This window comes from Rhipicephalus sanguineus, chromosome 10 (assembly GCF_013339695.2).
Source record: "Rhipicephalus sanguineus isolate Rsan-2018 chromosome 10, BIME_Rsan_1.4, whole genome shotgun sequence".
In the NCBI taxonomy this organism is placed as follows: Eukaryota; Metazoa; Arthropoda; class Arachnida; order Ixodida; family Ixodidae; genus Rhipicephalus; species Rhipicephalus sanguineus.
In genome coordinates, this window is record NC_051185.1 from 110,456,208 (window position 1) to 110,528,296 (window position 72,089).

The 72,089-nt window shown below is 46.0% G+C and overlaps 1 long non-coding RNA gene across 1 annotated transcript; it reads left to right on the forward strand.

Annotated features, from left to right (window-relative positions):
- The first annotated feature begins 27,879 nt into the window (after positions 1-27,879).
- Positions 27,880-47,793, forward strand: LOC119372252 (uncharacterized). Its single transcript, XR_005179490.2, has 3 exons — positions 27,880-28,293; positions 30,555-30,865; positions 47,546-47,793. It is a non-coding gene; the product is annotated as an uncharacterized LOC119372252 (long non-coding RNA).
- The last annotated feature ends 24,296 nt before the right edge of the window (positions 47,794-72,089 follow it).

Genomic DNA, 72,089 nt, shown 5'->3' on the forward strand with positions numbered 1-72,089 from the left:
CTGGAGAAGGATTTCACCTGCTACGTAAAGAATGTTCAGGAGGCCTCAATCGCATCAGGAAAGGGTGAATTGACAAATGAAACGTACCACGCCTTGCTCTTCACCACGAAGGCAACAGTGGAGACTACAAAGTTCCTCTTAAGGCAGGGTATCAGGTATGTTCTGACGAGGAACTTCAACAGCGACCCAGTTGAAGCTCTCTTCGGACGGCTCAGGTCCATGTGTGGGGTAATGATGTGCTTGATGCAAGGGCTGTCACAATTGCCCTTGATAACATCGTCAAAGAAAAGGCCATCCACCCGAGGCAGGTCCGGCTGATGTCAGAGACTGAAGCTGAAGAGCTCGCTGCAGCCGTACCACAGGAAGTGACTGAACAGCTGGAGAACCTGAAAGGACACCTTTTAGATCCATCCCCTTCAGTGACATACTCCGGTCTGGTGTATGTGGGGGGGTACCTGGTGAAACTCATTAGCGAGTTAGGCTGTGATGCATGCTTGATGATGGTGACGACGACTAACGAAGAAGACCCTCTGTTCACTTTGTTGCATGAACAGGACAAAAGTAGACTTCATCACCCAAATCGTGTGTTCTTGGCACTTTTGGACAACATTGTGATTTTCTTTGAAACGGCTGCGAAGCACCTACCACGGACAAAAGTGCACGAAGTGCTGCAACTTCTTGTTACACCGTACCTCGAACAATCGCCCATTTTGAACTGCCCAGAGGATGTTGGCAACGGTCACAGAAGCCGCACAGCTAGTGTGATTGCTGACAGGTTTCTCAGGCTGCTTCTAGTTAATCACACCAAAATGGTAACAGAAAAAAAACGAGAAACCAGTTGCTTACGTGCATAAGCCATCGAGAAAGCATTTTAGGCTTTAATGTGCAAGAGTGCTTTATATTGATGAGAAAATAAAGTTTGAATCTGTGAATACCTCAAATTTGTTGTAGCCTCACAGCATTCTTCTAATGTCGGACATCGCAGAGCTGCGTCCCAGCGCTCTTCAGTGTTTTCCTTGTCGCTGCGTAACGCGGAGCAACGCTAGAGCATATGAGTGAGATCTATTGTTTCGGGCCCGCGAAGCGGCCGAAAGGCTAGGTCTTTCGGTCCCAACGTGGGAGCGGCCCGCTTCGGGCTAGGAAACTAGCACGACCTATTGGACTTCAATAAAGTTCTTTCATCCATCCATCCATCACAGCATTCTTACCTCATATCTTCACGTGCGCATTAAATAACCATATAGCCTAAGTAACGACGTGTGCTGGATAATTGTGAGTGTTGGGTTGATCATCCCTGTTATTTTTCCAGCGTCGTCTGCTGCTAGCTTACGTCTTCCAGGAGAGGCTCTAAGCCGTTCCGTCCGCATTATATGATACTACGATGTTGACCACCAGCGCTCAAAATGAATATCAAGCTTAAAATAACAGATAAATTGGGTCCGCCAGCTGAGGTTACACAGATATTGCTGGCATGCAGCCTGCCGGCGCGCATCCGTCAATGCGTTTTGCGGAGGCGAAACGGTGAGCTGACAGCGCCACCACAGAGCTGCGGCGGCAGGCTGCAACATCCATCATTGCAAAGGCCGTAAGGGGGGAGAGGAGGAGAGAGTCGAGTCCGGCCGTGCCCGCACTTATCTACAAGAAGAACCAGGTGCTTTGCGTTCGAAGCGCAAATGTTTTCTCCTTGTTAAAGTTACTCTTTTGTCAGTTATGAATAAAATATTACTTCTGGCTTAGGACTGATCTCAGGATGTCGAAAAAATTGTTGGCACGCTCGAGTTTTGTATCTAACACCAGCGACACAAACATGGATCTTTGTAGCAACATTCTTAAATATTAAAACTCACAGAAGCCTTTACGCCACGAAAATTAGTGAACGTAATTGGAAAGAGTACCAATCAAATTCTTTTTAGGGGCGGAGCTCCTTATAGCGAGACCTGGTCGGTTGTCTATCGTCGATCCATGCGGCGTACCCCGTAGTGTTTCCTCATAGTACAATAGAGGGCGCTGTCCTATAGAGATGCATGCAAACTGCAGTTGGGTGACGATATACTACATGGCGCTGTAGGCATTCTGTGTCATCTCCATTTCTCGTCTCGTTTATGAGAGGGCGCTGTCCCATAGGCATGCGTACAATATGGCGGTTGGGTGAAGGTACGCTAGATGGCGTTGGCGGTGCAGCTGCTCTCGTCGCCGTACGAGTGCGCTTGCCGGATCGTGCTGCTTGGCGGACCATGGACGACGAGGAGCGCCGGGTGCGGAAGGCCGCTGCGGCTCGTGCTCGTCGGCAGGATCCCCAGGTGCGAGCTCGAGAGGCCGCCGCGAAGCGCGCGCGGCGTCAGGCGGATCCCGGGACGGTGCGCGCCAAGGAGGCCACTGCGAAACGTGCGCAGCGAGAAGCGGACCCGGGACTGCGAGAGTAGGAAGCGGCTGCGAAACGTGCGCAGCGAGATTACTGCTGGTCGAAACCACTGAAGATTTCACGGTGTAACCATGATTGCTTCAGGAGCTTCGGCACAAACTCTTCATCATTCACCCCGTGGATATGCTGTGATTTTTTTCCTTTACGGCGATGGCTCTCTGCGGAGCGTATATCTATTCGTGAATTGTAACCAAGCATAGATGAATGTAGTTCCACTCTCCCACCTAGCAGACTACACAGTACACTAAAAAGAAAGTAATTGTACTGTCTTTTGTGAGTCCTCACTTTTCGCGTAGATGATTATCGTTAAAGAGACACGTGAACTCTCTTTGTAGAACATTGTACTCTCGCCGGAGAGCCGTGGGACCCAAAGCAAAGTTAGCCGACCTCTTCAATGAGAGTCATATACGTGTCATGTGCAGACTCAGAGAAAACGTAACACATACCAGAGTGTTGCCCAAATCGTCCCCGTTTTATTAACCCTTCATATCCCAGCGTCCATATGATAGGACAGACACATTAGCACAATGTGATTAAGCCAGAGAACGCATTGCTTTAAGAATCGATTTGAGTTCTTGGCATTACTTCAAAGTTTCATGAACACATCTTCATGTGACAGCTGTTTTGAACAAATTGCTCGCAGCACAATGACGTTTTCCTCATGTTGCCCGTCGAGGTGAAAACCTACATGTTTACAACGAAGATGCCAAGCGCTACGATGGAGGAGTACATGTAGGCAAGATTTACGGCTGCAACAACTCCAACAGAACAGCGATGTTGTCTCGGAGCAGGCAGACGCACTATAGGAGACGGCTTGGATATAATGTCTCAGTTCCTTTTATTTCTTCAGTTTCACGCGCAAGTCTATCGTCATGCTTGCACGTCACCGTAGCGAGAGACTGCGTCAGCGTTAACGACTTCTGCTCGACGTGACAAAGGGTGTCACCACTGCTCCCGGGGGAGGCCGCGATGACTTCGGGGCACCGCCATTTAGACAGACACGTCACGCCATCTTGTGGAGTAGTAAAAAACGCCGGATAGGTAGCATTTTCAAACTTACGATTATAAGAAGTGTGCACTACACCACACTTTCCGCAGGACCTTAGGTTTCGCTTTTCGGGGCGAACCACCTCTAGGATATCGGCGTGTCAGCGTGCATCGTCGTCTGCTTCATTTGCTTGAGCACAATATTAATGAGAACTAACAGACAGCAATGCCAAGGAAAGTATAGGGGGTGTTATTTGTAGTAATTAGAATATAAATGTGAAGAAAGTAAAGTGGACGAAAAGATAACTCGCCGCCGGCAGGTACCGAACCTGCGACCTTCGAATAACGCGTCCGATGCTCTACCACTGAGCTACGGCGGCGGTCATCTTCCCGTCCACTTTATAGGGTATATATGTGGATTGAAACTTAGGAGTGTCAGTCAGCGCCAGTCGCAGCCATGGCGGCGAGTGTGGAACACTTTTTTTCGGCCTTTTTGGCGTCACGTAGCACGTGATCTATTTACGAGCAGGCAGCTGACCAATAATCCCTCGCATACTACCTGAAGGCATCATGTCTGCCAGAACGAGACCCTCGCTATGAATGAAGGAAAGAAGATTACTTTTAAGGGCTCGTTCTTTTTCTTAGACACAATATTAATGAGAACTAACAGACAGCAATGCCAAGGAAAGTATAGGGGGTGTTATATGTAGTAATTAGAATATAAATGTGAAGAAAGTACAGTGGACGAAAAGATAACTTGCTGCCGGCAGGGACCGAACCTGGAACCTTCGAATAACGCGTCCAATGCTCTACCACTGAGCTACGGCGGCGGTCATCTCCCCGTCCACTTTATAGGGTATATATGTGGATTGAAACTTAGGAGTGTCAGTCAGCGCCAGTGGCAGCCATGGCGGCGAGTGAGGTTAGGAGGCCACAGGAGGCTTATACAGTGGTTATGAACGGACACGTCCTATGCTATCGTGGCTTAGCTGACAGAAGAGAAGTAGGGGTGGGGTTTCTTATTTATAAATATATAGCTGGCAATATAGAGGAATACTATAGCATTAATGAGAGGGCAGTGGCGTACCAACTCGATCGCGAGTGGGGGGGGGGGGGGGCTGGTGTCGCTTACTCTGTCCGCCGCAGTGGCGTAGCCGAGGGGGGGGGCACACACACACACACACACACACACACACACACACACACACACACACACACACACACACACACACACATATATATATATATATATATATATATATATATATATATACATTATTATTATTTGAGTGGATTTTTTACATTCATAGAGCTAATCAGAGGACTTGCCTTCAAAACTGCTTGTTTCAAATCAAGGAAGAATCTTCTGTACAAACAGATTTGCACGCTGGGCCGCCCTATACCGCAACAACACAGCAGTGTTTATTAACGTTTTGGAAATATTGACGTGAAATTTAAAAAGTACACCCAAACTTGAACATTGCAAATCTGAACATTACAACGCCAAACTAAGACTGGGGGTTTGCTGATGCAGATACGATGAGTATGAAGAACCTGCTATGACTCTAGTACCTTAAATTCTCACTTATTAAACTGTAGCGGCCGGGAATGTCGGCTGCCGGAGGCAGCGAGAAAGGAGACGTGAAGCTGGTTTGGAGTTGCAGGGCAAGACCGTTTATTTCCACTCCGTGCGAGTGACGAGAGCTCCCCTCGACGAGGGAGAGAAGGAGGCACCCCCGCGTTCTTCTACAAGAAAGAGGAAAAGGGGGCCCCCGAGCGAGCAGACGCAGCATGCCGCCGGTGCTAATTCCCGGAGCCGGCCCCGACAACACGTTGTTCCCCGAACACGGAGGAGGAGGCGCTGGCGCCGCGCGTAGGCGAGCTGTCGACGGCCGGCTGCAGACGGGATAGAAAAGAATGCGGTGGTGCTGAGCAGCTTCCGCTACAAAGGCTCCCCCCCTAGATTGCGGAGCTTTTAAAGAAGGACAGCAGTTACGGGCTGAATAGTGAAAGGTCACAGTCCAATGGTTAGCACTGAAATCGTACGTGAGAGGCTGCTTGAATGGAAACCTCAATATGAGCAGGCTTGACGCGGTCAACGGCGACGACTTCTCGTTTCCCCCGCACGTCGATTGCGATGGTTTTGTTAGTACGTCCCAAAACTTTGAATGGGCCATCGTACGGCGGAGTAAGGGGCGGCTTCGTTGCGTCGTGTCGCACGAACACATGGGTAGCAGAGTCCATGTCAGGAAAAGTGAAAACTTTCCTGTTGCGGGCGATGCGAGGTGCTGTTGGCCTGAGTTGCGCGAGCCATGAGCGCAGCTTCTCGATGTGATCGGAGGCTGTTGGGGCGGAAGGTGTCTGGTCGGAGAAGAATTCTCCCGGGAGGCGCACTGTTGAGCCGTAGACCATTTCCGCTGCGCTGAAGCCGAGGTCTTCCTTCACCGTTGAGCGTAGGCCAAGAAGAACGAGCGGGAGCTTCTCCACCCAGTGCTGGCGGTCGAGTTTCGCTGCCAGTGCGGCTTTGAGTTGCCGGTGGAAGCGCTCAACCATTCCGTTGCTGGCGGGGTGGTAGGCGGTTGTATGCTGCAGCTTCGTGCCGAGGAGCGTTGAAAGTGCGGAAAAGAGGTTGCTCTGGAATTGCCGTCCCCGGTCAGTTGTTATGCGGGCGGGGCAGCCAAAGCGGGACACCCATGTTTGAATGAAGGCCTGCGCGACGGTCTCAGCTGATATGTTCGCAATTGGTATAGCTTCGGGCCACCGGCTGTACCTGTCGATGCATGTGAGCAGGTACATAAATCCTTGGCAGGGCGGTAGTGGTCCCACGAGGTCGAGGTGAACGTGGTCAAACCGCGACTCAGGAGTGCGAAATTCCTGTAGTGCAGCCCGATTGTGGCGAGTCACTTTCACTTGCTGACACGTTTCACATGTCCGAGCCCATCGTCGCACGTCCGTGTTGACTCCGGGCCAAACGAAGCGTTGCGTTATCAGCCGCTGGGTGGCGCGGACACCTGGGTGGCTGATGGAGTGGAAAGTGTTGAATACCACTCGGCGAAAGTTCAGTGGGACGAAAGGTCGTGGTGCTGCCTGGGAGGTATCGCAGGTTATCGTGCTCTGCACGTAGGGAAGTGCAACCTCCGAGAGCACGAGTGAAGATCCCCCTTCCTTCAGTCTTGTCAACTCGGGGTCGTCCCGCTGAGCTGCGGCCATAGCTTCGAAGTCCAGGACTTCTGTGCCGGAAGCGTTGACGCGCGACAAGGCGTCAGCTGCTTCGTTTTCGACCCCGGGAACGTGGCGGATGTCTGTAGAAAACTCGGAGATGAATGAGAGCTGACGGATCTCTCGTTCTGAGTAGGCGGAACTTGTTTTTGAATACGTAGGTGAGGGGCTTGTGGTCTGTCAAGATGTAGAACTCACGGCCTTCGAGGAAGTAGCGGAAATGCTTAATGGAACAAGAGATTGCGAGCATCTCCCTTCCAAAAGTGCTGTACCGTGCTTCTGCAGGCTTCAGACGTTTCGAAAAGAAGCCCAGTGGCTTCCACTGGGCGCCCTCCTGTTGCTGCAGCACTGCTCCGACCGATGTGGAGGAAGCGTCCACCATGAGGCGTGTAGGAGCTTCAGGCCGTGGATGAATGAGGAGGGTAGCCGCGGCTAGCTCGTCCTTAGCTTTCTGGAAAGCGTTCTGGTGTTCGTCAGACCAACAAAATTCTGGTGCCTTTTGGTCGTCTCGGCGCAGCAGGTCGGTCAATGGCTGGAGCACTCGAGCACAAGACGGAATGAAGCGCCGGTGGAAGTTTAAGAGCCCGAGGAACTCCCTCAGCTTGCGAAAAGATGTTGGAGCTGGAAACTTCTTGACGGATTCCACCCTCGATTCCAATGGCATAATGCCCTCAGCAGTGATGTGGTGGCCGAGGAAGTTGAGCGCCTCTACTCCAAACACGCACTTTTGAGGTTTCAACACCAGACCGTGCTCATCCAAACGCTGAAAGAGCTGGCGGAGGTGCTCTTCGTGCTCCGCAGGCGTTCTGCTGGCCACCAAAATGTCATCCAGGTAGACAAAGATGAAAGGAAGACCCCGGGTGACTTCATCCATGAACCTTTGAAAGGTCTGTGCGGCATTTTTCAAGCCGTAGGGCATGCGGACAAACTCAAACAGGCCGAACGGAGTTGTTATGGCTGTTTTTGGTATGTCCTGCGGTACGACGGGGATTTGGTGGTATGCCGCTACAAGGTCGATCTTGCTCTATATTTTCGTACCTGCCAGCCGCGCGCTGAAATCGTGAATGTGTGGCAGAGGATACTGGTCCGGCGTTGTCGATGCGTTCAAGGCTCTGTAATCACCACACGGGCGCCAATCGTCGTCCTTAGGCACCATGTGTAGCGGCGATGAATGGTTGCTAGACGAAGGGCGAACAATTCCCAGCTGCAGCATGTGCTCGAACTCCCTGCGTGCAGCTTGAAGCCTTTTGCTGGACAGCCGTCGTGGCCGGGCGGTGACTGGCGGCCCGGTGGTGACGATGTGGTGAGTCACGTTATGTTTCACCGGCTGTTCCGTGTTGCGGGGCTTGGTGAGCGAGGGGAATTCGGCCAGGACGTGGTGGTAGGCTGATACTGGCTGGAAGGCGCAGATGCCAGATGAGCAGATGTTTGACTCCAAACCACGTACTTTGAGGGATGTGTTGTTATCCTTGAGGCAACGGTCACGTACGCTCACATCCAGGTTGAAGTGGCTGAGAAAATCTGCTCCGAGTATGGCGAAATTAACATCCGCCACCACGAAGACCCAGCGAAACAGGCGCCTCAGTCCGACGTCTATTGTCAGCGAGCGGAAGCCGTACGTAGCGATGGCAGTGTTGTTCACTGCCTGCAGCGACGATGTCATCTTGCTACGTCGGCGATCCTCGGGGGTTGCCGGGACAATAGAGATTTCGGCTCCCGTGTCGACTAGCAGGCGGGAGTTGCTTACGCGGTCGACTACGAAAAACAGGCGGCTGGGTGGAGGGCCGATGTCGTAAGCCGCCGTTAACGACTGGCCGGAGCGTTTCCCGGAAACGAGCAAGGTTGAGTGCAGCGGCTAGCACCCGTGCCGAAACGACGGTGGTACCAGCAAACTCCGTCCTGTGTATCTCGTGCATGGCTTCTCTGGGAAGAGCTTGGGTGTCTTGAAGGGGATCGGTTGGGTCGTTGCTCGTCCTGTTGGGGAGCACCAGATAGCACAAGTTTCTGCATGGTCTCGGTAAGGTGTTGCAGTTTCTCCTCAAGGCGCGACAGTCGATCTGGTTGCTCATGTGTTCTTGCAGCAGCTATGGGCGCAAAGGTTGGAGTTGAGTATTCCGTGATGCGATCGGCAAGTTGCGCTAGTTGATCAAGGGACGTCTCATTTGAACCCGCGAGAACCACGCGCACCGACTGGGGGAGCCGTTGCAGGAAAAGTTCACGAAGAAGTGGGAGCTGGCCGTCCTGACGCGCGCGCACACCGAGTAGTTGCCGCATACGGTGCAGCAGTTGGGAAGGTCGTTGGTCGCCCAGCTCTTCGCGACACAAGAGCTGCTGCAGTCTGCTTTCTTCAGGCGCCTCGAGGAGGTCCAGCACCGTCTTTTTGAGGGTGTCATATTCTTCTTGCGCGGGGGGTGAAACCAAAATGTCGTCGATAGCGTCGGCGATTTCGGGGGCAGGGCTGCGACGACGTGAAGATATTTTGTCGACTGCGAGGTGATATGCCAGAGCTGAAAACGGGCCTCCACTTGGCTGAACCAAACTCTTGGATTTTTCGGCCAAAAGTTTGGTAGCTTCAGTTCTGTGGCGATGACCGCAGGCGTGGAGGCAGCAGCGTTGTCGTCGGAGCTCATCGCGACGTGTTCGTTGAAGCGTTCGGGTCACCAATTTTTGTAGCGGCCGGGAATGTCGGCTGCCGGAGGCAGCGAGAAAGGAGACGTGAAGCTGGTTTGGAGTTGCAGGGCAAGACCGTTTATTTCCACTCCGTGCGAGTGACGAGAGCTCCCCTCGACGAGGGAGAGAAGGAGGCACCCCCGCGTTCTTCTACAAGAAAGAGGAAAAGGGGGCCCCCGAGCGAGCAGACGCAGCATGCCGCCGGTGCTAATTCCCGGAGCCGGCCCCGACAACACGTTGTTCCCCGAACACGGAGGAGGAGGCGCTGGCGCCGCGCGTAGGCGAGCTGTCGACGGCCGGCTGCAGACGGGATAGAAAAGAATGCGGTGGTGCTGAGCAGCTTCCGCTACAAAACAAAACATGGGGCTGACAAAGCAAGGTACTTCGCAGAAGTCTGCAGGATAAGCCAAGTGCCAATTTCCTTACTGTTAGAGCCCTCTAATATGAAGTCTTTCTTAAGAAGAAGACAGAGTTTATTCGATTAATACTTAAGCAAACCACATTGAGCTGTCTGTCTATAGTTATAAGATTATAAGTGATTACGAATTGATATAATAGGTGTCGTTTCTTGCCCTCCTACTTTTCCCAGCTTGGGTGGTGGGTGAACGAAAAAGCGGGGAAGTGGCCCTTTACTCCTCCCTCCGGTTCCTCCAAGTAAATAGCCTACGTAAACTGTGTAAGCTCAAATTTTCCTTGAAAAAAATGTGGGCGATTATAACGTTAAACTACCCCGCATTGTTTCCTTCCGTATAGATCGTTAGCTGTTAATGATTGATCGAAGTTTTCTGGGTCATGCTCACAGCACCAGCTCGTAAAACGACGCAACAAATGTGGGGTGAGTGATCCACCGCGTAATTACCACGTACGCATGAATGCGTAAAATAATAACAATAATGAGCTATTTTCAATATGGCGTTTTATTTTCTATTGATTCTTCGCTATTCGTCAAAAATTTTCAGTGTGCCATAAAACCGCCACCAATTGTTACGCGACGTCACAAGTATGCGAAAACTCGCGGCGTTAAAATGAAGTTGAACAATAAGCAGCACATTACTGTGCTGAACAATAACTCTTTTTTTTTTTCAGAATAGCCAGACAGTGTCTCTTTCTGAACTTAATTTAAGAAGGCTGCCCGCCAATTACATTGGGAGCGGCTGCTTATAGCAGCGTGTGAGATGGATTCATATGCTTATAATAGGTACTTTAAGTTGTGTTATAATGATGTTGAGCTCTTTTTGCGCGTGTGCAGCTCTCTCTGAACTCATCGTTGCTGACAAAGAGGTAGAGAGAGAAATAAACATTATTAGGAACAGACACAATCCTTTGCAGGTAGGCAGCCTTCTTAGTCCAGAAAACCGTGGACGCTGATCATCTCCCTGGTGAGGTGGATCAAGTAACGGGGCAAACTTGAAAGCTGGGCTTCTCAATGTACTTGAGTCAAGTCTACTGCCTTGTTACAAGCCGCCACGATCGCTGCAGGCTAGCATATGATAAGCCAAGTGAAGCAGGATAATCGGATACTAAAGTGGGAACCTAATTTAGCTGTCCTGGCTAGGCACAACTGAAATACTGGACACTTCTGCACACGCATCAACTGACAGCAACTTGAATATGGAGCAGTGGTGCTGCTATTAGTTTTCAAAGAAACTGAATTTCCTGAAAAATGAGAGCGTTTGATCGGGCTATGAAACGTTGATTGGTTCCCGCCCATATTTGCGTCGCGGATTATTTAAATTTCATGCCAGGCAAAACAAAATAAAATCATGACAGATTGCTGTAATGTTATAGAGCGCCTGCTGAGCGATAGCCTCCTCTGCAGTGCTCGAGCGCAAGACGCACAAGCGTGGAACAGATAGTGCGTGGTCATGACACACGAAGGGAGTCGTCACAGCAGAATCGTAGGACAAATTTTATTATAAAATTACGTTATTGCTGCGTTCAAGTAAAACTTTGCATGACTTGTTAGTTTCCCAGTCTGCAGCTGAGAATAACCACTGTCGAAAGTGGGGGGCTCCGCCCCTCCAACATTTCTCAGTGGGGGGGCTAGCGCCCCCCTTGCCCCCTCGGTAGATACGCCTATGTGAGAGTGTGATATGTATAGTAATTAAGTTTAATAAGAGGTACAAGATGAAGGTGGTACAGGCCTACGCGCCTACATCCAGCCATGATGATCAACTGGTTGAACGCTTCTACGAAGACGTAGAATCAGCAATGAGTAAGGAAAAGACACAGTATACTGTACTGATGGGCGACTTTAATGCAAAGGTAGGCAAGAAGCAGGCTGGAGGTCATGCAGTTGGGGAATATAGCATCGGCTCTAGAAACGCCAGAGGGGAGTTACTAGTAGAGTTCGCAGAACGCAACAATTTACGGATCCTGAATACCTTCTACAGAAAACGAGCTACTCGTAAGTCGACGTGGAGGAGTCCTAATGGCCAAAATAAAAATGAAATAGACATCATAATGTGTGTCCACCCGGGCATTGTACAGGATGTGGAAGTATTTAACAAGATCCGATGCAGTGACCATCTAGAATTCAACTAGACTTGAGGAAAGAACGGCAGAAACTGATACGCAAGAAGCCGATTAATGAACTAGCTCTGAGAGGGAAAGTACAGGAATTCAGAGTTTCACTTCAGAATAGGTACGCGGCTTTAACTGAGGAAACCGACCTTAGCGTTGACGCAATGAATGATAATCTGACTAGTATAATTAAGGAATGTGCAGTGGAAGTCGGGGGTACAGTCGTTAGACAGGACACTGGTAAGCTATCCCAAGAGACGAAAAACCTCATTAAGAAACGTCAAGCCATGAAAGCCTCAAAGGCAACAGACAAAAAATTACACCATCTCCCGCTAAAGGGGACCATGAGGCGATGCGAAGCCGGAGCACTTGCACGATCGTGTTCCGTTGGCGTTCGTTGGGCATGCTACCGACCTCGCGTCGTGGAACGCGAAGAGGGACGCTACGCGCGTCGTACCTTCCATCTAGCCTGGCCGTTAATTCTCACGGGGCGAGCGGGGAACGCGGTCGACAGGCGGGCGAGAGGGGGGCAGCGTGGGAGAGGAGAGAGAAGCGGAGGGGACGTGCATGCGCTCGAGCTCATCGCGGCGTTGCGCAGGAGAGAATTTCGGCATGTCTAGCCCGCGTTTCAGAGGAAGAGTGGAGAGGGGTAGGGGAGAGGGACAGTGGAGAGGGGAGGGGAGATGGTGAGTGGAGAGGAGGTGTGTGGAGAGGTTATGCGCATGCGCAGTAAGGGTGGTCACGCCGCACACCACCACCACCGGATTGAGCTCCGCCTTAAGATACTTCGCATCTAATAGAGCTGGCGGAGCTTTCGAAGTTAATCAATAGGCCTAAAGTAGCCGACATAAGAATGTATATTATGGAGAGAATTCGGCATGCTCTAAAGAACGGAAGAAGCCTCAAAGCTATAGATGTCAGACTCTGCCCAGGCGGCGCTGCGAAAAACACCGCCACCAGCGCCCTCATCGTAGCCCTGGCACTAACTGGGTAGTGCAAAGGGAGCCGCCCGCAAGCGAATGTGCATAGGCCGCAATATAACCATCCTCTTTCCTTGGTGTCGAGGCGCGGTTTCCTGAAAATCAAGGACCTGGAAAGCTTCTTCCGCCAATCCACGCTTCAGAAACAAAGGAAGCTGATCAAAGCGAACTGCGAGTACAATGCAAAATAAGTTTTAGTTATTCCCGCGCGCTGCAACTCGCAAGTACAGGCGAGCATCACACGACACCGAGTTCGAGGCAAGCCCTCCGACATCCGTTCTCTAGAGCCTAAATGCGCTAAAATCGGGTATATACGTATGCCACAGCGATAAAGTACCTACATACACGATCAATTTACTTAGCTATGCGTCTTACGATCAGTGGTAGAAAACTCGTTTCATCAGGGGCGAATGGCTCCGGCGATTTTCGCCTTTTCAGTTGTATTCTCCCTTAATTCATCTCTCGCTTCCTGTGCATTGGAGTGTTTTATTACGCATCCTCAAATGGTCTCTTGATGGTCGTCTTCCGTTTGTATGTACTGCAAATGGGGATACGTGCGTGTCCACTTTCGCGGGGTACAACCAAAGGCAAAACCGTGGCCTCCGAGATAGCTACGGCAACCGCGGAGGACACGGGCGAAACAAACCTGAAGGGGGTCACGACCAACATTCTGCGTTTTACTTGTATGACGCACGTGGTGTTAGCTAGTTAGAACCAGAACTCTGAGCCTTCAAAACGTACATACGTGCGCGATGCTGTGTTGTGACGACCAACTCGTCGCGGTGTGCGTATCACGCGTCTCCAGTCTGCCTCTAGCTGCTCACTTCGTGTTACACGACAAGCACCGCTGTCAGAGCCTCTGCTGAGCTTCATAGTCAAGGTTACCACGGTTTTGCATCAGGGCTACGCAAAACAACAGCAGAGCCACACATTCATGCCACCGGCTGTGGAGAACGCGGGTACTTCGCTTACCCAACACGCTCGCAACGGCCCGTGTCCAGCGTTCTCGCCTTTCTTCTTCGTACAACTATGGAAATCGGTAAAACTGAACGTTGTTATTCAGTCTTTTACGTCCGTGGCAATTCACAACGCAACAGTGCGTCTTTTGCGGAGTTTCTTCGTAGCGTGCGGAGGGCTCTCGTCTGCTGCTGTTTTCGCCGTCGTTCAGGCGAGTGATCCAGCAAGCACTTCACGACGGTTCGGTGGCGCGTCCGACTAGCGGAGAGCAATTCACAGATCTCGTTCTGAGTGCTAAATGCGCAAACACACGCGATATTAAGCTCAATCGTTGTTTCGCACTCGCTAGCTGCAACTGGTCCCATAGCAAACTGTGCGAGAGAGTCGGTCTATGCACTACTCAATACTTCTCCGACAGATGGCGCCACACATCTTGGACACTCCAGAGTCTGACGTCTATGAAGGCAAAACTGTGCATAGGGAAAAATCAGACGTATGCATTAAGGGACAAGGTAGGCAAGATCATAACCAATAGGGATAGAATAGTTGAGGTAGCTGAAGAGCTCTACAGAGATCTGTACAGCAGCCGAGACAGTCAGGATGATAACGTAAGAAACAGTAATAGCCCACAGGATTCTGACATCCCACCAGTATTACCAGGAGAAGTAAAGATAGCCCTAAAGGGAATGCAAAGGGGGAAAACCGCTGGTGAGGATCAGATAACATCAGACCTGTTGAAAGACGGTGGAGAGATTATGTTAGAAAAACTGGCCACCCTGTATACGAAGTGTCTCTCGACGGGGAGGATACCAGAATCTTAGAAGAATGCCAACATCATCTTGATCCATAAGAAAGGGCACGTCAATGACCTGAAAAATTACAGGCCCATCAGCTTACTGTCCGTTGCCTACAAGCTATTTACAAAAGTAATTGCTAACAGAATTAATAAGACATTAGAGTTCAATCAACCAAAGGACCAGGCAGGATTTCGTACAGGCTTCTCAACATTTGACCATATTCATACTATCAATCAGGTGATAGAGAAATGCGCGGAATACAACTAACCCTTATACATAGCCTTCATAGATTACGAGAAAGCATTTGATTCGGTGGAGACATCAGCAGTCATGCAGGCACAGCGGAATCAGGGCATCGACGAAGCCTATACAAACATAATAGAAGAAATCTACAGCGGATCCACAGCAACTATAGTCCTTCCTAAAGAAAGCGACAACATCCCAATAAAGAAGGGCGTACGGCAGGGAGACACGATCTCTCCAATGCTATTCAACGCGTGTTTACAGGAGGTTTTCAGGGCCCTCGATTGGGAAGAATTAGGGATAAGAGTTACTGGAGAGTATCTCAGTAACCTGCGATTCGCTGATGACCTTGCATTGATGAGTAACGCGGTAGACGAATTACAGCTCATGATTACAGAACTGGATAAGGAAAGTAGAAGAGTAGGTCTGAAAATTAATATGCATAAAACTAAAGTAATGTGGAACAATCTTGGCAGAGAACAGCGCTTTGCGATAGGGGGCGAGACACTGGAAGTTGTAAAAGAGTACGTTTACTTAGGACAGGTAGTAACCGAGGAGCCGAACCATGAGTGTGAAATAACTAGAAGAATAAGGATGGGATGGGGCTCATTCGGCAAGCATTATCAAGTCATGAATGGTAGACTATCCCTCAAGAGGAAGGTATATAACAGATGCATCTTACAGGTACTAACCTACGGAGCAGAAACCGGGATACTTACAAGAGGGTTCAACTTAAATTGAGGACGACACAGCGAGCGATGGGAAGGAAAATGATAGGTGTAACCTTAAGGGACAGGAAGAGAGCAGAGTGGGTCAGGGAACAAACGGGCATTAAGGATATCATAGTTGAAATCTAGAAGAAGAAATGGATATGGACCGGGCACGTAGCACGTCGGCAGGATAACCGGTGGTCATTAAGGGTAACTGACTGGATTCCGAGAGATGGCAAACGCGTGGGGGGAGACGGAAAATTAGGTGGGTAGATGACATTAAGAAGTTTGTAGGTATAACGTGGCAGCAGAAAGCGCAGGACCGGGTTGATTGGCGGAACATGGGAGAGGCCTTTGCCCTGCAGTGGGCGTAGACAGGCTGATGATATATATATATATATATATATATATATATATATATATATATATATATATATATATATATATATATATATATATATATATATATATATATATATATATACGTTAATACATCACGTGAATATACAAGTTAACGAGCTTTTGTTATATATATAACAAAAGCTCGTTAACTTGTATATTCACGTGACCCCTTAGAAAATGTCCGAATTAATCGTATGTCGATAATATTCGAGACTAACAAGAAAACAATAAAGGAATGTCTGTTACATCAATGGACATTTAATTTTGCAGCATTAATACGTAATTTTTCCATAACATGAACTAGGCAGCACTGGCAGTATAATGAGCGCGTCCGCGCTAGTACGCGCGCTGGGACTGGCGTAGCCATCTTCAGACGACAGTCTTTCTCCAATACGTCTAGATAAACAGTCGCGTTTGTCCGTTGTATCGGGACGTGATAGACCACGCTGGCGACGCGTTTAGTTGCTCTTTAGACTCGCCATGGGTCGCACGCATGTAACACGTTCCAAAGAGGAGCAGTGGTAGTAACAAGGAACGTCGGTGCGTCCAGAAGCGTGAGAGAGCGCGTTGCCGTCGAGCCAATGACAGCGACGACGATCGGGCAAGTGAAGCGGAAAGCACACGCGATGCCTCGCTATCGGAACGCTTCCCCAGCTTCGCTGGTCTTCCTTCTTCACAAACAGCTTGAAGGGCTTTAAATTGTTTTTGATAATTTCACCTGGAACGCCAAGCGATTTTGAAATATGTAGCTTTACTAGAGACAACGAAGGACTTATCTTCTTTACTATGTAAATTATGTTGCACTGTGAGCAGCCAAATGAACTTGAGTTTCCGCTGCGGCGTCCACATTTGCGGACACCAGGCATAGCGAGTTCTTGTGAGAAATCAACTAAACGCCGCACGGTAGTAGGACATGCTTCATTGCCGTGTGGGTCTGCAGAAAACATTATCTGCAAAGCGGCTAAATACGCCTCTGTTTAGAATTTATTTGCTTTACTCGAGCCACGGACTAAGTGGTAAATACATATATGCCACCACTTTCGAGTTGCCTAGAGGAAGAGCAGGTTCAGAGCGGGAGCGTTGCGATTATGAACGCGTTGAATCAGAGCCATTGGTAAGCGAATGCCCCTTGAACGATGCTGTTGACGATGATGAAAGTGTTCCATTTGAACATAACGGTGAACGCATTGATAACGATGGTGAACGACGATAATGATGAAAGGGTTGAAGCAGAGCTGTGGGCAGGCAAAAGCGCCACGAATGGTGAAGATGACAGTGATGTTGAAAGCCTTGAACACAATGATAAACGCGTTCATGATGACGATGATGTAAGATAATGAAGAACGTGTTGAAACAGAGCCGTTCGCAAAGAGAGGCCCCGTGGAGGATTATGACGGTGATAATGATATACTAACGATCAACACGTTCAACTGGTGGTGAAGGCGTTGAATATGATAAGCGATGACGAGGATTATGCCCAACGTGCGACAACAGAGCCATCGGCAAGGAGTTCCCCTGTGGAAACAGGCCACGTTTGTGAGAACCCTGGGATCAGAGTATACCACTGCTTGGCTGGCCAATGACATTGCGAGTGCGCGCAGGAGACAATATTACAACTGTTTTTGAAGCTACCACGTCGTTATAATAATTCCCAAACCGGGAATAGAAAGCGAAAATTGATGAAGTGGACGGAAGATGTGACTTGAATTGCCTTAAAAGATTGGAAGCAGAAGCCGGAAATGAATGCAATACATTCGACTTGCTAATATTTGTTTAGTTAATTTTTAACAGCAAAGCTCTTTAAGGTAGCCGTAATTTGTGAAGCCTGCGGGTTGTGCCGTGCGGCCTACGCGAAACCTATCATCATAATAAACGGGTATGTGCTACAGAAATAAGGTAAATATAAAACTGGCATGTGAGGTTAAGAGGGTGTGACGTACATGGCTGTGTGGTACTGACATGAATAAGGTGAAAATCCTTTCGCGTGCGTTGTCAAACCCTTTCCTCCAGACACGTGTGGCTGAGGCCCGTATACCACGCCCGCAGTATACGGGTATGCGCCACAGGTGATTGACAGCTGATATCTACCAGGAACGGCAAGAACAGACATGGGTAATTTAAGTGCGAGAGCGTTAAGAAAAACCGATGTCGGTGGCATTGACTCTACGAATACAAAAATAAAAAAATTCGGCAGATCCCACGTACCGTGGCACTCGAAGTTATGCGAAGCATGCGGCGGGAAGGTGGCTGTGGCATAATTTTCTTTACTAAGCGAAACGTTACAAAATGACTCTAAAGATTTGTATAAATTTTATACGCACACATATATGTTGAAGAGTCGCATACGTGTTATATAACCAGTTGTTTATAGTTGGGTAACGCTGACTGCCAACACCAGAAGCGCTAAGCTGATATGTAGTGCTTATACTTGTCCCTTATGATGGAGAACGCACGCACGTTTCACGAACCCGTGTGCATGTGTGGAAGAGCTTCTTGACAGTTCTTGAACAAGGTCATCATCACCGTGACCAGTGAGCACCAGCAGCTGGCCGTGACTTGTTATCGGATCGGTCGTGATCACGGTGACGAGGGGTCCATGTGTAGTGAAGTATGAAATAGAGTACAGCTGTTGGAAATCGTGGATGCCTCGGTCATTTCGTCGATAAGTTGTCTGTCGATAGAGCCGGCGACATGTCGGAACCAGAAGTCACCCTTCGCGTTGGTGAGGTATAAGCCGTCGAAGCTGGTAGGCCTGGATAGTGCTACGTACACCAACATCAGTGGATAACGCTTGCATTCGTAGACTACCTGGGCGTATGCGGCCTACGTAGCCAAGTCTACAAAGCGGCTGTCAATCAATCTGGCAGCATCCTCGTTCAGCATGAGGCCATCGCCCAGCCGCGCAAGAAATGAAGAGGAAACTGCGTCGTTGTGGAGGACTAAGTGCAGATTACGGTACGGTGATGCGAATATCATATGTAACTTTCGTTAATGTATTCCTCCGGGGTCGAGCAATGCTTCAATATAGCTTTGTCACTAATCCCGTTAATGGGGACGGCAATCGCCGGGCGGATTCTAAGGGCTGGCGTCACGGCCCTCCGAAAACGCACCACGAAAGCGCGGACCATTTAGGGTTGGTCCTTTGGTGCGCCAGCGGACGCCGGTTGTGGTCCAAAGACCGAGTCAGAGCCGAGAGTCGATAACACAAACGAAAACGAAATATATTCTCAGTTAAGGCAATACAAATAACACAAACACGTGCACACTCGGCTGGTACCAGTTACAACTTCACAATATAACTCAGATGGTGTTTACACAACGGGAGATAAACAAACAGATCACACGCAACAAATGCAATCACATGCATTAAACTATTCAATGACCGTTAAAGTCCTGAATAAACAATGGCGTATCCAGTCCACAATACTTGGACGGTATCGAATGCTTCTCTTCAAGGAACACTCACGCCAGCTCCAGCGTTGATCGTCGTAGCTCAACCGTCGTCGTGACTTGTCACGGCTCACACGGCGTCGTCATCCAATTCTTCCAAATTGACGATCGGCCGACCGCACACCATCATAAACACGTCTTCTTTGGCTAACGGAGCCACACTTCGCATAACTTCACCATCACCGGGCCGACTGACTCGCTCGCTCCTTCGCTGACTGTCTCCCTCCTGTCTGTCGTCGATTGCACGCTTTTATCCCTTCTCCCCCGGTTTCTAGAAGCGTCGGGATGTTTCTTCGGCGTGCAGTACAGCTAAGCCTGGGGAAAGGGCGAGAGCTTTCTCGTAGGTTCGAATCGCGGCGGCATCGCTCGCGGAGGCGTCCCCCCTTCCTTCTAGAAACATCCAGGATTTGCCGGGCGTTTGATCGCGTCGTCTGCGCCTGGCTCGATTGGGTGAGGAGGATGCGGCGCGCCTGCGTCTTTTGATGCTTGTTTTTTCGTCTTTTCGCGCTTCTTGGCGAGCGGTTCGCGCCGTTCTGTCTCGTAGCAGTTTGAAAGCGGCCTCGCGCGCGCTTTATAACCCGCTAATTAGCGACACTGCCCCCCCACTTCAAGAATATTATCACATAATATTCAAACAACACAAATTAGCGCGCACATACACATGACCAAGAATGTCCCACATACAGAATCCACGACTCAGTCCACACACAATGCGCGTCACATTCATAATAGAACTCTTAATACAATTCCAGGGCATTTCAATGTCACAACATATGAAAGATAAACACAAGTACATAAGTACAAAACACCAACATAGCTTTCATATAAACAATGCGAACGCACAAAGCTCTGCAATTATAATGCATATACAATTATATCAATAGCATTGTACACATAATGTTAAGTAAACGACACTCGGGCTCACTAGCCATACACACATGACACAGGGAATAATAACACTTCAAACACTTTCAAACTCAAAACACTTCAAACAAATTCAATTCCAACACCCTGTAATGTTTAAATCGTGCCGCGCTTGCGCCCCTTCTTTCGGTGCTCGCTCGCTCTCTTTTTGTTTCTCTTCCTTTTCTTGCGAGCCGTTCCATTTGACGGTGCCGGAGGGGGCGTCTCTGCTGCCGTCGACACATTCGAACCGGCAAGGCTTCGTCGCGTTCGTTAGAACGTTCGCGGTGCTTCGCCAATTTCTGCGCGCCGTGGTGCTTTGCTTGGACGACCTTCGTCATCTTTTGAGCCGCAGATGATGGTGGCCTCTCAGTTGCAACATCACCTGCTCTGCGCGTCGTCACAGGCGGTACAGCGACCGTTGGAGCCTCCTCACTGATATTCCGTGATACCTCGGCCTCAATTCGAGCTCGGGCGGCATCCTTCATGAGATTCCCTTCCGCGCTTCCTTTTTGTCGCGGTTCCCGAACTGACGAGGGTTCCATCTTCGGGACTTCTCCCAAACGTTCAGGATCGTATGGCCCTCGAGCTCCGTCGATGTTTCCCACGATTAGGTCAAACAGGGGGTTATCCATGCACAGGGCAGTAACTCTCCCTCTGAAGTAAGGGGTCTCAACCTCAATCTTGGCTTCGGGAAGCATTCGAATGGAACTATCAAGCAGGCAAACCGGTTGGTTATTGCCTGTGAAGTCACTCTCTCGGACCAATTTCTTTCGTACGATAACAGTGGTGCACCCACTATCTCTTAATACCGTGACTTCCTTTCCACCAACTTTCCCCTTAACTGTCGGCATTTCTTTCTTTGTGTCTGTTGTCACCGCAGCACCAATGAAATCCATCTTCTTCCCGCTTTTCACATCGGCCGATTCATCTTTGACTGCTTCTGTTTCCACGTTTGGCGGGGCATACGCACAAGCTGCTTGATGGGCTTTACTCGCATCGATTCGACATGCGTCTGCTTTGTGCCCAGTCTGTCCACATTTAAAACACTTCATCCCACTGGGGTGTGAGAAGTTGGTCCGGCAACTGTTAGCGCGATGACCCACGCGGTTACACAGAAAACATCGCGGAACACTCTCCGGTGCACGCTTGTTTTCTTCAGGTGCCGATTTCTTCGACTCCTTGAACCTCCTTTTTTACTTTGGCCAAATTCGTGCCACCTTGCGCTTCTAAGAACTGATCGGCCAACTCAAGCATGTCCTCGAGCGATTTGGCTCTCCTCTCTTTCAGATACAGCGACAGGCTCGGGTGGCAACTGGTGAGAAATTGCTCTCTGATGAGAAGCTCTCTAAGCTCACCGTACTCCTGTGCCGTCTCTGAAAGTTCGATCCACCTGTCAAAATAATGGCTGAGCCGCGCGGCATACTGCGTTGCCGTCTCGCCATCAGCTGGCTTTCCTGTACGGAACCGATCTCGGAAGCCTTCCACGGTGAATCGAAATCGCTTCAGCAAAGCAGCTTTTACTCTTCCGTAATTAGCTGCATCGGTAGGAGTCAGCCTACCGTACACACTGAGCGCTTCGCCACTCAAGCAAGTGCTCAAAGCCGTTGCCCATTGCTGCTCCGGCCAATTTTGGCTTCTAGCTATCGTCTCAAACCTGTGCAGGTATGCATCAAGGTCATCTTTCCTCTCATCAAACGCCACAAGCAGCTTGCTTGGGTTCAAACGGAAGCTATGATCTTCCCTTTCACTGCTCTCCACTCTAGCCTGGACGGTAGTCTCTATGCGCTGCTGCAAACGGAGCCGTTCGAGTTCCAATTCGTGCTGCCGTTGCCTTTCTCTCTCAGCCATCTCAGCTTGCATTTGTCTCTCTTGCGCCTCTCTTTCTGCTTTCTCCCTCTCAGCTGCTAGCCTCTCTCTCTCAAGCTCCAGTTTCAATTGTTGTTCTCTTTCTTCTTTGGCCCTCTCAGCTGCCAACCTCTCTCGTTCAAGCTCTGCTTTCAGCTGTTGCTCCTCCATCTCTCTTTCTTCCTTAACTCTTTCTCTTTCTTCTTTTTCCTTTTGGCTAACCCACTTTCGTAGTTCGGCCCCAGAAAGACCCATCTTCTCACCAAGGGCAACTAATTTCTCGAGATCCATGATGCCCGTCAACGATAGCCTAGCCGCGTGCACAAAATCTCTGCCTAACTTCGAATTCCAAAACACTTTCTGCACACAGGTTAACGAGAACGCGGTGCAACAACCAAAAATCGTTCGCAAGCACTATCAACGTCTCAAGGCTCTTTCTCCCTACTTTGGACACACTGTGCACCAAAAAGGTCCTGTGTCGCGGACGCCAGAATAATTGTCACTAATCCCGTTAATGGGGACGGCAATCGCCGGGCAGATTCTAAGGGCTGGCGTCACGGCCCTCCGAAAACGCACCACGAAAGCGCGGACAATTTAGGGTTGGTCCTTTGGTGCGCCAGCGGACGCCGGTTGTGGTACAAAGACCGAGTCAGAGCCGAGAGTCGATAACACAAACGAAAACGAAATATATTCTCAGTTAAGGCAATACAAATAACACAAACACGTGCACACTCGGCTGGTACCAGTTACAACTTCACAATATAACTCAGATGGTGTTTACACAACGGGAGATAAACAAACAGATCACACGCAACAAATGCAATCACATGCATTAAACTATTCAATGACCGTTAAAGTCCTGAATAAACAATGGCGTATCCAGTCCACAATACTTGGACGGTATCGAATGCTTCTCTTCAAGGAAACACTCACGCCAGCTCCAGCGTTGATCGTCGTAGCTCAACCGTCGTCGTGACTTGTCACGGCTCACACGGCGTCGTCATCCAATTCTTCCAAATTGACGATCGGCCGACCGCACACCATCATAAACACGTCTTCTTTGGCTAACGGAGCCACACTTCGCATAACTTCACCATCACCGGGCCGACTGACTCGCTCGCTCCTTCGCTGACTGTCTCCCTCCTGTCTGTCGTCGATTGCACGCTTTTATCCCTTCTCCCCCGGTTTCTAGAAGCGTCGGGATGTTTCTTCGGCGTGCAGTACAGCTAAGCCTGGGGAAAGGGCGAGAGCTTTCTCGTAGGTTCGAATCGCGGCGGCATCGCTCGCGGAGGCGTCCCCCCTTCCTTCTAGAAACATCCAGGATTTGCCGGGCGGCGCATTTACAAAGGCGAGCGGATAAACCCCCCCCACAATGCACCGCGCCACGGCGCTCTCTGGGGCTATGCATTTTGGACAGCCTAATTGTGTCGGGCGGCGGCGAGTCCCCGTGTTTTCGTATCAGCGGACACGTAGCGACCGCGGCTGTGCCAGCTGTTGCAGCTGTGCTGCTGGTGCTGCTGCCATGCTGCGCAGTGCTGGTGCTGGGACGACGCGAGTCCCGCAACCATAGCAAACGCCTTACGATGAATCGGATACTCGAGAAGAGACAGCAAGGGCTTCGCGAGACGCTGTGCGCACACTTCTCGCTGCCGAAAGCCGTCTCGTTCAGGACGCATTGAAGCGGACGCAGCCTGCAGCGATCAACAACGCGACGGACATTGCTCTACTCCACTTGGTAAGTTTTTGTTGCTGCTCAGCATGAAGCTATAAAAAGCGCGTTTCTGATACTACTGTCAGTATATCTAAGGCTACGAACGTTGCTCGGGCAGCAAGCGCATCTTCCACTAGCTAGCGGCGATGCATGCGTGCGACCATAAAAGCCTGCGCGCAAACTTTATCGTGCTGCCGCTCCCAAATTTGCGAAGATAAAAGAAAAGCACGCAGCCCTAAAGCACTGCCTTTACTGGAATAAATTTAAGAGGGCAAAATTGAACTTAATTGGGAGCTCTTCGAGGATATGCTTTTTTTTTGGCTTCACCGCAATACGGCTCTGTGTTCCGCGGTGAAGGCAAGTGAGACTCGCACTTATCTGCACTCGTTTGTCGTTTCACCTTTCTTTCCTCCCGCTGTATATTGTGTGATCAGGAAATATTGTGCAACCCTCCTCTATGAAATTGTCGAGTGCAATAGGCTCTACTCTCCATGATGTCTACACTTTGACGCTTCATCACAATAAAAATATGTATCAGGGCAAGGCTTACTCAAATCACTTCCGCCACTGTAGTAACCACTATACCCATGCAAAATAAAAAAAATACGAGATAACAGTTTATTAACATGAAAAGTGTCCCATGAAGTAAGAACAAGCAAAAAAGATTTTCGGTAATTATTGGTATATCACAAGCATAAACATGTTTATACATATATATATATATATATATATATATATATATATATATATATATATATATATATATATATATATATATATATATATATATACACAGACATCAATGCTTGTTGAAGCAAGGTAAATAACTTGTAAATGTGTGCAGAGCAAACATGACAGAAAATTCTGTAGTGCTGTGAAGTTCGGAAGACAACCGGAAAGGCGCGACTGCACTCTGGCAAAGTCTGATAACTGGTGTACGAATATTCGAGTTTCGAATTCGATTTGACTTTCGAATAGCAAGTATTCAACGTTTTGAATAATTCAACACGACGAATATCTAAGACGCGACAAATGCCAATAGTGCAATTTGATTAGGGTGGGATGGCAAAAAGTAACAATAACGTCACTAAACTTCATTAAATTTTCACCTGCCGTTAAAACTTTCATCGATATGATGGTTCAAAAGTGAGCGCATGTTCATTTTAAGAACGATTATACCGTTTCCATGGCTCATGGTCAGGGAACATTCTGTGATACCCGAATTGCTGGCACTCAAAAATAACCAGCACACTGAGCTCAGATCTTATAGTCAAGAGGTTCACAAATACTTCAATGAGCCCCTAATTGCAGGAAAGGATGATACTTTAGCTGACTGCAAAGAGCACGGAGCTGCACTTTATCAAGGTATCGCCATAATCGCTTTGCGATACCTTCCCAACCCTGCTACTGAGGTGCCCAGTAAGTGCACGTTTTCAACTGCAGGAAACACTGTAACATCAGGGCAAGAAAGCCTGAAGCCAGTTCATGTGAAACTGCTTGTGTCATGACAATTCGTAGTCTTTTGGTAGTAGTCACTCACCACGTTATGTGCTTGAAGACATGAGCAGATTTTATTTCCTTGTTCTTTCTTTCAATTTCAAATAAAGCTTTCTGTATTCGATATTTGACATTTTCAGCCACTATTCGGCAGTGTTAGGTTCAAAATGAAATTTCACTATTTGCGCACCCCTACTGAAACAAGAGACCTCAGAGAAACTCGCCATCAAGATGAAGGAAGCAGAGAATACAGCAAAGGGGTGGGAAAGGGAAGTGAGGGAGAGGAGTGATGTGAAGGTGAGGAGGTGGGAGAGGGTACAGCATAGCCGTGTATAGTACAGTGTATAAAGGGGATGGGAAAGGGAAGTGTCGTGTCGCTTGTGTCGTGTTCTCTCTTTGTCTCCATCAGTGCGTGCTGTCCGGTAACGAGGGCAGTGATGTGGGGGTTGAGAAGGCGGGAAAGGAAAGGGAGAGTTTAGCATAGTTTAGTGAAGGTGAGTGGAGGAGGAAGATGAGTTGGAGGTTGCAGACAAGGCCACCATGTAGCTCCACTGTTTCCGAAGCCATCGCAACACTGGTGCGTAGCTGCCCCAATCTTTTTTTTTAAGACACGGGGTAAGGTAAACTTCTTTTATTATTGAAATTTCTCTTTGTTTTGCTTTTGTGAAATAAGGCCTTCCTTAATAATGTCCACTGCCCCACACATATTACCGCATTTTGATTGAGCCAAAACCACAAGGTTTTCGAGACCAGCTGACGAGCAGCCGCGCCCTCTTAGGTCGTGTAGAAGCTGAGCTTTCTGCCGCAAACGAATTTTTCAAAAACCAAAACTGGTAGTTTCTCTGAGGTTAGCAGGTTTTAAAAAAATCACTTTGGCTACCTAAAGGCACATGGTGCAGTTTTCTTAACACTCGCAGCATTTACCGAGTCCACTTGCCTTCTGTGTGCGAGACGTGGTTCTGCGCACGTATCTTGAGTTTAGTTGCACCTTTGTTGATTTTGTTGCAATGGGAAAAGATATGCTCGTGTTGAAAAAACCACCGTTTGGAGAGCGTAGTATAATTGGAAATCGACACGGTTCAGCTACTTACAGAACGAGACCGGGAGCACTCGCGCAAGTAAGCTAAAAACGGTGTCACCACTAGGACAAAATGTTACCTGTAGTGACAATGGCTATCCTTTGATTGATGTGGAGCTCATACAAACCGTGATTACGAGTATCTGTGTATGCACAGAATGCGGAGGAACGATCGCACTCGTAGACAACACAATGGATTGTGTTCTTTGGAATGGAAACCCTCAGAACGGCCACCTTTGAAACCATTCTAACTTTGAAAAAGGCCAGCATGGCCTGAGTAAATGTTCTGAAGGCCGTTCACACATCAAGCCGCAACATGGTGATATGGTTAGGCGAGATTGACCACCGTCGATAGTATGTTGCCAAAAGAGAGACAGAAGATGACAGAACAAGCTAGGGAACCAAGAAAACAAGAAGCAAGAGGTTTATTCATGTGATCACTAATATGGCTCATTGCTATTAAATTGCTAAGTACATATTCTTTTTGAAAAATTATGAAATAAACTTGCTTTTTGTCTTTAAGTCTCTATATCTCAAGAATTACTTGTGTGCCTCATTATCAGAACAACTTTAAAGGACAGAAGGCTGATTTTTTAACAGAATAAAGTGAACACCAGTACAAAGCTGCTGAGCTAGAATGTTGTACATATGCAAATAGCTTTCATTTTTTGGCAGCTTTATTAAAAAATAACAAAAATATATTGCCTTGCTTAAAAATTTGCAAAAATGTCAACACTTGAAATGCAATTGTAATTCTAGCTGCATTACAAGAGATGCTCATAAATAAAATTAATCATATGAATGCTTTACATATACTGTAAAATTCTGAGCAAGCACGGTGAAAGATAATTGAACAACGTGGAGGGGGGTCCTCGTTTGGTCGCAGACCAAAATTCGATGTGGTGGTGGAGAAGAACACCCATCTGTGCTTCTAATGAAATGCTTTATTCAATACCCCGCAGGGGCGCCTGCGCAAGCAGGCGTTTGGTGAATGGCGTCACTACGGACCCGAGCCAACAGGGTGATTTCGACCCCCTCCCACGCCTCGCCATGCTTGGCTTTGCTGTGTCCGAGGAAAAGGGGATCCTGGGGGTTGAGCCGACGCGGGGTGATTGGACCTGTAAGGCCCCCGGCAGAGGCAACACACCCCTTTGGCCCCAGCTTCACGTAGACGGCACCCCTGGGCTGACCCACCCAGAGGAAATCGGCAGTTGTCTTTTCCTATCTCTCTCTGTCTCCACATTTTCGTCTTTCTCTCTCACTTTTGATCTTTCCTGTCCTCTTCTCTCTTCAATTTACTTCCGTGTTTCATGGCGGCAAGGGTTAACCTGGTGTGAATATCCAACCATGAGTAGTTAGATGAGGTTATAGTAACAGCATACGACTGGCATCGTGCAGGCTTGTTGACAAGTCTAGCCATGTCCCCTTGTTGGGCTCCATGGTGGATGGTTGGCGCTGTTGCCGAACACTTTCACCTTTTTATGGCTTCTCAAGCATCCACTATTTTTGATCAGTCTCGGAAAAGAGGCCACACCGAGGCAACTTTTCATTTCAACACACAATCCAAAGTATCCTTCCAAAAGTACCATGTCATCCACAGCGAAGGCACACCAGTATGAAAGCTATCTCCATTTTTGGTGGCCAAGTGCCTGAAAGAAAGAAATTGGACCCAAGTACAAAGTTTCGAAAATGTCAAGCGGTCACCTGCTCCTAGAGCTAGCCGAAAAAGAACAAGTATCAAAGCTATCCGAACTCGCCCGCATTGGTGACACTACCGTAACAATTTCTGTCCACAGATCCCTTAACACCAGCAGGGGAGGAATATCTGAAGAAGATTTGTTAGGCCTAAGTGACAAGGAGCTCCTCGAGGGGTTTCAGGATCAAGACGTCATAAAGGTACAGAGAATTGTCATCTGCCGCAACGATCAGGAAGTCCCCACAAAATACGTCGTACTTTCCTTTGGAACGAGCGAAATGCCCACCTCCCTCGAGGCAGGCTACGTGAAAATAAACATCAGGCCCTATATTCCTAATCCTAGACGGTGTTTTAAATGCCAAAGATTCGGTCACACATCCCACTCATGCAGGGGAAAAGAAACATGCACAAAATGCAGTGAAAACGACTACACAGCCGTAAACTGCGCATCATTGCCACTTTGTGTGAACTGTAAGGGGGATCACCCAGCACACACCCACTCATGCCCATCCTGGAAAAAAGAAAAAGAAGTAATTGCTCTCACCGTCAAAAAAAGATCTCGTTTTATGAAGCGTGGAAACGGTTGTCGTACCTTTTCCGCAAAAGTTACACTGATGTGACGCAGTCGGGGGCAGCGTCACAGAGGCCTCAGACATCCTCCGGGTCCGCACAGAGTGGTCCAGTTGTGACTCCTTCCGCCCCCGTCATGGAAGCAGCGTCTGCTGCTCCATCCACCTCAAAGGGCCCTCAGACTCCGGTCTCCCTGGGTCCTAAAATCACTCGAATGCCAAGGTTCGAGATCCACGTCTCAGCGCCGAACTCTCGATCTTCCAGCGCCTCTGACAGGGCGATGGAGATCGACTGAAAACCTTAGTGTCATCGACACCGAAGGACATGCGCTCCCTGGAGCGCGCCAACTGGACAAGGTCCCAATAACCACGCAAAGCAAGCGATAATCATAATGATTATCGCATTTGTCTGTAGTTTAAGTTCTTAATAATGCTAATAATATGTGTATGTGGTTTGTACGTGTGTGTCAGGTAGTGCAGTTATCCCTTTTGTCTTAATAATGTCACCTATCATCTCTTAATTTAATCGAACAATCCCCACAGGTATATTTGCTTAATTTTATTCCATCATGGCTTTTATCATACATTGGAACTGTAGAGCATTAATGCATAATTTAGGTGACTCAAAGGACATCATTAAGTTCTCACCAGTGGCTTTCTGCCTCCAAGAGACAAACCTAGGTGCAAAACATGCTCAATTTCTCAAGGGCTATACAATTGCCCGAAAGGACCGCGAACGCTGTAGCCGTCTGTCAGGAGGAGTGGCTATTGTTTTCCAGGGTGTCACTCCTACCCGAGATGTCCAACTCAGTACATCTTTCGAGGCCATAGCAGTCACCATGTTATCGTACAAAACTATTACCATTTGTACACTTTATATCCCACCCCACACCCATTTTACCTCTAAAAACCTAGAAAATCTAGTAGAATAGTTACCAAAGCCATTTGTTTTAGTAGGGGATTTTAATGCTCATTTTAATCTTTGAGGTAGTGACAAAGCTGATCAAAGAGGGCAGGTCGTTGAAGATTTTGTCTTGTCAAACGATATCTGCCTTTAAAACACAGGTGCTTTGACCTACTTTTCAGCAACCTCACGCACTTTTAGTTGTTTAGATCTTGCTTTGTGCTCACCATGTCTTTTTAACGATCTTAAATGGGAGGTCCTCGACATGTCATATGGTAGTGATCACCAACCTGCCATCATCAAACTCATGTCATCCCACCAAACTTTATCTAGCAAGCCACGCTGGTGGAAATTGAAGCTCGCGAACTGGCCGCTTTTTACAGAAAATGCAAAGCTTGAAGAAGTTTTCTCATCGGAACTTTCTGTTCAGGAAGTTAACAAAAAGTTCATCGAAATTATAATCTCAGCGGCAGAAAAGACGATACCGCAGTCATCCGGCATTGTGCGCATTAAACTAAATCCTTGGTGGACAAGAGAGTGCACAGAGGCAAAAAACCAACAAAATAAGTGCTGGGGAATGCTATGAAGATACCCCACCTACACCAACATCATAAGCTTCAAACAGGCAAAAGCCAAAGCACGATTTATTCATAGGCAGGCGGAAAAGGATTCATGGCAAAAATATATATCATCAAATAATAGTTCGGTCACACCAAAATGTATCTGGGACCAGGTGAGGAAGTTTAGAGGAGAAGACTTATCGTACACAATACCACTTCTTACAAGTCCAAACACAAACAACACTACAAGACCAGGCCAACCTATTAGGCGAACACTTTTACGAGGTATCATCTTCAGGGAATTACACAAACGCTTTCCTCAAATACAAAGAATCGTCTGAAAGACACAGACTGCCGACACAGACTGGGGGCGTGGAACTGGTGCGGATATGACTGCACCGCTGACGCTTACGCTGTTCTTTCTGCAGGTACTGCTCCAATCAACCACAAGCAAACCAGTTTTCGAACTACAGCCTGATGACTTATCAGCTCAGTTTTTGCCGGACGGTGAACCTTTGTTCAACTGCTCGACATGGGAATCAAGCGACATTGACCAAAACGACGGAAATCAACGAGTGTGCCTCGCAGCTGAAATTGGCCGCTGCCGGTCAACCAACCGTGGACTGATCGCACAGACGACTGCAGCCTACAAATAGCACGGATCTTCACTCGGCGCTTGGGGCATGGAACCGGTGCAGATATGACTGCACCATTTACGCTTACGCTGTTCTTTCTGCAGGTTAGTAAGCACTCTTATCGTGGTTACTTAGTATATTCCCTGCCGGTTCCACCCCCAGTGGCATTTTCAAGTGTCGCTAGTCATTCGCTACGCGATGTTCGTGTGTACCAAAAACGACGTCATTTTGTGCTCTTTCGCCGCATTGCATTCTATTTGCTTTTGTTGCTTTTGTGTGGCGACGTAGAATTAAACCCGGGTCCTTCCGATATAGGTACTCCTGCAACAGCTCCTAAGTGGTCAGCAGGAGATAAAAGACAAACTTAGTGCCATTGAGAAGTCACAAGCTAAAACCAAATCAGCAATGGCTAGCCTTACTTGCATGCATAACGAAACTAGAATCGACCATAGGTAAGATGGACGAAATAAAAAGTTCAGTTTTACAGTGTAAAAAAAAAAACCTGTAAAAATCAGGATACGAGAATGCACTCTCTTGAACAAAAAGTGGATGATATTGAAAACCGTAGCAGGCGGTGTAATTTAATCTTTTTTGGTATTGAGGACACAGACAAGAGTGAATCATATGACGTAGTTAAAAAGAAATTGCTAGAGATATGTTCTTGCACTCTGACATGCGATAATATTACAATCGAAAGGGCACATCGCTCAGGCAAGTTCACTGGAAACGGACCTCGACCAGTTATCGCTAGTTTTGCTTCATTCAAAGATAAGCAAGCTGTTTTGTCAAATGCGAAAAAACTAAAGGGCTCCAAGATAAGCATATCGGAAGATTTTTCTGCTGCTGTTAGGCTAAAAAGAAAGCGTTTGCTGGAATACAGTAAGGCAAATAAAAAGGAAAATGATAAAATATGCCTTAAATTCGACTCCCTGTACTTAAATGGTGTCAGGTATATATTTGGGTCTTTGTAAGAAGGTTGTGCAGCGTGGCACGATGAGCAGGATTTGTGACATCAAACATGTCGAAAAATACTGTGCGTGTAACACATGTGTGGTGTATTGCATCCCTTTAAGTTGTGACAAGTTTTACGTTGGACAGTCGGGTTGATGTGTCAATGTTAGGTTGAGGGAGCATGAAAATCTTCTACCCACGGGCACGGGTGGTAACTTGCCGCTGCACTGCAAGTTGTGTGGTTGTTCGCCTCTGTTTGATAAGGTGACAATTTTAGGTAAAGCTAAGACGCAGCGAGAACGGGAGATTATTGAGGCATTCCATATCTGGAAACTTGGTCCAGACAAATGCATTAGTGCGGCTTCGGTTTATCTTACCAGGAAAGAATTTTTGTTTCTAGCACAGAGGTGATCTGCTTAGATTAGCTGTTTGTGCTTTTTGGGTTTTGGGTTGATTGGTTTTTGTTTGTCAGCTGCGCATGCGTCGTACGGTCTGGGGGGGCAAGGTTTTTCCGAAATAAACGTCAGTTGTTAGTGTCACGTCTCTGCGCTTTGTCTCTGTTTTCTGCCGCTCTGATTTTCCCATTTTTCGACGTTTTGTGGCTTCTTTTGTAGTTAACTAAGTATGTACCAACTTGCCCAACAAGCAACTCTCCTGAATATATATTTGATGAATCGCTAGACCAAGTAAGGCGTGCTGACTGACTACGGTTGACAAATAGGTCACTGCTTTCAGTATTGATTGTGAACTGTCGGAGCATTAGGAATAAAATGGACGAGTTTGCTGCCCTTCTAGACATGACTCAGCCTTCTGTGGTGCTGGGAACAGAATCCTGGCTTGATGGAACCATTAGTGATACGGAAATGTTTCCTGAAAAATATATTTCTTCACAAGTATATTTCTTATCGGAGGGATCGTAAATGTCGTGGAGGTGGTGTCTAATAGATGAAGCGATTAACTCTAGGGTACTGCAAATGGAAGTTAGCCACAGCGAGGCTGTCTGGGCTCTGATTAGATTTTCAAATGGCAAAACTGTCTCTCTGTGTTCGTTTTATCGTCCACCAAGTAGTACAGCTAATGTTTTATATGAACTAATCGATGCGGTTGAAACTGTCAAAACGGACTACGTGATAATAGGAGGCAACTTTAACCTCCCAGAGGTCAATTGGGCTCATCACGGGCCCACATCGAGCAGGCAGAGTGAATTAACCAGAGCGATTATCGAACTATGCGGCACTTATGACTTACCACAGATGGTCTTGCAGCCAACACGGGGAAACATTATATTAGATCTCATGCTCATGAACACCCCCACAGCTGTGAAGTCTTCTCTGGTACTTCCAGGCATTAGTGATCATGCTGTTGTTCACTGCGAGTTAAATTTACAGTATGCAAAAATCGCAAATTGCGCTAGACGACGGATCTATAGTTATCAGAAAGCCCGTAAAAGTGATATTGAAAGTTCTTTGGATGCATATTACGATGTTTTTGAAACTTTAGCGGAAACCAAAAATGCAGATGAATTATGGAACATATTTAAGCTAAAACTTCTCGAATTACGCGACCGATATGTGCCATAATGGATAATGACGCCACGGCGCAGCAGATCTAAGCCGTGGTGCACAAAGGAAGTGCATAGCTTAGCCAGAAAACGAGCAACCGCTTACACTGCATACAGAAAAACACCTTCATCGCACTTGCGCAAAAAAGACTTGAGGTAATAACCAAGCACATGAAAAGTGTGTTAAGCATACAGAAAAAGAAGTTCTTTGGGTCTTTTGGAATAGGAATACAAAGAAGTCCTAAAAAACTCTGGCAGCTAGTCAAACTAACGGCAAAGATAGTGTCTATTCCTCCACTTGAACTAGACGGAAACTTACTTCATAGTGACATTACAAAAGACACACATCTTAACCAATATTTTAGCTCTGTCTTTGCTGGCCGCTCAAGCGGCGGTGCCATTTCAGCACAAACCTGTGTGAGTGGAGAGCAAATGGGAGATATTGTTTTTGATCAGCGGAGCATCCAGAAATTGTTAGAGAAATTATGTGCCTCAAAGGCCGCTGGTCCGGACGGCCTACAATCTGCTTTACTTTCTATGTGTGCACGTTCTGTATCAAAATACTTGTTTGTTATCTTCTCAAAGTCACTGAGTGAAAGTGTCTTGCCGGATGATTGGAAACTTGCTTATGTTGTGCCAGTGCAAAGGTTTGGCCCGCGCAGCAATGCGTCAAACTACCGGCCGATCTCAACATTATGAATCGCCTGAAAAAATTACTCCTTATTATCGCCTGAGCAACATGGATTTCGACCTGGGTTTTCTTGTGTTACACAGTTGACTGAATTCACACATGATTTGGCTAGTGCACTGGATAACTGGTATACTGTTGACTGTTTGTACTTGGATTTCCGTAAAGCGTGTGATTTAGTACCTCACTCATTACTGATTCAGAAGCTGTCCTGGTACAACATAAACTCTACTTTATTGAATGGATCAAAGCATATTTGAACTTCAGACGGCAGATCAGTCAGACTGCGTATTATACAGAGTATTATACAGAGTTTTAAATGGAATGCAGTCCGATCAAGTGGATGTTACTTCAGGTGTGCCGCAAGGGTCAGTGCTGGGGCCGCTTCTTTTTCTTATCTACATGAATGACATCTGTTGTGGTATTTCGTCCAGACTCCGAATGTTCGCAGATGACTGTGTATTATACAGAGTTATTCATACCGTAGATGATCACACTGCACTACAGAACGATTTGGATTTGATTAGCACCTGGTGTAATATTTGACACTTGCGACGCACTGTTTTAACACGAAGACACACGAAAAACAACAGGTAGTACACAGACGAGCGCAAATTTAGTAGTCAAACCTCGTTAATACGTACCCGCTTTAAACGTACTAACGGTTAAAACGTAGCTGCGACGAATCCCTGACCGAGTCCCATAGAGCCCAATGCATTCGCTGACCGCTTAAGCCTTAGTGGTTCGCCCTATGCCTACCGGTTAGTGCGTACCCTGCGTACCGCGATAACTTTTTGTGCCATAAAATTTTACTGTGCTGCTCAACTTCCTGACGCCAGAATGTGCCGCCAAAGGTCTTCCGCCTTTTTGAGAAGTGCGCAGATCAGTCGATCCCCGATTCCGACTTCCGCGCGATTGCGGCGACGCCTTTGCGGGTAAGCATCGGGAAAGAACGAAGGCGAGGTGGCGGCCACCGACGAACGCGCCGACATGACTTATCGCCGACAACCTTATCACAATAAGTATCTTCAGCGATCTGCTTGGGCACGCGTGCGGCGCAGCGCTACTTTTTAAGCCTACTGCACGCTTTTATTAGGCGACAACCTGAACGCGCTGGGCCGCCGATCGCTGCCGCTTCGTTGTGCGCGGCCGTCTTCAAGGCTGAAGTTGAATTAATGGCACAAATGCTCGGGTAGGGTCGAAGAACTTCAACCACGTCGAAGAACTTCAGCCCGACAGCAAACGCTACTAAGCCGTCATAAGGCGCGCACCGCTTTGTAGAAACGAAAGCAGATCGCTGTTGCGTAGTTAGCGTTGCGGGTCGCGGGCGCCGAGAAACCTCGCTGCATTGACGCTATCACACTAAACGCACGTGTACGATACTGCAAGCGTAGCGCGGTTGTAACCATACTGCAACCTTTTATTAGTCGACCACACAACGCGCCTCCGTCCGCTGCCAGGACCGCTAGAGAATCGCGGAGTGCGCATCGCTTGCATGAAGCTCGTCATCGCTGCGTTAACCGAACAAGCTACTCGCCGCATCTGTGCACGATCTGGAGCGAAGTGGGTACGAACGACATTCCCACGATAAATGCGCGCGTGCGGCACAGCAAGCGGCCCGGTAGTGACAACGTGAGCCGAGTAGGCGACGCGCTGCACACAACTAGCCGGGAGACGATCGGCTCCCGGCTCCACGCGGCCGTACCGCGTTTCACTGGAACTGTCAGTTTTCGTTTAGTGGCAGATCGCGGTTAGACGCACACACATATACCGCGGAAATCACACTGTCCCTTCTGTCGCTATGTCGGTCACTGCGTTGACCACGTATCAGGGACCCTGCAATAGTTTCGAAATGCTCTTCGGCGTCGCCACTACGCGTTATCGGGCGGTCGTGCGAGTGTGCCAGGAAAGAAAAGGCTTTGCGGTGGGTACTTTAGGCAATATTTGCTGTGGCACTCTATTTATTTGGGCGATGGCGTACGCTAGGAGATGCAAATTTGTACTTGGTGTTTAATGCGTACTACCGTTTAGTGCGTAGTTATGCCGCGTTCCCGGCAGGTACGTATTAACGAGGTTTCACTGTACAACCGCTGAAGGGGCGACAGGTCCGGAACAAAGAAGCCCGATGTACTTGAAATAACAACTAGAAGGGCCATGGTAGGGGCTAGTTGGTTGTACATATTTGACACTTGCGACGCGCTGTCTTCGTGTTAAAACAGCGCTTCGCAAGTGTCAAATATGTACAATCAACTAGCCCCTACCATGGCCCTTCTAGCTCGTGTAATACCTGGCGCATGGACATAAACGTGAAAAAAATCTGTTTATATGTGCTTCACTAGAAAAAAGTGCTGTAATAATTTTAGTTACACTATTAATGCAGAAAAACTGGCAAAAATGTTCGACCATAACTATCTTGGTGTTTACAGCAGAATTATCCTGGCGTCGCCATATCGAGTATGTCACGTGCAACGCTTCAAGTGTTCTAGGTTTTCTTAGAAGAAATGCAAGAAATTTACCTATTGCCGCAAAAGAGCTCTTGTATAAAGCCAATGTTAGACCAATACATGAATACGCTTGTTGCGTTTGGGACCCTTGGCAGCAAGTAGACATTCAAAGGATTGAAAGAATTCAAAATTTAGCTGTGAGATTTGTTCATGCCGATTATACCCGCCACTTTAGCGCGACCAGTGCAAAGGAAAGCCTTGGATGGGAGTCACTGCAGCAGCGTAGGCAATACATAAGGCTAAAATTTTTTCACAGTATATTCCATAACAACACTGGTATTAACCGGGATTTTTACATGCACAATCCTGATTACATCTAACCCCGTCTTGATCATGCCTACAAGATAAAGGAGATAAGATGTAGGATGAACTATTTCCGGATGGCGTGTTTTCCCCAGAACAATTCGCGAGTGGAACAAACTGCCTCATGATATTGCCACTGTTATCTCCCCTGAAGTATTTGCTTCCTCTTTACAGAACTCGTATCGTAAATAGTCCTCGTGATCCCCTGAGGGGTATTTGCTTGTGTATTTTTAGTACTAAAAATGTTTTGCTTTTCTTTTGTCCATTTGGCTACTTGCTGCTGTACATTTATTCAATTACCTGCTTTTGGTTTGCTATGTTTTTATTGTACTCCCCCCCACTGTAATGCCGAAAGGCGCTGTGGGTATTGTAATAAATAAATAAATAAATAAATAAATAAATAACTGAATAAATAAATAAATAAATAAATAAATAAATAAATAAAAGTGCCTCAAAGGAATTCTATAACCATGATCTCACATTAGAAGAAATAAACAGGGTACTTTCCGCTGGTAAAAAAACAGCAACAGGGCCTGACCATGTGCACTACACAATGCTGGCGCACCTATCCCAGGCATCGGCGGAGGCACTTCTCCAATTTTTCTATTTGAACATCTAAATAGCGCGAACTTCAGGGACGAAAGACAGGAGAATGCGACACACACAAGCGCTAACTTCCAACTGAATTTTATTGAAGAAAACATGAATATATGGGGTAACACTACGCCTGCGCAGCTTCACATCCACGTAACCACATTCACTTCTAAGTGATAAGATTTATCTCTCTAAAGGCACACCACCAGTTACATAGAACAAAATAAAAGTTAATAAATCACATACCACTATCTTGCAATATGCCCAAAAAACATAGTTCCTTTGCTGACAGAGCAATGGAAGGCACGCTTATACAATGCCTAACATCCTTGGCCATCTCTGCTGCTTCTACTATCTCTCGCGTTCTTTGGTCATCATGAGCGAACAATACAGCACATTTTTCAAATTCCGGCGTACACCCGCAGCTTCGGCAATGCGTCGCCACGTGACCTTGCAGACCTCCCCGGACATTGTACGCGTGCTCCCTGAGACGGTCGTTTAAGCAGCGCCCGGTTTGTCCCACATATCTGCTGCCACATGTTAAAGGAAATGAGTGAACCACTGCTTCTTTACATTCTGCAAAGCGTACTCGATGCTTCGTAGAACACGTGCGCTTTTCTTTGGCCGTTGGTCAAGTCATCTTGCAAAGGCCTGATAATTTCTTGGGTGCCGACATGACAACCTTGACATCTGCGTGCTGCCCCACCTTCTTTAGATTATGGGAGACACGGTGAATATACGGAATTACGGCAAACCTTTTATTTTGACTTTGCACAGCTTCCGCGGTGGTCTGTCTTCGCTCTGGCTTGGCACCACCTCTTACATTCTTTATCTTGCGATGCAAGACTTCTGCCACAGCTGTAATTACTTCTTGTGGGTAACCTGCAGCTTCAAGCCTCTTGATTTGCATTCGGAAACTTTCTTCGATCAGACGCGGGCATGATTTTTTCAACGCACTTACAAGACAAGATTCAACGATAGCCCTTTTGACTAATTTAGTGTGCGCGGATTGGTAGGGTAGGAGCGGCTTTAAACCTCTTGGTTCGTACAACCAAGAAAGCTCATCAGAAAACCTAATCTTCAAATCTAGAAACTTGATTTCGTTGTTCTGCGGCAACTCGTGAGTTATGACCAGGGGCTGTAAACCTTTGGAAAAAATAGATAAGATGCCGGATACACTTGACTCGAGGCTAGCATCACTTGGTTCAAACAGTATAAGATAATCATCGACAAAACGGAAAATTTTTTGCACTCCTGCCTCTTTAATTTCCATTGAAATATGCCTATCGATGCTGGCTAGGAACAAATCGCTCAGAATGGGGGCGATACACGAACCAATGCACACTCCCTCTTTCTGCAAGAACACTTCGCCAGACCATTCAACAAAAGTTGAGGTAAGGTACACTGTTAAAAGCTCAAGAAAACCCGCGGCTGACATACAAGCGTCATTCTGAAAGGCTACAACGCCGAACTGATCTATGCATTGTTCAACACATGTTAGAATATCTTTCTGGGGGATCGAATAATAGAGGTCTTTAATGTCTACTGAAAAACCTGACATCTTTGTCCTGTGATTCTGCTGCAAATAAGTTACCACTGCCTCTGAGTTCTTGGCGTGGAACAGGTCATCTAGATTACACAACTTCAGCTTGGTTTGTAGAAAGCTTGCGACCGACTTCTGCCAACAGTCACTTTCAGATACAATAACCCTTAACGGAAGACCTGGTTTGTGCGTTTTCGCTGAGAAAAACACTTCAAGGCACAACTTATCACATTTCTCAATCGACCTCGCGAGAAAATCCAAGTGAAGTTTTTGGCACAACTTCTTAGCTTCGGCTTTACGCTGCCTTAAAGGCACATCCTTGCATTGGCGAAACACTGAGTCCACAGCTTCCCTAGCCTTCTGCTTAAAAATACAGTTAGGGAACACCGTAAACCCACCTTCTTTGTCGGAGGTTCAAATGGAGATGTTCAAATGGAGTACCAACTAGCCCAAACATGCACCTTGCTCCAATTTTTCAATAAAATATGGGAATCTGGTTAATGCCTGAAGATTGGAAAAATGCAATAGTTATACCTTTCCTCAAATCTGGTAAACCCCCAACATCACCGAGTAGCTACAGGCCCATTGCATTAACAAGTCTCGCAAAAACATACAAGAGCATTATATACATAACTTACCTTCATTCTTGAAACAAGACACCTTATAGACTCACACCAGCGCGGATACAAAAAGGGCTGTTCAACAACTGACCATTTCGTGAGACTGGAACACGAAATACGAGATGCATTTCTACACAAACAGCACTGTCTCGCGGTATTCTTTGACTTAGAGAAAGCATACGATACAACTTGGCGATATGGAATTCTCTGAGACCTAGCTGACTTGGGGATTCGTGGAAGAATGTTGAACTGCTTATGTGATTTCCTGTCAAATAGAACATTTCAAGTACGTCTTGGCACAGTGCTGTCACGAATATTTGTCGAAGAAAATGGTGTACCACAAGGGTGCATTCTGAGCACAACTCTCTTCATAGTTAAAATGAACTCCATTAACATGGTCATACCGCACACAGTTATGCACTCCTTCTACGTTGACGATCTACAAATCGCCTGTTGTGCTTCGAACCAATCATCCTGTGAGAGGCAACTCCATCAGTGCGTGCTGTCCGGTAACGAGGGCAGTGATGTGGGGGTTGAGAAGGCGGGAAAGGAAAGGGAGAGTTTAGCATAGTTTAGTGAAGGTGAGTGGAGGAGGAAGATGAGTTGGAGGTTGCAGACAAGGCCACCATGTAGCTCCACTGTTTCCGAAGCCATCGCAACACTGGTGCGTAGCTGCCCCAATCTTTTTTTTTAAGACACGGGGTAAGGTAAACTTCTTTTATTATTGAAATTTCTCTTTGTTTTGCTTTTGTGAAAGAAGGCCTTGCTTAATAATGTCCACTGCCCCACACATATTACCGCATTTTGATTGAGCCAAAACCACAAGGTTTTCGAGACCAGCTGACGAGCAGCCGCGCCCTCTTAGGTCGTGTAGAAGCTGAGCTTTCTGCCGCAAACGAATTTTTCAAAAACCAAAACTGGTAGTTTCTCTGAGGTTAGCAGGTTTTAAAAAAATCACTTTGGCTACCTAAAGGCACATGGTGCAGTTTTCTTAACACTCGCAGCATTTACCGAGTCCACTTGCCTTGTGTGTGCGAGACGTGGTTCTGCGCACGTATCTTGAGTTTAGTTGCACCTTTGTTGATTTTGTTGCAATGGGAAAAGATATGCTCGTGTTGAAAAAACCACCGTTTGGAGAGCGTAGTATAATTGGAAATCGACACGGTTCAGCTACTTACAGAACGAGACCGGGAGCACTCGCGCAAGTAAGCTAAAAACGGTGTCACCACAAGGACAAAATGTTACCTGTAGTGACAATGGCTATCCTTTGATTGATGTGGAGCTCATACAAACCGTGATTACGAGTATCTGTGTATGCACAGAATGCGGAGGAACGATCGCACTCGTAGACAACACAATGGATTGTGTTCTTTGGAATGGAAACCCTCAGAACGGCCACCTTTGAAACCATTCTAACTTTGAAAAAGGCCAGCATGGCCTGAGTAAATGTTCTGAAGGCCGTTCACACATCAAGCCGCAACATGGTGATATGGTTAGGCGAGATTGACCACCGTCGATAGTATGTTGCCAAAAGAGAGACAGAAGATGACAGAACAAGCTAGGGAACCAAGAAAACAAGAAGCAAAAAGTTTATTCATGTGATCACTAATATGGCTCATTGCTATTAAATTGCTAAGTACATATTCTTTTTGAAAAATTATGAAATAAACTTGCTTTTTGTCTTTAGGTCTCTATATCTCAAGAATTACTTGTGTGCCTCATTATCAATGGTTTTCGATTTTCCACACATAAAACTACCGCTGTTGTCTTTGCGCAAAAACGAGGACTATTCCCTGACCCTGTTCTTAAACTAAACATCAAAATGCCAGTAAAACAATATAAATTTCTAGGAATTACATACGACCGAAAACTCAACTTTCTGGCACACATAAACGCATTAAAAACTATCATAATTCATATGGCGTAGCGCACCACGACAGCAACAGAGAAGAGGGACGCACACACACACCGCTAACTTGCAACTAATGGTTTTATTTGCGATCACACATGCCTTTTATACAATAAGAGTGGATCGATAAAATCGAGAGAACAGCATGTAAAGATACAGCACAAAGCCTGCACATGTACCACTAATCACAACAATCTGCACCCGCCAACGTCAAAGCGATGATTCCAGATACATCTTTTCTTTAGCTGACAAAGCTAAAGATGGCACACTCACACATTTTTCTTTCCTTTTGTCGATTTCGTAGGCTTCAATTATTTCCCGCGTGGTTCTGCTGCAGGCCCCATGGAGAATACGGGTATATTGAACCATTGGGGCGCAACCACACCTCTGACAGTGAATTCCCAAATGACCAGATAGAGCTTTTTATACATTGTACTGGTGTTCCCTAAGTCTTTGGTTCACACACCTTCCAGTATGGCCTATGTAATGCATTCACATGTCAAAGGGATACAAAACATAATGCCTCGACTGCAATTGACAAATTTTTCCCGGTGCTTGATCATACAATCCCGCTTCCCGCTACTCTTTGCATTTACCTTTTTGCACATCCCTTGTAATCGTTCGGGAGCAGAAAAAACCACGTACGCACCGGCCTTCCTCGCTATCCTTTGCAAATTATGCGAAATGGCATGCATTTAGGGCACTACAGCAACCTTGGCTGCCTTAGTAGCGGCTGCCTGCTCCCCGGCGTTTGCCCTTCCCTTCCTGCTCACATTTTCGGTTACGGCGGTCAACAGGTGCATGGGATAACCAGAATCTATTAAACATTTAGCCTGAGCCCACAAGCTTGCATCAAGCTTGTGGTGACACGACTTCATTGGTGAATTTTGAAAAGAAAAATTAATCACAGCACGCTTTACCAATTTTGAGTGAGCGGATGTAAACGGAAGAACCGGTTTATTTCCCCACGGTTCATAGCTCCAGCACACTACTGCCGGCGAAAAATACAGACCGAGGTCTAAAAATCTTATTGAAGTTGTCTTTAGCTATTTCATGCGTCAGCACTAGGGGAGATAACTCTGTCGCGAACACGGTTAGAGTTTCTGAAACTACCGCATCAAAATTGTTACGTTCATTATTAGCATCAGATAGTCGTCTATGAACCTAAAAACAGCAACAACATCCGTGTGCTTCACACGCTCTTGAAGGCCTGGCTAGGTTAATGGAGAAGACAAAAAAAAGTGGATCTAGACATATTTTTCACGGCGAAAACGCATAAAATTGACTGCCCTTTCCGAGTGATCATTTCAGAGAATGAAAACTGGCAAAAGTGCATTGCTTTGTTTCTACAAAAGTACTTGAAGTTGACTTCTCTTAACGATCCTTTTTTGGTGAAAAAGTCGGAACAGGTGCTAGATTTTTTCACAGGCAAGGAAAAAGCGAATCATTTAGCATTTTCAATCGATTTAAAAGATCTTTATTACACCCTTCCTCAGGCCGATTTGATGGCATGTGTGTCCGAAGGTATCGACAGAGTAGATGCGGTTCAATTCCAAAATGCTGCCACAAAGTGTATACCTAAACAAACTGAACTTAATCAAGCCACTTATCTTACGTTTTGAGGAGTACTGCCGCACATATGTCATCCCTGAAGAGGCACTAGATGTCGCAAAGAAACCACCAAGACTGTCGCCATGGTTCGACCTGGCGCAGCTCTGCGATTTGTCATAAAGCCGTCTAAAGTAAAAATACACCCCATCAGAACACCTAATCCAGGAATTTCGTGCACTTCAGGATAAATATAGGGATTATGCCGAATTTTATACAGATGGCTCGAAAACAAGAAACCACGTGGATATTGGGATTGTGACTGGAAAAAGTGCCCTTAGTGTGAGAGTACATATTATTTCCATTTTTATAGCCGAAGTTTACGGCTTATATGAAGCAGTTCGGAAAATCATTGCTGGTAAACACAAGAAAGCAATCATATACACCAACTCGTTAAGTGCACTGAAATCCCTGCATGTTAAATCTGAATGTGAGCCATTAGTTGGCGACATTTTAAACATGGTGTTTTTAAATAGCGCAGTAATTTCTCTCCATTTCTGCTGGGTGCCAAGCCATGTTGGGATACCGGGAAACGAAAAACCAGATGAATGCACCTCTTTGGCAGCACACAAAGCACTTGCAAAAATAAAAATTCCCCTGAAAGACAGCCAAAGAACAATTCGTCAAGCACTGTTAGCGAAATGGCAGCAACAGTGGGACTCATGCAAAAATAAGCTCCATGCGGTAAAGCCTGCGATTCGCTGATGACATTGCATTGATGAGTAACGCGGGAGACGAATTACAGCTCATGATTACTGAACTGGATACGGAAAGTAGAAGAGTAGGTCTGAAAATTAATATGCATAAAACTAAAGTAATGTGGAACAATCTTGGCAGAGAACAGCGCTTTGCGATAGGTGGCGAGACACTGGAAGTTGTAAAGGATTACGTCTACTTAGGACAGGTAGTAACCGCGGAGCCGAACCATGAGAGTGAAATAACTAGAAGAATAAGGATGGGTTGGGGCTCATTCGGCAAGCATTATCAAATTATGAATGGTAATCTACCACTATCTCTCAAGAGGAAGGTATATAACAGCTGCATCTTACCGGTACTTACCTACGGAGCAGAAACCTGGAGACTTACAAAGCGGGTTCAACCTAAATTGAGGACGACGCAGCGAGCGATGGAAAGGAAAATGATAGGTGTAACCTTAAAAGACAGGAAGAGAGCAGAGTGGGTCAGGGAACAAACGGGGGTTAAGGACATCATAGTTGAAATCAAGAAGAAGAAATGGATATGGGCCGGGCACGTAGCACGTCGGCAGGATAACCGGTGGTCATTAAGGGTAACTGACTGGATTCCAAGAGATGGCAAACGCGTGAGGGGGAGACAGAAAATTAGGTGGGTAGATGAGATTAAGAAGTTTGTAGGTATAACGTGGCAGCAGAAAGCACAGGACCGGGTTGATTGGCGGAACATGGGAGAGGCCTTTGCCCTGCAGTGGGCGTAGACAGGCTGATGATGATGATGATGATGGTAAAGCCTGTACTTGGAGAATGGAAGACCTGTCATCACCAAGAATGCTTTGTTGAGGTCATTTTATGCAGACTCCGAATTGGGCACACACACCTGACACACAACTTTCTACTCACAAAAGAAGAACAACCAACATGTGAAAAAATGCCAACAACTGTTAACACATTCTAATCTCATGCCCCGACGTTGAAACGCAGAGACAAAAATGCTTCAGCAAATTATACAAACAACACATACCTCTACACCCTACTTTTCTTCTAGGAGATCATCCTCTAGTACCATTGTCTGATGTGCTAAACTTTCTTAAAGAATGTGGTTTTTTAAGTAAGCTCTAAAACTGCATCATATCACTGCCCATTATTTAACACCTTGTGACTGGCGCAGCATAGCCTCAGCTGCTTTTGCGCCATAAAAAACGAACTAACCAACTAAGCTTTATTCAATACACATGCACTTACTATTTTTAATGAACCGGAGGGAACCCTCGTGTGAAATTTTGTGCGTTATGACAATGGGGGAAAGATGTTCTTCAAATGTACCAACAATTTGTGACAACTTGCAATGCAACCTTGAGTCAACACACTGTAAAGGTACTAAGAAACTGTGCACATATCTAGAGACTCCCAAAACTAGGGTTCGTAGAATCCACTACTGCAGTAGTCTATAGTCGAGGACAGCTTGAAAAAAAAAATGGTGAGGGGGCTTGCTCATTCTTTGGCGCATATTTCAAGTCTTTCGAAAAGGGGAAGGGTGCGCTTGCTTAGGTAGGGGTGCTTGCTTGGTATTTTACGGTAGTAGTTTCCGAGGAAATTGGTCTTAAATGCACCTTAAGGAGGTATAGGGCCTACCCTGTGCCCTTATGTTTAAAGGGGTCATGAACCACTTTTCCAAGTAATGATCTAATGGCCTCAGTATCGGAGTGTACTGCCTCCCGAATCGATTGCCGCAAAAATTTCTCGAATCCGTCGAGAATCAGCGGAGTTACGGGGGTTTGGCGCACGCTCCCAGCGCTTTCTCTCTTTTCTCGTGCCGGCGAGCGCACTGGAAGCTAGACAGGGAGGGATGGCATGGGGGAAAGAAGTTACGCCAGCGCGCGTCATGAAACGCGATCGCTCTCCCGCTGTGATTCGCTTGCGCGAGTGCGGCTACCGTGTACTGAGGAGTGCGGCGCCGGCAAGTGGCGGCACCCCGCGGCAAGAAGCGCATCTGATCCGAACGCCGCTCTCGATTTACGTCGGCTATCGGCCAATAAGCATGCTATGTCTCTTGCGACGTACAGCGGACAGACGCCCCGCCCACCGACGAGAGTGAGAACCGGCCTCTGTTTGAAAAGAGGGTGCCTGGGGAAACGGCAACTTCGCGCTCCGCTTGTGGCCATTACGCGGCGCGCACGACTGTAATATTTGGCAGAGCAGTTCATAGCCGTGTCAGCTTTCCGCAGGATGTGTTTTTTCAATCAGCCCAAGGGGTGCTTCATGACCCCTTTAAAAGCTTGTTATATGGGCCAGGTAGGAAAATTTTAAACACAAATATTTTACTATGTATAACTTGCAACCTACTCATATTCAAATCCTAAACTCAATATAAGTTTGCTTCAACTTCGCTTCACACCAAGAAAGAGGCATTCCTGGTATAACAGCACAAAAGGACACCGTCAAAAGGAGACCAGACGACACTACCGCAAGTGATATTCGCACAAGCCTAGTTCTCGTTCGTAAAAGTGTTGTGCAAAGTCGTTGGATCATAATAAAAATGCTCGTTTTTCTTTGTAATAGGTTATATATTCAATTCTAACTTAATTCAAATTATTCGACCAAATTGCTTTCCTTAGAACCTCACATTTACTGTTTGCCAATCACTAGACTTGGGAGTTCTTGCTTCTTCTGGCTGGGCTGGACAAGTGTGTGAAGAAGTGGCTGAAAATCCCATGCATGTTTTCTGACAGAGCAGACTGCTGCAGGCCTATGTGTTACATTTAAATGTTGAATGGGAGAACTGAAGGTTACCCAGCATACAAATCGTCAATTTTCGTGCATATTGGGAATTCACTGTGAGCAGGACTGGACATTTCTAATCGATTTCCTGTATTCTTAGTGCAATGAAGCTATCTGTAATGTTCTGGTAAAGTTGTTAAAGTGAAAGACTTTTACTTGAGGTGCTGCCTCACATTCTTGAAAGTCCTTGCATTTTGGCCTTCAAAACTTGCATATGCTTTGAAAAACTGAATTACTCATAAGCACTAGTTAAGGTAGAACTGGGTTATCTTCAATATACCTCATCCACCAGAATCTTCTGATGGTCTCGTCAAGCCTCGCCGATGCCCATGGGGTGTGGAAGAAACCAAATAATGCAAACAAAACACAGTTTTTATTTCATTTGTGTATTTATTCACTTATTTATAAATAATAAAATCACCAAAGTTGATTTTAATGGCTTTGGTGCAATAATGACATACGTAGCAGTAACAACACACTATTAATGCAAATTGATCTCTTTTTTTTGCTTGCAAATGGTGCTTTCATTGCTTATTGAGCCACCTTTGCTGCTTTTCAATGCACAAGCACTGTCAATCATTGCCACACACCTCCACATGGCAGTCCTCCATGCCCATGCAGCATTAGAAAAATGTGAGTCACGTTAACTGAATAGCGTACGCCCATAGTTGACATGTATCTCCATATGCAGTGCCCAATAGATGTGCTGCTTGCTGAAAGTATACCTGGATAAGCTTAGTGATAGAAATATGTGTCATCAAGAGCACAATTTCATTAGCAATGCATAGCATTGTATGCATTTTTTTTCTGGGGTCCTCTCTTTTGTGTGCTGCTTGTGTGCTTCTCTGTGTTTGTATTCAATTTTATGCCTTCTCTTTGACTTGTGTTATGGTGCTGACATATCTGGGATTCCTGATTGTTTCCATTTCCTCATTTTCCTTTGAAAATCTCTGAGAAACTCGAATAAAAAGTCACTAGAGAGCAAATCGCGGAACTCGGTACTTAAAAACGTTTTGGTATCCACTTACAGGCTGACCACCAAAACAGTGTGAATCTGGGTCCTTAGGAGCTTGAATGCCACCAGGTACCAATGCTCTGCTCGTTGTGGACAAGTACTGCGACGAAGACAGCACCTGCCTTTGTGCAATACTTCTGAATGCTTCTTCATTTTGACTAATGCAAAACTGTTGTGCAATTTAACCTTTGTTTACTTCACTGAAATAATAAATGAGGCCAACAATTACAAGAGCAAGCCCGGAAGTGTTGAGACTTCATATTACTACTCTGACTAAAAAATAATAAAAATATAGTTTTTTAATGCAGGAAGTTCTTGCTTTTGTTTATTCCAAAACAAGCCAACTGCATCTCTTAAAGGAGTGTTGACACCTAAAATCGGACTGTAACTTGACATGAAAAGGACTCCAGCATAAGTTTTCAGTGCTTGCAAGGAATGCCATAAGGAATCTTAACCATTTGACACACTATGTACACAATTATGTACACCACTTGATTTTGCTGTTTGTATCAACTAGGGGCTAAGAAACATCAAGATATACACAATTATGTACACCACTTGATTTTGCTATTTGTATCCACTAGGGGCTATGAAACATGAATATATATCGAGCTTCGGATGAATTGAACCTTCTGCGTAATACATTTTTCTTCATTTAACTTCATTTTGCAGTGTACTGTTGCATATTTATTTATTTTTATTTTATTTACCCTCAAGGCCATAGGGCATTATAGAGGGGAGTGGTTACCAAGTAGACAAGAAATAAAATACAGCATGAAAATAAGTTATTCAACAAACAATAAAGTCATCATTATACAATGTTAGCTGCGTAAGGACAAAAGGACAACGAACACAATACAATAGGAACATGATACATAACAATACATAACATAATACAATTGCTTATCGCAAAATATTAAGTTTGTCGGAAATGATGGCTATTAGTAATAGTTACTATGTCTTCAGGTAGGTAGTTCCAATCTACTGATGTAGGAGGTATGAATGATCGATAAAAACACTGGGAGTTACATAATGCGATGCCAACCTTATGACGGTGGTTGATGCGATGGGATATGTACTGAAGATTGAGGTTTAGTTGGTCATGCAGGGTGGGATGATGGAATAACTTGTGAAATGTAGCCAAACGGGATATTTTCCAACGGGATGCAAAAGAAGGAAGGCCTAGACTGGATTTCACTGACGTCGTACCGGCAATGCGATTATAGTTAGAAAGTATGAAACGGACGGAGTTATTCTGTACTACATGAAGTGAAGTAATCAAGTTATCGTGGTAAGGATCCCACACAGAAGAGGCATATTGAAGTTTGGAACTTATTCATGTTTTATATAAGAGTAGTTTCAGTGCAGATGGTGCTTTTGAGAAGTTGCGACGTATGTAGCCTAACATGAGATTGGCATTATTAGTAATGTATTCAATGTGAGGTGCCCAAGATAGGTTCAATGTGATAAGAATACCCAAGTATTTAAACGAGCTGACCGGATTGAGTGCGACATTGTTAAAGTATGTTAGCGGGGTGGTGGCAGATCTTGTTACGCGCAATGCCTTAGATTTACCAATGTTTAAATTCATTCGCGATGTGCTGCACCAAGCTGCTACGATGTTAAGATCAGACTAGAGGAATGAACTGTCATTATCACTGGTTATTTAATGAAAAATGACACAATCATCTGCAAAAAGATGAATGTTAGAAGAAATCGAAGACGTGAGGTCGTTAATATAAATTAGTAACAGAAGTGAACCAAGGAGTGATCCTTGTGGTATGCCTGAGTGGACCGCAGCAGATGACGAATTGTTTGAGTCGTTCGATGTGCCGCTGCCTTCAAGCCATGTGGAAAGTATAATTTTTCTTTGCTTGAAATGTACATAACCAGGAATGAATTTGAACAATATTTCTAGCCTAAAATTTCATTCTATTTATGCCGAAAGAGGGCACCAACGTCGTTAGGATAAATACATTTTTAATTACTACTTAATTAGGATTAGTTACTATAACACATAAATTAATATGTTATGACACTATTTTTGTTGCAATAGAATATTGAGTGCCGTCAAATAATGTTGTATCAGTTTGACACGTTTACATACAGTTCTTCATAGGTGGCGTCTGAAAGGGTTTAAAGAAGGGGTGACATTTATTTATTTTTTTTTTATTTCAAGAAACCCCTGGGAGGGATTACATAGGGGGGTAGCAAAAGAAGAAGAGACACAATAGAAGAAACAGCAAGCATAAAAATTTGCAAAAATACAAGACTTGCTTAAGCATAACGAAAAAGGCAACACAATAACGCAACACATATTGAAAATATTGAAGAAGATATTTAAAAAAGCGAAACACAAAATAACAATAATATAATAATACAGTACAAAATAAGAATCAAATGGGTAATTGAGAATAGAGCAGAACAATAAACTTTAAGGTTATCATTCTTTAAAAGGTCATTAAATTTCTAAATGTTGCTTTCTATTGCAATTTTACGAGGCAGCTGGTTCCATTCAATGATGGTTTTTGGTATGACTGAATTAGCAAAAGATGAAGTACGGCATGTGAAGCATTTGATCTTGAGAGGGTGATCACTGCGTGGAAAGATGGCTAAGGGTGACTGAAAAAAATCGTCATGAAGGAAGAGATGATAAGTTTTATGAAAAAGAGATAAACGGGCAAGTTTATGACGATGGGAAAGGGTATCAAGACCTGCACAGTCTTTTAGGGCAGTGAAGCTAGTGAAACGAGAGTAGTCAGAGAAAATGAAGCGAGCAGCATGGTTCTGCAAGGATTCTATGTTATCAATGATTTATGCTTGTTCCGGGTCCCGTATAGCTGAAGAGTACTCAATTTTAGGGCGGATTAGGGTAATATACTCAAGTTTTCGCACGTGTGCAGGAGCACGACGCAGATCATGTTTTAACATGCCGAGAGAGCAGTTAGCAGCTGCAAGAATGTAATTGATGTGACAGTTCCAGGATAGGTCGGATTGTAGGTGAAGTCCTAGATATTTGTATGATGTGGCTGACTCTACGGGTGTGTGATTAAGTGCATACGTGGTCAGGAGGCGCCTAGAATTTTGTGTAAAGGAGACAAGTTTAGTCTTGGAGTGATTTAGCTTCATTAGCCATGATGAACAAGAATTGATGGGACTTAAAGCAAACTTTTCAAATCGGTGGGCCCACGCGCGGTGAAGAATGAAACGATGTGGGTGCTTTGGGTGTGTCCACTTGACAAAGAAAATCATTCCTGGTGTAAGCAGCCAGAACCACCTTGAGAGCAGCCCGACAACAGAGCAAGAGGGGGGACAAACAATAGTCCTCGTTGGGTGCTAGTCGTGGTATTGTGTGCGCCCTGCGTATCTTCGATCGACAATACTAGCTCTTCTTGTGGAACGTCATAAGGGACCTCTGTCTACATCGTACTAGTGGCGATGTCAGGAGTTGCTGAAAACCCAGATGAGCATTCACGTTTAATTTAAAACCAAATTAAAATATCTTAAAGGGAACATTCGCCACTAATAATCGGTCACAAGTACCCACTTATACAGGACAACCAAACAACACAGAGATCTCAATGTTTCCATTTTGGTGTCAGGGGCCCTTTAAGTAAGCCATGAGCACAATTACACCATAGTACTGTCTGTCATCGGAGATGAACACAAAGTCGGACACACCTGAACCCTTTGAGTGCTGAGTTACTTTGCGAAGTGCAACAAATTCAGTTTTTCTTTAATGCATTTGAAATATTTTAAATAAAATGCTATTTGCTGGCAATATCTCAACGTTTAAAATTTTTTTAACATGTACAAGCTGTCAGACATGTAAATAAATTATTCTAATTGGGGTAACTAGTGTACTTCAGGCAATATGAGTAGCGCTCCTTGTAACCTATCCCTTCTAACCAACGCTGATGTCTCATAAAAAGGAGTTCACAAGTTTTTGAATTTATGAATTCTTAAAAAAAACATGCAGCCTTTTTGCACTGTGCAGGAACAAGATATGTAAGCTACACTAACGATAAGTTAGCTTTGCCACACCGTGCCTTGCATAAATGTTTTGTATAAGTAACCTCTGAGTTGATGGTACACCCACTCTAATTATGGTTCACATTCATCAGTTATGTTGGCCATTAGTAAGACTACAGCATGGCCCTTCGTATGGTTCAAGGTCCTTTTTCATATTTAGGAGCCACCATTTGTCACACCATGTAGCACTACATTAACACTGTGCTACATAATACATTCTTCCCATGCGAAGATTTTATGAACTAGTGATGAATGCAGTAATTGGCAATCAACATGTGCAATATATCTTTTCTGCAGCATTGCATCAGTAGAACACAGCAAGAACACTATTTCAAACTTTGCAGAAATGATGCTTACCATTGCTGACCCATTAAGCTCGATAAGCTACAATTTACCACTTCTAAAATAATAGCTATATGCATTACAAATAAGTTTTTTGCTCTCTGGGAAATTTAAATAAAAACAACAAATGCTAGTGTTATTATGACAATTACAAAATGGTCATTAATGACTGGCCATTTCACAATATATGTGCAATTCATGGCACATATGCCTGCGCTACTGCTGCACATCTAAAATAAAAGCCCCCGCTTGTAAAAGGATGCAATCTTCATGGCAGTTTATTACCAAATTTGGGGTGTATCTTAGGCTGCCAAAGTAGGCTACAAGAACATGCAATACCTTCTGACATGCCTTGAGTGGCATACAAAGGTGTTTGCTCAAATTTAGAAAGTAGGTCGATGCTACTACCTCCAAAGCATGCCTCTTGCCACACAGTGAGGGACAGTTCTATAAAAATGGTGCAAAGCTGCATCGCCAGGCTTTACACTACCCTCCCTATTTAAGCACAGCTTGCAGTCACTGTAGTCTTTGTAACTTAGGAGAAATCATTACATCAACAAAGCAGCATATCAATGTCTTTCTCATAATGGAAAGAATGCCACGAAGAAGTCATAAAGCATCCACTGACTGCGTGCTCAGAGGGCCTCGTGGCAATGCATTTTACAAATTGCCCAATCTACTTCTCTGTGCAACTATACCGTGCTCCTCTTGGGCCATAGCCCAATGATTCGACCTTGATGGCGAGGTGTTTCATGCATTTAGCACTGTAGTCGTTGCTTGCATTGTTTCATCCATGGTGCTGGCAGCAGTGCTGTCACAGGGGTTTTTTGGGGGGGAGAGGGGAACACATGCCTAGTACAACACTTGCAACAACCCTGGTTGGCAGTGGAGAACCTTTGTAAAGACCATTGCACATGCTAGTCATGAGCCATATGAACATTGGTACTTGTATTATGCTTCGCTGAATTGGAAGTTCGTTTAAAGAATAAATAACATTTCACAGTTCTGCATCTCTACATCTTCACATTTGTCAAAAGTGATATTTCGGGCTTCTGGATTTATAGATGTCCACATCTCGTAGAGAGACATATAAACTGGCATGCAATAAGTTGTCAAGCTTCTCACTTACATAACTGTAAACATGCGAAATTTATATGAAGGAATAAGCTACCTTTTATCCTCAACGCCAAAAGACATAAGAAACTGGGTGTGTTATGCTGTGTCATCATAGGTGTTATCTTGTGTATTTTCATAGCATTAAAAAGATTTAGCAGAAATGCGTACAGCTGAATAAAACGCATGGCCTCCACATTCCCCAAGCAGCTTCCACTGGCAAGTATTTTTACATTTTCAAGGACACTTGTGGCAGCCTCAATTGGTCTACTCTTGTTCAGAATGCTTCTGCAAGAGCAAAAAAAAAAATATATTGCTTTCTTTTTTTATAGAACAGCTCATAAATCTTTGAGCCAGTTTTAACATTTCCCATGATTTTTGTATTACGTACTTGTGGTAAAGCACCAAGATTATAGGCTGAAGAGGTCTGTAGGCATTTGACACAACTTGTGCAAGAGCTTCCAAGGCTTCTCAGAATATACACATCGCTGGCATTAAGAGATATTTGCCAGGTTCCCTGTGAAGGCTTGTGCTAGAATTTCCGGAATATACTTGCCTTTGCAGTATTTTCTGTCTGGCACATGCTGTGTCGCTAGAGGTAGTTTATTGCTATTTGCTGCATTCAATTTTATATGTTTCTAAAGTGTTTAATATTGAATTGTGAAGTCTGATTTTGTATTATAATCATGCACAAATCATGCAGTCATACGCAAGGTTCATTTGAACAGGCACATGCATACAAAACTGGCTATCACTTATATAAGGTAGGATGACGAAGGGTGCAAGCAATGATCCCTGTGATACTCCAGGTGGCATTTCACCTGCAATGCATTGGGTTTAAGTAATGCAAAAAATAAAGCAAGGTGCGTTTGTGTATTTGCAAGATCGTGGGCGACTTCCATGGTATGCACTCCTATTTTTACTTCAGTTTCATGTGACGACTATGTGGCACTTGTGGCCAGGTAGGTTTTTTTACTTGCCTTCAAGTATGCATGATGGCTTGTTGCATGAGGGTGGGTTGCAGAAAAAAAAAAAGAAACCAGCAGGAGCAGGGCCGAAGGGCACACCAGAAAATTTTCGTTTGTGTTTGAACCTTATTTTTTTCATAGGTGATATCCTGGCGGCAGCGTATTTTTCTCTTAATGATCGCGCACCATCTCATATATATATAATTAAATATATACGAACGGCCGAAAGCGTGTTTTAAGGCGCACAATGGCGTTTCGAAGGTCTTGAATTCCTATTGCATCGCATGTCCCCATTCACATTGCGTAGCTTAAAATAATTCGAAGCCGGTGCTGGGCCATCAGCTGAAGCTAATCAATGCTGAAGTGACGACCGCGACGTAGGGAATGACATTCTTCGAAACCAGCTTTCTGAGCAGCGTCAATGCTTGCACAAATCCGTCATGCCGTCGTTTTAACCGCATATGGCTTGGTCAACATCGATACTTACGTCGTTGCAAACAGATCGACGCAACTTTCGGTAGATGAGGGCATTGTCGATAACGGCGCGCGCACTAACGTTGCTTGAAGCATCTACAGTTTCGCGCGTATGCGATCCATCGTAGAGGGCTTTTCTTGATCCCATCGTCCCAGTGCCCACATTTCCTTAGCTTCGCCACATCTGCAATATCGTTGCTCGCAAGAAATCCGTCATCCCGCCGTCGTGTTGTTCTTCACTGCAGGCTGTGTCCGCTTCAATGCGTCCTGAACGAGACGGCTATCGGCAGCGAGAAGTGTGCACAGCGTCTCGCGAAGCACTCGCGTGTATCCGATTCATCGTAGGGCGCTTACTATGGTCGCGTCGTCCCAGCACTTGTGTTTGCACAGCCAAGGAGGCATTATTGGCACAGCAGTACAGGCGTACAGCGCGCTCACCGCCGTCGCTGTTCTGATACGAAAGTACGGGAACTGGCAGCCGCCCGACACAATCAGGCTGGCCAAAATGCATAGCCCCAGAGAGCGCCGTGGCGCGGTGCATTGTGGGGGGGTTTATCCGCTCGCCTTTGTAAATGCGCTGCCGGGCGTTTGATCGCGTCGTCTGCGCCTGGCTCGATTGGGTGAGGAGGATGCGGCGCGCCGCCGTCTTTTGATGCTTGTTTTTTCGTCTTTTCGCGCTTCTTGGCGAGCGGTTCGCGCCGTTCTGTCTCGTAGCAGTTTGAAAGCGGCCTCGCGCGCGCTTTATAACCCGCTAATTTGTGACGAGCTTGCTGAATCATAGGAATACAAATGTAATGTTTATTAGACTGCTATAAAAGCGGAGCCAACACTGGAACCACGGACGTTAATCTGATATGATGCCTGTATCGTAGGAGTACAGATCGTAGGAGTATCATGTAGTATTTATTGCTTTCTTGTAAAATTAGATAGCAAGCACCACAACCACAATTGACGTTGCACCGATATTACGCCTGCTTAGGCTGTTTTTCCAAACCAGTTTACTGACCTGGCGTGGCTCTGTGGTAGAATAGCTGGTTGCCACGCAGAATGCTTGGGTTCGATTCCTGCTAGGATCGTAATTTTTATTCTTTCCATCAGTCGGGTCAGCGCTACCGATGTCGATTTTTCTTAACGTTCCCGCATTGAACTTAGAAATGTCTGTTCTCGCTGTTCCTGGGTATATATAAACTGTCAATCATCTGTGGTGCATACCCGTACACCGCGGCCCGTGGTAAACGGGTATGTGCCACACGTGTCCGGAGGAAAAGGTTTGACGAAGTACGCGACAAGATTTTCAAGTAATTTATCTCATGACCCGGCAGTCATATTCGTGAAATTATCTTACCCTCCCATGCCAATTTTGGTATACACCAAGTTAAGGAGGCGATCATGAGAGCATCCAGACGTAGGCGGCTAGATAGATAGATACGCATATAGAAACTCTGAAAGTGCCAAAGGTACGCTAAGAAATGGTGCGCATTTAAAATCAGGATCCCAGCAGGAATCGGACCCAAGCATTCTGCGTGGCAGTCAGGTACGCCACCACAGAGCCAGGCGAGGTCTTGAAATTGCATTGGAAAAAACATGCTATGCAGGCGTAATATCGGTGCAAAATCATTTGTGGTTGTAGTGCAGGCTTTTAATTTTTTAACAAAGCAATACACACTGCATATGTAATGCTATGATGCAGGCGTCATGTCGGGTTAACGTCCATTGTGGGTGCGGCTTTTAAAGCAGTCTAATAAACATTACATTTGTATCCCTATGATTCATCAAGCTATATTCAAGCGTTGCTCGACGCCGCAGGAATGCGCTAACGACTGTTACGTACGATATTCACATCATTGTAGCGTAAAGTGCAGTTTGTTTCGATAATGCTAGCGTCTATGCACTAACGTGAGTGCTGACCGTGGTGCTGACGTTACGTCAGACCATAAGTTTAAACACCGGTGTTGTCGACGTGCCTTGAGTAAGAGTACGGAGCGTCAACGACGCGGGTTGGGACGTCCGCCGCTGGCACCAAGGCGATGTCCTTAAAGAAAACAGTTCGCTAAGAAATGCTTCGCATTTAAAAAGTATTATGGCGCCCGTGGAGCACTAAAGAAAAAAAAGACCCACACACAAAAAAAAAGAGACAGCAGCGAGGTTCGAACCAACGTCCTCGCAGTTCCGAGCACGGCACGTTAGCCCGCTGCGCCACTGGGGCCGATCCGTTCGGTAGGTCTAACGGGCTGCATTTGTGTTGATGTCACGCTGGACGTAACTTAAAGACTCGTTATTCTTACGTCCAGACGTAACTGCAACGACTCCTATCGTTACGTCTAGACGTAACGCCTCCCTTCTAGAATCCCTTGTCGCCGTTATAAAGTGTTTGCTTTTAAACTCGTGGGTCGTCCCATAATGTTTTCACGGTGGTGATGCGAGAGTTCACCAAACTCGGTAATAACGCGCAAAAATATCACAAGACTGGGGACGTGATAGAAAAACACAGCCCTAACACGGGCACACGATAATGGATATGTTTTCGTGGTTGCGTCCCCGAGCTTTTCGCCAGAAATCCATGTGGTTTTGTGGTTAGCATTTCAACCTACCTGCCTCATAAATGTTTTAAAGGAGCTCACTTGAAGTAAATGTATTTGAGTGAGTTACGTTACGTACTGGTACTAAGTGCACACTCCAACGAATGCGTACTGAATTTGAAGAAGTACATGTTTATATCAAATAGTGTTAGTAGACGAATATGTGAATTCAATTAGGTTAATTAAGCTAACACGTGCTACTTTTTGTTGCAATAATGTGTGTTTGAGAAAATATGCGTGAGCTCGTGTTCTGCCATTATATATTTTTTCTTAGCATCTTGAATGCATAATCTTAAATACTTAATGCATAATCTTAATGCAAAATACTTAAATACTTAATGCAAAATACTTAAATGCATAATCAAGGTTTAGTACGCAGTGATTTAGGGTTTATTGAGCTTTGTAAGGTCATAAATTAAAAGAAAAAGATCTCAATTCTCATATATGTTTTCGGAAGTTCACAGAAAGTTGAAAAATATTGGTTTTGTGAAGGGTTTACATAACTGAAAATGAAATCAAATTGACAGCTCAACTGTACAAGACAAACTACATGTGAATTCGCTTTAGAGAACCAGAAGTTTGTTTCCTGAATGGCTTACATTCATGATGTAATACGGTATGTATGGCTCGTTCCCACCTCACACCAAGTGCACATATACCACGCAGACTCCTTCGTTTTTTTATATTTCGATAAAAGTGTGTATATCGTTTTTTCCACGTGGATCACCCATATGGCTATGTGCACATTCCGGATAGTGCTTACTGTGTACATGTGTGAATGTTGAACACGCAATGGCACTCTTTCAATAGTCTGCAAGTGGCTAGTCACTAATGCCTGTTCTTATTGCACCCTGATCCCTTCATTCAAGGATCAATCTCTTTAATATATGAATACAGACTTGCCTGAAGACTTGTTTGGTACTCACTGTCTGTGTGTGGTTGGGTTTGTTTTGCGTGAAAATCAACATTTCTTTGTGGTATCTGTTATGCATGTATCAGCGATGGGAGCTGCTCATGGCACCGACTCAGAGGACAGGTTGCAGTACATGATAGGACTATACTTCCTGCAAGCCGGGGCAAGCCATAATGAGTGGTAGGCATTTCTTTTCATCACTAGATTGGGACAGTTTGGACACGTAGGACCTATTGAGATACAGCATATACTGGCATTTAGCTTAAGGTTGGGAAACCTATCTTCTGCACTTCAGTGCAATGCATATTATTTAGTTTCCATTCCTTTGAACATGGAACGTCGAATAGTTTGTATTGTTGAGTTTGTAATCTTTGAACATGGGATGTCGCCGGGGTCAACGTTATGAAACTTGGAGTTGTCTTCATAAAGGGAGCAACTGTTAATTTTTGATGTTGATATCTTGATGAAGGGAAGTCTACTCGTTCAAGAGTTGGCTGCAGCGAGATACCCTGTTGGAAGATCTTTTCGTCTCTTCCAGCCTCTTCCATCTTCCACCGAACATCTGTGTTGTTTGTACTGCCATGAAACTGTGTGGTGAAACTGTGTGGTGCGGCCATGAAACAAAAAACTAGGGCGAGCGCAGGCACAGCTGCATCGAAAAAATATAATTATTTCTTTGTTAAAGATAGTGAAGGCACACTAACGCAATCTCAGCCAAGATTATTAGTAGTTGCTGACTCAATTTTAATGTAGTAGTTTTGTCGCTGTGCTTACGCACAATAAAACTCTCATCAAAAAGTGGGAAGCAACCACACATGCTCCAGTGTTCAGCTGACCAGTCATCACTGCCTTTCTTTATGTTTCATTGTTGCCTGAGCCTTTCTTTGATACACTGCCCCATTTGCCCCACATAATGCTTATCCCATGATCTGATAAACAATGTCTTCTTTACAGAGTGCATAACGTGTCTTGTGAGTCCTATTGCAGCCAAGTGAGTGTCTAGGTTGCAACTTTTTCATAGTTTAGCACGCTTATTTGAGGCCGTGGACACTATGCTGACGATTGTCCAAGCACCAACCATTTTTATATTGTTGGATATTCTGCGCAGGTATGACAGAGTGGCAAACATATTGCTACGTACCAATGGCATCGTGGTCCACAAGACGAAGAAAAGGACGACAATAAGATTGACTGGCGCGAGCTGTTCCTATCGGCAGCGCTGCTCGGTGAACCACTCGTAAATACATCTGTTGCTAGTCCTTCGAGTCTCTGTTTATATTGTCACGTGGTCGTGACGTCGACGAACACAGCAGTCGGCGTTTGTAGGATCAAACTGTTTATTCGGCCGAACTTGTGGCCGGAAAATGAGAACTAGAACTACAGCAATGCACGCTGTACAATGATAGCGGCGAACAGGGCGTCGTCCGTCGATCAACTGACAAGCGGTGAAGCGCGTCGGCATTTAAACATGTGCCGTCGAATATTCCAGCGTTATCGCTGGCTGTCGTGCAAATTCTAGAATAAGCTCGAGTGTGCGCGTCTTGCGCGCAATCTTAACAAAACGATCTACAATGATCGCGAAAGCTCTCGAACAACGAGGCGCGGTTCGCGCTGAGCGTTGCTGACAGTCTTTGTGGCCGAAAACCGAATACAGCAAAAGTGATAAAGAAACGCACGTGGCAATATTCCCCGTAACATATTTGGTGGAGCGGTGCGATCCCCGTCCTCGCCACGGAACTCCGCAACGGGCGTTCGCTCGCGGCTTTCAACATGGCCTCTCAAGACTCGAATGCACCTACTCCGGTCGTCACGCCTCCTGTCCTGCCTTCCAACCCAGCGGCCGCAACAACTTTCATGACGCTTCCCGTCTTGAAAGACCCTGGCGTGTTCTCGGGCCTCGGGGGTTCCGACGTCGACCAATGGCTGCGCCTTTACGAACGTGTCAGCGCCAGTTACAGGTGGGACCCCACACTCATGCTCGCGAATGTCATCTTTTACTTGGACGGAACCCTTCGTGTCTTGTTTGACACACACGAGCATGACATTACAAGCTGGGACAGCTTCAAGGAAAAGATCCGTGAGCTTTTTGGAAACCCTTTTGGTCGTCCACAAGCCGCAAAGAATGAATTATCTACTCGCGCGCAAACTTCCACTGAGTCCTACATCAGTTTTATTCAAAGTGTCCTATCACTCTGCCGCAGAGCCGACGAAACCATGTCCGAGCCAGAAAAAGTTGCGCACATCCTGAAGGGTATCGCCGACGACGCGTTTAACTTGCTGGTATTTAGTAACGTTACGTCTGTTGATGCGATCATTCAAGAATGTCGCCGCCTGGAACAGGCTAAAAGCAGACGCATCTCACATCAGTTCCAGCGCCTTCCGAATACCGTAGCGACGTCATCTTGCCTGGACACATATCGTCCTCCAGACACTTGCGATAACTTAACACGACTCGCCCGGCGTGAACTTGAAGCAGCCGCTCCTGCTACAGTGCCACCACCGCACCCTGACCACTCTCCTTCAATTTCCTTCCCCTAATTCAAGCAGTCGTGCGACAGGAAATTGCCAGCATGGGTATTTGCTCCATTTCGACGCCTCCCCGTACCGACTTCCAGCAACAATTCACGACTCCACGTCCATTCCCTTCTGGCTCTCCATCAACATTCCGCAATCCGTCCGCATGGCGAACACATGATGACAAGCCCATTTGCTTCTCTTGTCACCGTATTGGGCACGTTTCTCGCCATTGCAGAAGTCGCTGGGGTCCTACTACCCAAACTTTCCAGCATTCTCCCAATGGCCGTCCCGTTTATCGTCATGCGACCAGCCCAGACCACTTTGCCCCTCAGGAACCTGTGCGTGATCCCCGCTACTCCCGCTCACCATCGCCCCAACGTCGCCAGTCTCGTTCTCCCCAGCCCCGCCGACCACCTTCGCCCGCCTTCCCACGACGCTCCTCGACGGAAAACTAAATGTTGCAGCCCCTGGAGGTGGCGCTGCATCAATGGGACTGACCGAAAATCCTCTGTTGACCATACAGACGAAACAGAACCTTATCGATGTACAAGTGGACGGTGTGCATGTGACTGCTCTTGTCGACACTGGGGCTCAACTTTCCGTCATGACCACTGATTTTCGCCGAAAGCTCAAGAAAGTCCTCACACCTGCGACGACTAAGTTCATCCGTGTTGCCGACGGGGGAACAGCATCTGTCGTTGGAATGTGCTCCGCTCATGTAAGCATCGCTGATCGCCCCATAGTTGTTCTCTTCGCCGTCCTTGAAAAATGTCCACATGACGTAATCCTAGGCCTCGACTTCCTGTCCGCACATTCTGCCCTCATTCGGCCGTCTGCACTCAGACGGCCGAGTCGCCTCTGCACTGCCCGATATGCTCGCCTTCCAGCCTAAACACTGACCTACGTCGAGTTCGTATGACCACCAGTTCCCGACGGCGACTATGTACTGACACCTATCACCGATGCCCTCAGCCGCGGCATTACATTACCGCACACCGTTCTGTCTGTCGCATGGAACTCCACGTGCCTTCCAGTTGTCAATTTTAGCTTGACACCTCAAGTGCTGCCGCAAGGCATCTCTTTGGCGTTGCTGTCCACCTTAGAAGACAACGCAGTGAATGCTTTCACGGTGGCCACTCCTTCCGACACCTCTGCCCAGCACCAATTGAATACTTGCCCCGACAGCGCAATTAAGTCGATGATTGCTTCTGATTTAACACCGCAGCAGACCGACGAGCTCCACCGTGTTCTACTGTCGTACATCGACGTTTTCGATCTCGGCGGCCGGCCATTGGGGCAAGCTACTGGTGTGACGCACCGCATAAACACTGGTGATGCGCCTCCTATCCATAGGCGTCCATATCGCGTGTCGGCGACTGAGCGTCAAATTATCCAAAGTGAGGTCGACAAAATGCTCGCCAAGAACATCATTGAGCCATCCTGCAGTCCTTGGGCGTCCCCTGTCGTACTCGTCCGCAAGAAAGACGGCACATGGCATTTCTGTGTCGATTATCGACACCTAAACAGAATTACAAAAAAAGACGTGTACCCTCTGCCACGAATAGATGACGCCCTCGATTGCCTCTATGGTGCCCGCTATTTTTCCTCCATTGACCTACGTTCCGGGTACTGGCAGATTCAGGTGGATGACATGGATCGTGAGAAAACGGCATTTATCACACCTGATGGCCTATATCAATTCAAGGTCATGCCCTTCGGCCTTTGTAACGCTCCAGCCACCTTTGAACGAATGATGGACTCTGTGCTCAGAGGCTTTAAATGGTCCACCTGTTAGTGCTACTTGGACGATGTCGTTGTTTTTTCACCTACATTTGAGACACATATAGAGCGCCTGTCAGCCGTCTTAGATATCTTCCGTCGCGCTGGCCTGCAGCTGAACTCGTCCAAGTGTCACTTTGGCCGTCACCAAACTACAGTACTTGGCCATTTAGTAGACGCTAACGGCGTACAACCAGACCCAGCCAAAATCAGCGCAGTTAAAAACTTTCCTGTAGCACGATCTGCAAAGGATGTTCGCAGCTTTGTCGGACTATGCTCTTACTTCCGACGCTTTGTGAAAAATTTTGCAGACGTAGCGAGACCCCTTACGCAGCTCCTCAAACAAGACGTCCCGTTTTCACGGAGCTCAGAAGAGGCCTCTGCGTTCTCCAATCTCATCGCGCTCCTCACTACTCCTCCTTTTTTGGCCCACTTTGACCCTGCTGCCCCTACTGAGATCCGTACGGATACAAGTGGCCATGGCATCGGCGCAGTGCTAGCTCAACGCCAACGTGGCCATGACTGCGTTATTGCATACGACAGCCGCCTGCTATCAGCCCCTGAGCGCAATTATTCCATCACAGAGCGCGAGTGCTAGGCTCTCGTTTGGGCGATCGCGAAATTCAGGCCATACCTCTATGGACGCCCATTTTCGGTAGTTACCGACCACCACGCGCTCTGCTGGCTGAACTCCTTTAAAGATCCCTCAGGGCGCCCTGATCGCTGGGCTTTGCGTCTGCAGGAATTTTCTTACTCGGCCGTGTACAAATCTGGTCGCCTGCACTAGGACGCCGATTGCCTCTCCCGGTACCCTGTCGACGATCCTGATGACAGGGACGCCAACACAGTGCCCTCCATCCTCTCCCTGTCCGCCTTCATTCACATTGGGGAAGAACAGAAACGGGACCCACTGCTGCTTGACATCATCAGCCGCGCGGAATCTTCCCCAAATGACGCCTCCGTCCGTCGCTTTGTATTTCAAGAGGGCGTCCTGTACCGCCGCAATTTCCGACCTGACGGGCTTGACCTTCTTCTTGTCGTGCCTAAGCATTTACGGCGCAGTGTCCTCGCTGAACTTCACGATGCGCCCACAGCTGGACACCTTGGCGTATCTCGTACGTATGAGCGCGTACGGCGACGTTTCTTCTGGCCAGGCCTTGCTCGCTCGGTACGCCGATACGTCGCTGCGTGTAAGTTATGCCAACGTCGCAAAACACCGTCGCTGCTACATGCTGGCCATCTTCAACCAGTAGACATACCCACGGAACCGTTTCAACGCGTTGGGTTAGACCTGCTTGGTCCTTTCCCCGCATCAACATTGGGAAACAAGTGGATAGCAGTGGCTACTGATTATGCTACACGCTACGCTATTACGCGAGCTCTACTACTAACGAGTTGTGCAACCGACGTTGCTGACTTCCTGTTACGGGACGTTATACTGGTTCACGGTGCCCCAAGACAACTGCTCACCGACCGTGGCCGTTCGTTTCTCTCTCAAGTCATCGCCGACATCCTGCGTTCCTGTTCCACGCAACACAAAGTGACCACTGCTTACCACCCTCAAACCAATGGCCTCGCGGAACGGTTCAATCGCACGCTTACGGACATGCTCGCTATGTATGTGTCGCCGGACCACCGAGACTGGGATATTGCCCTACCCTACGCAGCTTTCGCGTATAACTCATCGCGCCACGACACAGCAGGCTTTTCACCTTTCTACCTATTGTACGGAAGAGAGCCGACATTACCACTGGACACCATCATTTCATCCAGTACCTCGTCCACCAGCGAGTATGCTCATGACGCTATCGCGCGAGCCGATCATGCCCGTCGAGTCTCTGTTTATATTCCCCGTAACAATATTTTGGCCATCATGATTAGCTGTTTCTCTGGCCTGGCAACTGGAAGGTGTTTTTTTGAGTAGGGCTTCTGCAGCCAATACAGCAAGGGGAGCAGGATATCCTGCTTGCATCTAGCGAGTTCTCATCAATCAAGCCTCGTCTACAAGAAATAGGGAATTTGTGTGTTTGTTTCAACGATTGGTCGGTGCTTGCCATTCCCACCAAGAAATAGGGACAGGATTATTTAGTAGAATATGCAAGCACATAATTTTTTAAATCTTTTAGATATGAGGATGACTGCCCCTTTCTTTATTAAATAACACAATGGTTCTTTCAAATCTGAAGCCACTAACATATTAAAACTGGCACATGATTACTAACACCCACTGGTGCTTACCCACGAGCATCCGGGCAAGGATTGTACCATATCAGGTTCCTGAATGTACAATTTCATTCGCATAAAAAGTGCATGAGCTAGTCATACGAACTGACGGGAAACAAGCCATTGCTGCCTTTTAGTTTCTCCCACTCAATAATGGTAAAAAGGTGCATTGTCTGACACCGCCTCGTAAGTGGCGTAGCGAGGGGGTAGCAGACCGCGCCCCTGCCCCCACCGGCCCTCCTTCCCGAAATGAATTTCTGCCTATGCCACTGTGGCTCGCTAACGCGGTAAAAATTTCTGTTCCTATTACTTGTGGAGAAGCCTTAAATTCCAAAGAACTCCCCTGGCACAAGCAGGATATCCTGTTCACCTTGCTGTATGGGTTGCATATGCCCTACCCAGAAAACCACCTTCCAGTTGCCAAGCCAAAAAAAAGAGGCAAATCTTGCTGGCCGAAAAATGTTTGCCACTATGCTATATCTGCAAGGGATATTCAACAATATGAAAACGGTTGGTGCTCGGGATCATCAGCATCGTGTTCATGGCCTCAAATAAGCATGCTAAACTATGGAAAACCAGCATCCCAGATACTCGGAGGAGAGGCTTGGCTGCAATAAGAATCACAGGACACGTTACGTGCCCTGCAAAGAAGGTACCGTTTATCAGATACCCCTATCATGGAGTAAGCATTATGGAGGGCAAATGGGGAAGCACCCCAACGAAAGATTCAGGGAACTTTGCAACAGCGTAAAAAAGGCAGCGATTGCCGGTTTGCCAAACAGTAAAGAAACTATACTGCATGGATCATTGAATGAGCGAGTATTCATAATATTGGCCGAGATTGCGTTAGTGTGTCATTACACTATTTGTCAAAGAAAGAACTATTTTTCCTGGATGCAGCTGTGCCTGCGCATGTCGAAGTTTTTCTTTTTAAATTATAAATATGTGTCATCTGAGTCCAAAAAACACTTAAGAGTTAGCGCCTATTTGTGTCCCTTCTTGTCCTGTCTTCACAAGTCTCTGCGATAAACATAATGGTTTCAATATTATGTGTACCCACGTGTTCTTGCATTGATGACGTCATCTGCAGGCATTTACAAACAGCAAAAGGCAATGAAACATATATTCTGCCACTATATTATCAAGTGATACAGAACTGACTCATGCAAAGCTGTAGGACACACTTTCGCAGCGCATTCCGATGCTCTATTTCTCTATGTGGTGGGCCTTAATATTCCCTCTTGTTACCTTACTGCTATGTATGAACACATTTATGGTATTTTAATAGGTTGTGGTGCAACCTAGTTTTAAGCAGCGTCTTGCAACATGCGGCTACTTTCTTCCTTCTAACAAAGCCTTGTTGTCAAATGATCGATAAGCCTGAGAGTGATAATCTGTATCGGAGAGAGCCTTCATTAGAAGGCAGGGCATACCCATATGTTTAATCACATTGTTTGGAACATGATCCCACTACATCTCTAAAGGTACCATGAATCTGTACGTCACAAAGTGCACGAGACAGATTGAGCCCTACCACACAAAGATATGTGCAATGCACTGTATTATGATGCCTTGAATAGTCTTGTTGGTACATACTCAGGAGGGAGCACGAGATAATAAACAGACAGCGCTCGTCGCTTCTCTCCAGGGTGTACATTTGATTACTCCGTTTTGCTGTGTGTACATGCACTGTAAATGATATTATCTCTGTGAAAACACTTGGGTTCAGGAAATATTTTAAGCATCTGCGTGATTTCTAGAAAAGTTAGTTGTGAGTTAAGCACTGCTATGCGCTCTTTTCTTGAGTAGCTGTGCTATCCTGTCAAGATGTTTAATAAGTAACAACACACTTGAATGTGGATTCTTCTTTCTGGTAAAACAGCGCAGACAATGAGACGAGGAGCATACAGGGCACAGCGCTGACTATCAACCGATTTCTTTATTGGGAAGACAGAATCTGTAGGCAGGTGAGCGAAAATAGAAAAATGGCACAAATGCTATCAAGTGACTCGGCCGCCCAGCATTACTATCAATTTGGATAGGGTTTACAAGATGCGGCAAAAGCAGATTTCGTTAAAACATAAACACGAGCAAAAAATGTCAAAAACGAACGATGACATGGTGGTCATTACCAAACTGATTAAATCCGCTAAAATCTGACATTCATAAATCAACAAAAACAAATAACCAGGGTCTAAAAAAGGTTTATAAGCAATTGACAGCAAGGCTAGAAAACTGAAACCACGAACAATCAAACAGAAAACAAAACAAGAAAACAAAAGCATGCGACAACAAGCATAGTGATCACAATTGAGGCTCAAGGTAGTTAATTTCTTTATCAAAGAGTGCTAGTGATGGCGCACTAACGCAAGCTGCTCCCCTTTTGCGAATTATGCGCACCTCACATATTCTGTGTGCACATTGATCCTGATATTTCGTGAGAACTTGCACATTGTCAAGCAAAGGGGAGCAGCCGCAAGAGGTAAAATGCCAGGTTACTGCCTGTTGTTGCTTTTAAAGAATTGGCATGTTCACGCATTCTGTCATTTATGCACCGTCCGGCTGGTCCTGCATACTATGGTTTGCCGCATGATAACGGAATGTCAGAAACGACGTTCTTCACGCATTCAATGAAACGATTTCTGTGCTTCTTGTCACAGCAAGAGGAGATTGTTTGATCCCTGTTCACTAGCCTGTATAGGGAGGCCAGACGGTTTGGGGCGGAGAACAAAACTCTTACGCCTACTCTGCCTGCGGTCTTCTTCAACCTATGAGAGAAACCGTGAATGTAAGGAACGATAGCCAAGCTAGAGCGAGTGTGCTTATTTGACCTGTTATTCCTGGTCATTCTAAGAGCGACGAGCAGCTTTTCAGCTAGGGAGCTCAAAAGAGCACTAGAGAACCCCGCGCTCAAGTTGTGATCACTAAGCTTGTCGTCACATGCTTTTGCTTTCTTGTTTTATTTTCTGTTTTATTGTTCGTGGTTGCAGTTTTCTAGCCTTGCTGTCACTTGCTTGCAAACCTTTTTTTTTTAGACACTGGTTCATGCTTTTTGTTGATTCATGAATGTCTGATTTTAGCGGTTTTTATTCAATTTCGTACCGACCGCCATGTCATCGTTTTTTTTGCCATTTTTTGCTCATGTTTACGCGTTAATGAAATCTGCTTTTGTCGCACCTTGTAAACCCTTATCGAAATTGATAGTAATGCCAGCCGGCTGAATCACTCGATAGCGTTTGTGCCATTTTTCGATTTTTGTTTGCCTGCCTATATATTCTCTGCCTTTCCAATAAAGAAACCAATTGATAGTCAGCGCTGTGTCCTGTATGTTCTTTGTCCTGTTGTCTGCGCTGCTTTGCCACAATGTTCATGAACCAACTAGCCCACCTGTATCCTCTGGTAGATTCTTTTGTTGTTTGTAAAATAGAGGTGATCAATTTCATGACTATGCAATATTTGCTAGCTGATATTGTAAATGCGTACTCTTAAGCATGGAACCACGAAAAAATATTTCCATTTTCATAAAACTTTTGTGACCTGTTCAAGGCACCTGGTTAATATACCTTTGGCTTGCTTCCTCTAATGCTCTGTTTCTAAATTTTTGTAGAAATGATTCGTAACCTGTTGCAACATACATATCGATAAAATATATTGTAGGTTCTTACAGAAACCGCCATTTTATCATTCTTCTGACTAGAATTTAGCATTTGTGTTGCTGTATCACCAAGATGCAGCTCCACATTCCACGTGCCTATTGCTCAAATGCACCTTGCACAAGCTGAGCATGAGCTACAAATTGCTCCGTGATAGTTTTGTTTAAAACAATCGAGTGGAATAGGCCTACTGATGCATCCAGGAGTCATGCATGGAGTACCATTTGAGTAGCGAAAGGACGCTATCATGCAACGTTACATCAAAGAAGGTGACCTGAGCTAATTGGCCTGTATATGATAGCTGGCCTATCTATGACACCACAGCCCTCAGAACTGCTGTATAGCGGTTTGTTTTCTTATGTTTTTGATCAAAGCAGCATGAAGCCAAGGCTATGGGGTTGGACATTGAATACACGTGGATTATTCAAATAAAATGGTAAAAATGACATCACTATTTCAAAACAGATAGTCATCAATCATAAATTGCAGCAATTAAAATTGTTGATGTGTTGCACTAAGCTGTTCGCTTCAGTGCCAAACTACATTTTCACACTCTCTCTTGCAGGTTTCAAATACAGCAACTGTGCCACCACAACAGTGCAGCACAGGAGATCCTATTGTCAGTGCCGCGTCGAGAAATTAAATAAAAAAGCTCTTGCTCCTGGAATCTTCTCGTAGCATCTTATTGGTTTGTTTGTGATTATAAAACTGCACTTTCATGGGAATTAAATGAACTAGCCCCATTTATTGTCCCATTGAAACTAAATAAATTGACAATGTAGAGCTTGTTTCCAAATGCCTGCATCATAGGCCTATAAGATTACTTATTGGCTTCAAAATACTCTTACATGTAAAGAACGCTGTTGGTATTAGCCATTAGGCTAAATGCTGGCCTGAAATACTCATTTACATTCCGCAGAAACATCAGCATTTTCAATTCTTCATTCATTCGACCATTTCAATGTGAAGTAGTTCTGCTCTTGATAAAAAATATTATTTTTGCCTCAAATACGGGAATCCTGATGTAAATGTCCAAAGTATACCATGTGAGCTCTCAATATTATCTTGTAGGCTCAGCAAATAGGACATCCCCCCCCCCCCCCGAAAAAAAAGCAGAAAAAAAAGCAGGCGTGCTGTACCTTTCTATCTGTACTACGTGTGACTCATGCTGGACATAAGGAAGCACTTGAATAGCTGGTAACTCATGCTAATATGGAAGCTTGAGGAATGCGTTTCGTACAATAAGGTGCTTTGCCCCTTTTTTGTGGGGGGGGGGGGGGCGGGCGCTTTGTACGTTATTGAGCTGCCAGACAGTCCGGTTGAAACGCCTTTGTAAAGAGATTTTTGAAGCTTAAGGCGCGAATAAGAAACGGAGGAAGATTAGGATGGATGGATGGATGGATCGATGGATGCTATGAGCGTCCCCTTTATAACGGGGCGGTGACAAGTGTGCCACCAGGCTCGATAAAAAAAAAAAAAAACCTTTACTCCTTTTCTTTAGCGTTGGCCTAGTGTCTTTACTTCAATTAAAACTGTTTTACTCCAGAAGAAAAAAAAAAACAAAAATCTTAAGTTTTCAGCTCCGTTCTGTGCCCTTTACGGCAGAATGTCCTTATTTTTTTTTCCCAATATTTATTTTTGTCCTTTCTCTCTAGTTCTCTGCCACCAATACTCTAACCGTCTCTTACTTATTTCAATCGCGGGTGTGTTAAGCTTTCCATTGTCTCTAAAACCCAAGGCGTCATGTAGGCTCGTGCCCAAACGTACACCTGGGTGGATGTCTCCACATTCAATCAGAACATGCTCCGCCGTTTCCTGATCTTCCCCGCAGCACGTGCATTGTTCTTCTTCTTTACTGAATCTCGCTTTATAACTACCCGTTCTAAGGCAACCCGATCTCGCTTCAAACAGTAAAGCGCTTCCCATTGAATTGTCGTAAAATGCCTCCCTCCGTATTTCATTTTTGCCCTTTCGGTAGTTACCCAAAGCCGGTTTTTTCTCCATAGCTGCCATCCAGTAAATCCTCTCCGCCTCTCTGACTTTTCGCTTAACGCTCTTTGTTGACATACTGCTTACACTACCAGCCGTATATTTACTAGTGAGCCTCCTAGTTCCTTTTCTCCACTGTGTGTCCACGCTCTTCCTATACAAGTAACGGAACACCTTCTCTGCCCATCTACACTCCTTCATATTCCTTAGCATTTCTTCGAACCTTATTTTGCTCTGAGCCTCCCTCGCCTCAAAACCTGCCCATCCCATATCGCCCTTTACAGCCTCATTTGTCGTCTTCCCGTGAGCACCCAACGCGAGGCGTCCCACAGTCCTTTGGTTTATATCCATTGCCCGATTGCACCTCTGCCCTCATGCACACCACTGAGTTCGCCAAAAGTAAGCCCCGGAACCATTACACCACACGGAACACACACACGGAGCGCCAAACTTCGTCCGTGTCTTATTCGCGCCTTAAGCTTCAAATATGTTAAACCATCAAGCCCAGTCGGCCATTCTTACATTGTAAAGAGAAGTTTACAAGCACTTCAGTGTCCTTGACGGGTTCACAGAAGTAGAGATGGCATCCAACTTCTAAGAAAGGTGCATGGAAGAGTAGTAAGCGCCACGGTTTTCTTTTTTTTTTGGCGCCAAACTTCCCTCTCATTCCACCATCTCTCCCTTCCCCCTCAGCTTTTCCCACATTGCACAGCAAATCTTTTGCCCGAACGAAAAAAAAAAAGAGAGGACGAGAAGGAAAGCTACGAACATCAACGACTTGTCACTCTCGTTCCCTATCATTCTGTGTACGGGAACTACTTAAAATGTCGCAGGCCCTGCTTAAAAAATAGAAAAAAGTGGAGAGGGATCGTCGTATGACCACTAGAACCTGTGTAATGAATCATCAGAAGTTTGGGGAGCGTTGGAGGAGGGGAGGGGGGGGGGAGTCGTTATCTCTACCATTGGCCACAGAACAAAAAAGAAGGGAGAAGCAAACCTGCTTGTCTGGGGTTCCTCAACCTTCACACATATTTCCAGGTGTCAGGTGACGCACTCGTGTCATTAAGTACCAGCAATAGCTTATACTGAGGGTGAAACAGCACAAAAATGGGACGAAGTGAGATGACCACACAATGGAAGTACTATTTCCACCAAGTATCATGCACCAACTGGCCCTTCAATACACCCTACTGAAAAAACTTACAGTTGCGCTAAAACAAACACTCATATGGGAATAAATAAATGAATAAAGAATTAAGCTTTCAACATGTTATCTGCAAGGATACAGTGCATTTCACCTCAAATAGTAACCGAGCTGCTAAGTTCAGCGCACAAGAAATGGCATATTTTCTTGCAAAATATTGGTGTCTCATAAAAAAAACATAAAACGTGACAATCTACAATATTCTTTTCACTGGGAAAAACGAACGCGTAATCTTTCCGAAACGTGAGCTTTCCTTCTAAAGACTGTTTTCCCGTTTCGGCTGGCGCTTTTTTTTCTTTTTTTTGCTCTGGAAATAAATATATGCGAAAGAGAGTAGAATATTTCCACATTGAAGATATTTAAGAATACCCCAACAGCGTGTATAAACCCGAAATTTGCACCGGCCTCGCACAAAACTTCTTATGCGACCTAAAAGCCATATAAGTACGGGTTCTTCAAATAATTGTTGCTGCCCTCCGGTATGCGTTAAAAGCAAGAGAACATGAGCGTCAGTTCCCGCTAAGGGTTATTGCGAAAAGACGTATGGAATGCTGGTACAGTGCATTCGAAGTGTCATATTCGTCATATTGGAAGCTTTGCTCGAAGGGGTGATAACAGAGGCGCAATTGTACGTCATGTAGAAAGTTTAGGCGGCGGTTTGTCTTATTGTTACTGTAGTGTCGCCGCCGGAGGTACCGTCCGGCGGGCTAGGAAGGCGGCTCAGCGCCGGAGCGCCCGCAGTTGCGTCAAGACAGCCGGCAAACGGGGATGGG